Raw genomic sequence first — 72,089 nt, forward strand, 5'->3', positions numbered from 1 at the left:
TGATTAAAAAAACAGGAGGGACTGGGGACTTGCTCAGTGTAAGAGAACTCATCTGGCAAGTGCAAGGATTTAAGTTCAGACCTGAGCTCTGAAAACTACAGAAACAATTAAACAACAATCACAACCAAAACCACAAAAAGTGAGTCTTACCTGATGCTGGTGGCTTATACTGGTAATCTTAGCTACTTAGGAGGTGGAGATCTGAGGATTGTGGTCCAAAGCCAGGCTGGGCAGGAAAATCAGTGAGACTCTTATCTCCAAAAATCCAGAAGTGAAGACAAGGCTCAAGTGGTAGAGCGTGAGCTTTCAGCATAAAAGCTCAGGGTGAACACCCAGGCCCTACGTTCAAGCCCCAGATCCTTCACACATTAAAATGTCTTACTCTAAGACTGATTTATTAACTATCACCACCTAAATTCCTGTCACAAAGAAACCCAAAATGAATGCCACGAGACACGTCTTTCCAACACCACTCCTGGAAGCCCCACAAGTGGCACAGCCACCTCTTCATACATACATATAGATATTATGTGTGTACGCGTATATATGTATATCTAGATACATACATACAATTGAAGTAAGAAAAAGATCATTGAGAACATGGAATTCCAGATTGAGCAACCACTCAAAAAGTTTCTCTTCAGGTCCTATAGAAGAGAATGGTAGTAAAACTAATGTTACATTTGGCATTATTATTTTATACATTTGTCTTTTAGAACAGATACTCAAAGAAGTATAGTTCTGCCTGGCATTGTGGCACATGTCTGTAATACTAGCATTCAGAGGTGGCAGTAGCAAGCTAACAATTTAGAGACCAGCCTGGGACACAGAGAACTCCAGGTCACCCTGGAACTGTCTGTATCCAGAATAATACTAACAACAAATAAAAACAAGATTACATAAAAAGCTTAGACTCTTTAAAAGAAGAAGAACAGAAGTACAGATGCATCAAGTTTCTAATTTATGGAAAGCTTGTCTTGCACAGTTCCTTGCTCTACATCATCCCTTACCCTACAGTATATCCTACCACTTGGTCAGCAGACACCATGAAAGCCAAAACCCCTGTAAAACCAAATACATACCTACTCTAGCAGAACTGGCAAAGATTGAAAGTATCATGAAACCATAAAGAAATGTCTAACAGGAGGAAGATACAGGAGAAACTTCTCTTGGAGCTGCAACCCACATCTACAAATGTCTATAAAGTAAGAAGCAATACCAAGAAGCTAAAAGGACTCTGAAAGGTCTCCAAAAAGTATATAATATGTGGGAATTTAGAAAGCTTATTAAGACATACATAAATATGCCAGGCCATATACTTGTTTGGGCATCAGCAAGTATGTAGACATCTGTCACAAATCATTAGCTAATATAAAATACGAAAAGATCCTTAAAAGCAGTTTCAAATCTAAATGCAACAGAGCAAACTTGTTTTAAAAAGTTATCACCTAGAAGCTGGGCACCGGTGACTCAGGCCTGTAATTTTAGCTTCTCAGGAGGCTGAGATCTGAAGATTATGGTTCAAAGGCAGCCCAGTCAAGGAAGTCTGTAAGACTCTTATCTCTAGTAAACCACTGAAAACTGGAAGTGGCACTGTGGCTAGAGTGGTAGCCTAGAGCTGAAGAGCTGAGGGATAGCACCAAGGTCCAGAGTTCAAGCCCCACAAAAAAATAAAGTTATCACCTTGGTACTTACACCAAAAATGTTATCTCAGTAAATCAAAGCCCCAAATCAGTCTCTGCTTAAGGATACATAATTATAAAGCATAATTCAGTGATCACAATTCTCAATAAAAGCAAATAAACGTACATAGATTTCCACTACATCGTAGGCTCTCAGAGGACACACATTCACCCCTTACCTGGTCTCTTTACCTAATCCCCAGGTACAACCTCCATATCTACCTATGCAGTCTTCAGTTCTAATACCTCTAGAGAAATGAATAGTATTCCTTTAAGCTACTACTGACGCTCTAGTCAATTTCTACATCAGAAAAAGCGATCATAAAAGTTGTCCCAAGATAGCCTTTCAAAAAGTAATAGCATAATAACATACTGATATGAATTTGGCTAAATATTCATACATAATTAACAGATTCATATATTATTGAAATTTATGTAGAAAATAGCACATATAAAATGACTTACGTTTTATCATTCCCACTGTATGTTTCAAAATGTTGTTTCCTTGTGTGGTCATATGAATCAAAAGCTCTATTCCTGGGACCGCCTCTCCCTCTGCTTCTCATGCTCCCTCTTGGGCTTCCACATCCTTTCAGCGGCCTCTCTCAATCAAACTTGTCCACTGGTCTAGTCAAAGATGACAATGCAATATGATAAGAGAACCCAAGCCTCTGCCAGTGTTCTGCCTCATCCAGGCTCCTGTATGGTGTGGTACACTACCAGGATCTGGTGGTGTAATCACCTGCCCAGTTTCCCTTCTGCCCATCCTCCTGCTTTCTGAGGACCTACTTTTTTTCTACTAGACTCCAATCTCCTAAGATGTAGTTCTAAATGAATACATCTTTTTAATCATTTCAACACCTTGTTTATTAACTTTTTTTTAATTTGTAAAGGCTTTCCAAAACATTTTCCCTAACAACAAATTACTTATTTAAAAGAGATCCTGGCTGGGCACTGGTGGCTCACGCCTATAATCCTAGCTGTTCAGGAGGCAGAGATCTGAGGATCAAAGTTCAAAGCCAGCCCAGGCAGGAAAGTCTAAGAGACATTTTATCTCCAATGAACCACAAGAAAACTGAAAGTAGAGCTGTGCTTTAAAATGGTAGAGCACTAGCCTTGAGCAAAGAAGTTCTCAGAAAGTGCCCAAACCCTGAGTTCAAGCCCCATGACTGACCAAAACAAAAACGGATCCTGAAATCAAGTAATCCGGATTATTAATTGCTTCAATACTTGCACCAGTAAATTATCCTACCATTCTCTCATGGCTAAGAAAAGCCATTCTTACCACAATAGAAAAAAAGATCGAATTTACAATTTTCTTTTTTTGAAAACAAATGCAGAAGTATTGATGATGAATCTTACCTTTTTCATATAAAACATTATGCTAAATAAATTCTCTACATTGGCTTTTCTACCTTCTAACAAAACCCAAATCAATTTTAAAACAGAACATATTTTTTCTGATTTAAAATTCTATTCTTTTCCAATATTCTTTATTAGCATTTAATATAATTTTGAGAAAAGAGAAATTATTTTTAACCTATCAAAATTCCTTACGTAAATTAGACTAGACATAGAAATACAGAAAAAAAATCATAGCACATTATGAATTGTTAGAATAGTCCAAAGGCTAATAATTTTTAAAATAATTTTTATTGAGATTCAGTGATTACATAAAATTCACAAATTTCACAGTATTGTGGGATAGTAATACTTAAAGTCATATACACATTTTAACCTTTACAAGGCAAATTGTCATTATCATGGTCTATAAAGTTTGTGAATTCTATAAGTTTTGACAATACAACTATTTCTTCCAAATCGGTTAATATGTACCTTTCTTTCCTTTTGTTTAGTGTAAGCTGCTCCCTCTTTCCCTCTCATTCTCTCCCTTCCATTGCTGCCCTTGAATTCCTTAGTTCATTTTCATTCAATGTCCAATGTAGCTGATGTGCCCCTCTGTTATATAGTCTCCTATTTCCCTCTGATTCTGTGTCCTGCTCCTAGCTCCCCTCAGATGTGCACATATATATGGTACATATATATGGTATCTATCTATCTATCTATCTATCTATCTATTTATCTATCTACCATATATAAGGTGGAGAACATGGAGTCATTTAGGAATGATATGACAAATTAAGTAGAGGTCCTTTGTTTCTTGAATCCTGTTTATTTTGTCATATCTCTTTGCATTTTGGATTTAACATTCACATATCAGGAAGCCATGTGCCATTTGTCTCTCTGGTCTTGGCTTACCTTGCTTGAAATGATTTATTCTAATTCTATCAATTTCCAGTGAATACCATTATTTTATCCTTTCTAATGCCTGCATATTTCACTGTATGTAGGTACTACAATTTTTTGATCCATTCATCTGTAATGAGGCATCTGGGTTGTTTCCATATCTTAGCTATTGTGAACAGTGCTGCAATAAACATGGAGGTGCATGTGTCCTTGTATCCTGGTTCCTGTTGCTCAGGGTAGATGCCTAGGAGTGGTATGGCTGGGTCATATGGGATGTCTATATTTAGCTTTCTGAGGACCCTTCAGACTGCTTTCCAAAGTGGTTGTGTTAGTGTACATTCCCACTAGCAATGCAGGGGTTCCTCTTTCTCCATATACCCTCCAGCATTTGTTGTTGGCTGACATTAGGATGTGGTCCATTCTGACTGGTGTAAGGTGGTATCTCAGTGTTTTCATTTGCATTTCCTTTATGGCCAGGGATGATGAACATTTCATGTGTTTCTTTGCCATTTGTATCTCTTCTTCTGAGAACTTTCTCTTTAGCTGCTTTCCCATTTAATATTTGGTTATATTTGGGAGGATTTAGTTTCTTGAGTTCCCTGTATATAATGGATATTAGGCCTTTCTCTTATCTATTGCTGGTGAACATTTTTTCCCAATTAGTTGGTTATCTTTCTAGTTTGGTTTCTATTTCTTCATTGATGCTGAAATTTTGTTTTAAGATAGTCCCATTCTTCTAGTCTCCAATTTGTTGTGACCCGGGGACTTTGTTCAGGAAGTTCCTGCCTGTGCCTGTAAGTTCAACTGTCTCTCCTACTCTGTCCTGCAGTAGTTTCACAGGTTCAGGTTTGGTGGGAAGGTCTTCAATTCATTTTGAGTTGATGCTAGTGCATGGAGACAGGTTGGGGTCCTCTTTTAATTTTGTGCATGTAGCCACCTTGTTTTCCCAGCACCAATAGTTCTTCCACTGTATGTCTTTGGCTCCTTTGCCAAGTGTCAGATGAACATAGGTGTGTGATTTTACTTCTGGATCTTCTAGTCTGTTCCATTGCTCTTCGGGTCTGTTTTTGTGGCAATACTAAGCTGTCTTTGTTATTATGGCTCTGTAGAAGAGCTTGAAATCTGGTATCGTGATGTGTCCTTCATTTTTTCTTTTGCCTGTAATTGCTTTGGCTATTCTGGGTTGTTTGTAACACAAATCTTTAAAAAAAAAGTCTACCCAATACTTGAACAGCAAACACATACATGGGAAACAACGTCAGTGAAAATCAGTCCTACATTTATAGAAATCTAGATCAGATAACAACAAAACACCAAAGCCTTCTCAAATATATTAATGATAGAAACCAAGCCTAAAATCATCCCTGTGTTGTAATCCTTGAAAACAGTATATATTCCATATACTTTTTTCCCATTTCCTTTATTGTTGTTGTTGTTGTTTTAAGTTTGAATTTTTTTGAAACGTGGTCTTCCTAATCTAACCCAGGATACAAACTTGCAATTATCCTGCTTCAGCCTCATAATTACTAGAACAACAGGTGTGAAGCAGCACACCAGGTCTTCTGTATTTTAAAACTTGATGAAAATTAAATAATCTTGTACTCAAGAAGTTTAATTCTTGACAAACTCCAACACAAAATGCAGAAGAATAACATATGGATCATGAAACCTGAGCTGGGTGTCAGTGGCTCACACGTGTAATCCAGCTACTCAGGAGGCTGAGATCTGAGAATTGTGGTTCAAAGACAGCCTGTGCAGGAAAGTTCGTGAGACCCTTATCTCCAATTAACCACCAGAAAACCAGAGAACACTGCCATTTACATTTGGTAGGAGCATCAGAAGTTGTGTCCTCTCAATGGGTCATGTGAGAAATATGTATGCTACAAAAATAACTGGTCTACACTTTATTCCAGATTAAAGAAGGTAGAACACTTCGTGAAATTTGAATGCAAATTAAATAATTTAAAGAATCAGATAATAGTGCTATATCAATATTAATTACTTTAATAATTCTGTCATTGTTTTTGGCAAATACATAAAGTATTTAGGGATAAAGGAACACTTACACATCTTATTTCTAAATGACAAAGAGAAAACTATGTATGTAGAAAAGCAGAGAATGGTAAAGCAAGTATTTTAAGAAGTTGATATTCACGGAATCCAAATGAAGGGTATAAGAGAATATTTTATGTAATTCTTGCCATGTTTTTATAAATCAAATTATTTTAAAAGAAATAAAGAAAAGTCACTTCATTGTCTCATATCCCTGTGCCCCTACTATTACATATGTTATTTCACTTCACAGACAGATTTTCATGTCACAAAAATCTATCTTTTTAAGGCTACCATACTTATTAAAAAAAGAAAAGGTGACATGTTCAACTATACTTTTTAAAGTTCCATACTTTTTTAAAATGATGGCAACGACGGTTTCTGCATTTGAACAAAAATTTCATTTTTTCTATAGAATAAAAGTCTGAATGGAGAAAAAATACATAAACCTTTCAAAAATTTAGTTCTTATCCAAGAGGCTTTACATATAAAAGTGGCCATTACAGAGAAAATTTGAAATAATCACCAAAAAATAAAAAATAAAGTGAGCTTTTCCAGAACTTTCTCTAACCTTGTGGCAGATCCACCAGGTTGTGCATTACTGTTTTATGTGTCCCTTCTAGTTAGTCACCATATGCACACCACTTCAGATGTGCTGCTTTCTGCTACATGTCCTTTATTTACTTATTTCTAATTGACTCTAGCAGGGATGAGGTACACTTGACCCATGGGCCATATAAGGCCTGAAAAATCATTTGGTACATGACAGGTAATAAATATCCAAATAGCGCTTGATGGAAAACGGTTCCTTACTCCAGCCTTATAAAGCCATGTTCTTTGATTAAGACTTTGTTTAGGACACGGTCCTAAATGAATTTGGATGGCAGGAAGTCAAAACACTTTGAGAAACTTGACTCCCTGAACACAGAACTATCGTGCTAAGCATAAGCAAAATAATAACTACGTTTGTAGAAGGCTTTGCTCTGACTCAGGAGACATGGTAGAATGCACCAGTCCTATGCATTACTTCACACCAGAGAACTTTCCGGAGATTGGTATCATGTATCATATTTGACTTTTCTTCACATGTCTCATGATAGCCTACTTAGCTGATCATAGAATTAAGAATCTGTTTCAATCTATTTAAGAGTCTGAATTCATAATGCTAAATCAAAACCCTAATTATATCCCTACTCTAAAATTAGCTCCTTAATGTAAAACTTCAAAGTAAAATTTTAAAGAATCGAATATACTCATCTGTTTTGGTTTTGTTTTGTTTTGCTGTACTGGGGCTTGAGTTAAGGGCTGTATGCTTGCTACAAAGGCACTCTACTTGAACCATGCCTCCAGGTCCTTTTGATTATTTACTTGTTTATTTTTTTCTGGTGTCAGTATTGGTGCTTACACTCAGGACCTTGAGCTTTTACTTACCTTTTTTTGTTGTTGTTTACAGCTGCTGCTGTATTAGGCCTCAGCTCTAATCTGGCTAATTGGAGAGAAAATATTATGGATTTTACTGCCTGGGCTGACTTCAAACTGTGATCCTCAGATCTTACCCTTCTGAGTAGCTATTACTACAGATGTGAGCCATTAGAGTCCAGCTATTTTGTTGCTTTTGTATACTTGCTTTTGATTAGGCCAGCCTGGACCCCACATTTATGCTTCCCACATAGGTGACAGGCATGTACCACGACACTCAGCTTTTTATAAGTTAAGGTGGTGTCTTGCAAAACAGCTATGTTAACTGGTGTATAACACTGCACTGAGTGCTTCTCATACTTATGGAAAATATTTTTTTTCCTTTGCAGTGGTATTAGACATTGATCCTAGGGCCTTGTATATTCTAAAGAGCTCTCCCAATGCTGTACTGATAAAGTACCTTCCAAGCCCATGGTTAATTTATTATTTATTTATTTTTGTTGTTCATGGGGTTTGAACTCTGGGCCTGGGTGCTATCTCTCAGCTCTTCATCTCAAGGCTAGCACTCTACCATTTAAACCATAGCACCACTTCCTGTTTTCTGGTGGTTAATTAGAGATAAGAGTCTCAAGGATTTTCGTGCTTGGGGTTGCCTTTGAACCATGATCCTCATGTCTCAGCCTCCTGAGTAGCTAGAATTACAGGCATGAGCCAACAGAACCCAGATCCACATTTAGTTTTAATTATACAACTGGCCCTGAATCTTGATATAAGGTCATCTCTGAAATACATGAAGATCTTTCAGGTGTCATCTAAAATAATAATGACTTGTTGCCTAAACTATCGAAATGTTCCTAAGATCTGTAATATGGAAAGGTCACAAAGGGTTATGGCTGTTCTGAAAAGTCCTCTGGTTCCCCAACCATCCCAGTTGAGGACTGTACATACATTTCAGCTGAAAATTTCTCAGCTGTAAAGTCGGCTTGCCTCTTGGTCTCAAAGGGTCCATATTCCCTGTAGGATCTCTGCTCAGCTCTATTAAGTATCACCTCTTTTCTCCAGCTGTCATTCCAGCCTTGTTGCTCCCTTTTTCTAGGAGTCCACTTCTGGCCTGCCAGCAGAAAACCAAAGCAGAGGGCTAAAACACAACATCCATGAAACACTAGGTACAATTCTATAGGTTCCTTAAGATTTCATTTTCCAAAAACCAGTTGGAATACCACTGGATAAATGGGAATTTCAGGGGAAAAAGTTGCTGATGTTATTTTCTAGAATTTATTCATTTTAATAAAACCTTATTACTATTATGACTTCACTTATGTTTTAGAGAGTATACGATAAACCATATAATTATAGGTATCTTTTTCTTTCTTTTTGTTGTTGCTGTGTTTTGAAATAAGGTCATTACATATGTTTGAGATTAGCCTGGAACTCACAATCATTCTGTATCAAGACTCCTGAGTGTTAAAATCATAGGCATGCACCACACCTGGTTAATTATAGATGACCTCTATTAACACAATTTAATAAACTAGCTACATTTCACATTTCAAAAGCAGCTTTATGAAACCATAGTTCTAAACCTCATCCAGGAAAGTAGTACATACCAGTGCCTTTGATTGTAGTTTAAAGTACAATATTACATTGTACTTAACATCGTATTTTAAAAAGATTTTCCTTCCCTTTAATAGGATTTATATATTTGCCATATGTCTCTAGTGTGTGCCTCAACTCAGTTTTCAACTCACTCAAGAAGGTATCATTTTTTGTACATTTGAGAATCGAGCATCCAGGTGAAACAAGGACAAAGTGCTAACCCTCTTTTTTCTTTTCTCTTCTGCTGCTTTAGAATATGCAATCAAATCCTATATTTTAAGCGATCTAATAAGTTAGTAAATAAATTGTGAACTTTGTCATTTCTTAAACTGTCTTCCAAAATGGTCTTTTTCCCCTTAGATTTAAAAGGCTCCTCAAATATTATTTATAGCTTTTGCTATACTTCTTTGATTTTCCTTAGGAGTAATTACACCATGCTGATAGTACATATAGAAAAATATTAAAATTTATTCAAATAATGGGTGTACATCTCATTAAATTTCTCTCATGTACCCACATTGAAAATACAGGCATAGAGCTGGGAATGTGGCTTAGTGGTTGCCTACCATGCAAGATGCCCTGTACCACATAAACAGAACAAGGCAGAAGTGGCACTGTGGCTCAGTGGTAGAACACTATCCTTGAGCAAAAGCAGTTCAGAGACAGTGCCCAGATCCTGAGTTCAAGCCCCAGGACTGGCAAAAATTACAAAATTTAAAAATACAGGGATTTTTTTCAGTTTTCTCATTAATATTTCCTAACTAAACCTTATACTCTAAAACAAATAAGTAAGTACTATCAAGTCTTAAAATAAAAATCCTGTTTGTACATCACGAACATAATATTATGTAATTACCTTGAATATAAAATGTTTTTGAGTGTCAAATATTGCACAAGAGATTTAAGTTCACTCTGATATGGCTCTAATATCCTATAATATCAATAACTATTTAAATCTAACTTACATCACTTTATGATATTTTCATAGAGGATTATACTTCTAGTGTAGAAACAAATCAGATCAACCAAAATAGAAGGAGTAGTTGAAATCAGGGGGAAAATGTCACTAAGTTGTTAATAAGTTGAGCCAGGCACTGGTGGGTCATACCTGAAATCCAAGCTACTCAGAAGGTCAAGAGCTGAGGATCGTGGTTCAAAGCCAGCCTGGCAGAAAATGCATGAGGCTCTTATCTCCAATTGACCACCAGAAAAACTGAAATTAGCACAGTGGTTCAAAGCGGTAGAGTGCTAGGCTTGAACAGAAGATCTGAGGGAAAAAATCCAGACCCAGTGCTCAAGCTCCACAACAACAAAACAAAACAAAACAAAACAACAAAAAAACAAGTTGAAGCTGAGCACTGGTGGCTTATTCCTGTAGTCCTAGCTACTTATAAGAATGGAATTTGAGGATCAGAGTTCGAAGCCAACCCAGGCACAAAAGTTATGTTATCTCTAAGAAAGCCAGAAGTGGAGCTGTGGCTTCAAGTGGTATAGCACTAACCATAAGCAAAAGAAAAAGCTAAGGGACAGAGCCCAGGCCTTAAGTTCAATCCCTAGAATTAGCACCTACATAAATAAAGTTAGCAAACTGAAAAATTAAAAGATTTGTTTTAGATTTTCTATTTGCAACCCATAAGCATTTCTGTTTTACCATTATAGTATCTCCATTCAACTACAGAATTACTTAATTGCTTATTCTACCTTCTTTCTGCTACCTCATTTTTAACTATATCAATTAAACTTGCTTTATAGTAAAGTCATTTCCATCATTTCTGTATGAAAATTGAAGTGTTAAATAGAATTGGCTACTTACTAGGATATTTACCAATATCCTGCAAATACTACATTTTCCCTCTAAATCTCCAAAGACCAAAGCTAATAGTGACAGACATTTTCCCCCCAAATCAGTTGTAAGAGGTCAAAACTGCAATTGAACCCACCTTGCTTTTCCATACTAGAACAGCAGCTTGCATTTCACCAGCCCTTTCCAATAAAAGGCTTGCATTAGCATTTGATCACTGATCTAAACACAAGCTTAGAAAAAGAAAAGAATACAGTAAAATTTCCAGCAAGAGTTCCCATAAAATAGTTGCATTTTGGCTCAAAGTGTTTCCTAGGCTCTGAAGAAAGCTGAGGAAAGCGAGCTGAAACAGTCTCTGATGGTTCGAGAATATACTGAGCAAAGGGCCTCTCATAGGTTTCTGTGCAGCTTTGGATAGTTTAGTACATTAAAACTTCCAATTCCACGGGGCAAGCATCTAATTCCCACATTCTGGAGGATTAATGTTTCTGGAGTATGTCAAAAAGTGTATTCCCAAGTGCTTGACATTTCTCTATGCTAAGCATTCACTCAATCTTCAGACTAAATTTAAAATGTTTCATTTTGCCTAACATCAACTTATCTGACAGTTTCTGTTTGTCTGACATATACTAGTTGTTACAAATAAGGGAAACCATAGGATCTATGTTTCTTTGGACCTGGCTTACTTCACTTAATATGAGTTTTGCCAAGCATTTCTATTTCCTAACAAATAGGGCAATGTCATTGTTTCTGATGGAGGCATAGACTTCCATTGTGTATATATACCACATTTTCTTGATCCATTCATCTATTGAGGAGCATCTGGATTGGAACCCCAAGATAAGGATTCAAATGTTTTTTTGTTTTTTGTTTTTATTATGAGAATACCGTACAGAGGAATTACAATTACATGGGCAAGATAACGAGTACATTTCTTATCAAGCATTGTAGCCTCCTCTTTGTTTCCACTTCCCATCCCTTTCCATACTCCCCCCTCTCCCCACTCAACACTCCCCCCACCCCTCACCACAGTTGTAAAGTTCGTTTTTTGACATAACGACTTGTACATCTCATTATTGCAATGAGTCTACCTGTATCCTTAGTTAAACGATTTGTTTTTTCCCTTCCCCCCCACAAATTATACCAACATCAAATACAGTGAAAGCATGGGTTATACAGACAAGGGACTCATATCTAAAATATACCTAGAACTTAAAAAATTAAATCCCCCAAAACCAAATCTTCAAAGAAATAACTGCCCAATAAATAAGTGGGCTAACGACTTAAAGAGAAACATCTCTGAAGAGGAAAGGATAGTCAATAGATACATGAAGAAATGTTTTTTTTTTCTTTCCTCCGATTGTTTTGAACATATTTATAAGATGATTTCTTTCTTGCTTTTTATGTCCCTCCCCTATGGTATAATCCCTGCTTTCACTGTATTTGATGTTGGTATTGAAAGGTTAAAGTTTTGAGGCAGTGACCACTTGTTGCTTGTTTGTAGCAAAGCAACAAATGGGGCTAAACTGCACGGTTGTGTGCCTTTATAAGACTTGAAAATCCTTAGCTCAGGGCTCTCCTCCTGGGTTCCTCCCTGTCGGAGTGGAAGACGAGTCCCAAGCTGCAGCCCGTTTAAATAAAACAGCTGTAGAATCTGACTCTCGGTGAGAGGTCTATTAGGGATCTAGTAGCCGTGGCAAAGACAGGAAAGGAAGGACAGAAAACATGAAATTGAGCGTGAAAAGAGAGACTGGGCAAAGGAAAAGAGGCTAGACTTGTTGGAATCGCCACTATCACATGCTGAGCATACAGGGTTCACAGACGGCAGCAGTTTCATTCGAGATGTAAAAAGATATGCAGGCGCAGCAATCATCACGGACACTGAGATAGTGTGGGCAGAAGCACTCCCCCAGGGAATGTCTGCACAAAGAGCAGAGCTAGTGGCACTAACAAAAGCCCTACAGATGGGAAAATGGAAGAGACTAAACATTTACACAGACAGTCGGTATGCTTTTGCCACCGTGCATGTCCATGGAGCCATTTCCCAAGAGAGGGGGCTGCTGACAGCTGAGGGAAAATCTATTAAAAACAAACAAGAAATTTTAAGCCTCAGCCAGGCCAGATGGGAACCAACGAATATTGCCATTATGCACTGCCCTGGCCATCAAAAGGGAACTGATTCTATAACCAAAGGAAATAACTTGGTCGATCAGGCAGCTAAGGAGCCCTCCAGCCCAGAGCTGACTCTAGTAGACCCACGGCCACGAGCTTTGCCTCCTGAGCCTCAGTACTCCCAAGAAGACTTGCAGTGGATAAAGAAAATTCCCATGGCCTATAAACCTCCGGACAGAGAAGGAAAACTGGTGAGGGGAAAGTTATCTTGCTAAAAAGATTGGGGAAGGGGATTCTAAAGAGAATCCATCGTGTCCCTCACATGGGAACCCGAAGACTGCAGGACATGCTCCAACACTCCAAAGTAAAAATCAACTCATTGAGGACTTTGTTAAAAATTGTGAAGCCTTTCAGCTCACCAATGCCCCCAATCAACCGGTTGCGAAAGGAGCTTGCCTCCGTGGAGATAGGCCAGGTGTGTATTGGGAAGTAGACTTCACAGAAATTAAAACTGCAAAATTTGGATATAAATATTTGCTAGTTTTTGTAGACAGTTTTTCAGGATGGGTTGAAGCCTACCCAACAAACATGAGACTGCGAAAGTCATGGCTAAGAAGATCCGGGAAGAAATCCTATCTAGGTATGTCTTCCCATCCACCGTTGGGACAGATAATGGATGGGCCTTCGTCTCAAAAGTAAGTCAGGGAATAGCCACAGCACCTGGGATGGATTGGAAATTGCACTGTGCTTATAGACCCCAGAGTTCAGGGCAGGTAGAAAGAATGAATCAAAAAAGAGACCTTAAATAAATTGGCCTTGGAGACTGGCGCAGATTGGGTATCACTCCTTCCTTTTACCCTGTTTAGAATAAGAACTTCACCCTATTGGTTTGGCTTTACTCCTTTTGAAATAATGCATGGACCCCCTCCATCCATTATCCCTAGTCTTCAGACTGAATTGCTTGCTGATTTGGATGATACTGAATTTCTGTGTAAGCTTGACTATTTACAGCTGTTGCATAAGAGTATGTGGCCCCAGCTTAGAACATTATGATTCTGCTTCTATTCCTACCCCCCATTTGTTTAAACCAGGGGACTGGGTGTTTGTTCGAAGGCACAACTTGAGATCTCTGGAACCACGGTGGAAGGGACCTTACATGGTGCTACTGACTACTCCTCCTGCCCTTGCTGCTTGGATCCACTGCTCCCATGCCAGACCAGCTGACCCCTTGGCCCTGGAGGACCGTGGGGAAACATGGGAAGTCTGCAAGAATCCTACCCAACCACACACCTCAAGAAAAGAAAAATAAACTGATTGTTATTGATATTGTTGTTTAATAGTATGGCTAAGTCAGAGAGGGACTATACCCGTTCAAGTTCGAGAGGTATTGAAATTTAGTTTTGGGCCCGAGCTACAAGATTGTGTCTCAGGACCATAAGTCAATGGGGGGGAATGAAGGGTTAAAATTTTGAGGCAGTGACCACTTGTTGCTTGTTTGTAGCAGAGCAATAGGTGGTGATAAACCACCTGGGTGTGTACCTTTATAAGACCTGCACACCCTTAGCTTGGTGCTCTCCTCCTGAGCGCCACTGTGTCAGAGTGTAAGATGAGGCCCGAGCTGCAGCCTGTTTAAATAAAACAGCTGTAGAGTTCTTCTTGGTGGGGGTCCTGTGACCTTGGCATAACAGGTATAATTTTAAAGGGGAAGGAAAAAAACAAATTGTTTAAATAGGGATACAGGTGGACCCATTGCAACAATGAGATGTACAAGACATTATGTTGAAAAATGTACTTTACAACTTTGGCAGGGGTGGGGGTGGGGTGGAAAGGGGAAAGGATGGGAATGGGAAACAATGGAGGAGGCAACAATGCTTCATAAGAAATGTACTCATTATCTTGCCCATGTAATTGTAACCCCTCTGTATGGTTTTTTCACAATAAAATAAATAAATAAAATATTTAAGTAGAGAAAATCACAGACCTTCATAACAGGGCTTACAGAAATTTGTGTAGAACTTTAACACTCATTACAGATAAATTTAGTACAGTAACTACATAAATGGAAATTAATGAGGTGCTTTCTTCTATTATGCACCTTATTCTACCTATAAAATTACCTCAAGATTTGTAAATATAGATCTCAAAAGCCAGATTGCCTAGACTCTAAATGGACAGAAAAGTTGGTAAGTGCACTGTCAGGCAGGAAGTGGACTGCATCCCAGGTTATATCACTTAAGTTTTGAAAAAAGAAAAAGCACTGTGCATTTATGTAATTAAATTTGTGTATATAAATTCACAGTGCTGACATCAGGAAAAATAAAGGGTGTTCATTCAATGTCATACATGTTTAAAATTTTCACCACAGGGTAGGACTGTAGTTCATTGATAATGTTCTTTGGCCTGGCTTGCTTGAGGCCCCAAGTTTGATCCTCAATACTATAAGAAAAAAATGACAAAATTTTATTTTAAAATTGAAAACAGTGAAAAGTCAGCTTATTAGCAATACTAGCTGCAGTGTCACACTCTTCTAAAGGACACAACATTTTCATTTGTTTAAAAAAATGAAGCTAGACATGAAGTCATGATGGCACGCACTTCTAATCTCAGATTTGTAGGAAGCAGAGGGAGACAGCTATATCTAAAAATTAGTGAGGCCATCAGTTCAAACTATTACAGCAAAAACTACGTATATCAGTAAATAAATGGAGAATCCTTGCCTCATTTAATTTTATATTTATCTAATTTGAGAAAAAAGTAAGGTACAAGTGCATTATCTCATTTGATTAAGTAAGGTCATACACTTACTGACATACCGAATAGCATTTGGTTTTCAGCATCTTTATATTACAAACTTTATTTTACAGACTTCTGATTCTCAAGCAACAAATCTTCTCCACACAGATAAAGGTAGAGTCGCGATTTGCACAAGTCAAGGTGCTAGCACTTAAAATTTTCTGACAGGGCATGAACTCACACTTTGTGTGTGTGTATGCACACTTGTATATGTGAGTGTGCATGCATGTCCATGCTCAGGCCTGAGCACTGTCCCTCAAGAATTCTGGCTCAGGGTTGTCACTCCACCAGTGAACTGCAACCCCACCATGGTTAACAGGAGGTAAGAGTCTCCTGAACTTTCCTGCCAGGCTGTCTTTCAACTTTGTTTCCATTTTAGCATCCTGAAGACCTAGGAGAACAGGCATGAGCTTCTGCTGCCTAGAAAGCAGTGGATGAGTCTTGACCAAGCCAGGAATAGGCAAACAAGCTCTGCTAATGACAACAACTACACACCTAAGATCACTACTCAGAACATTGACAACTACACCCCTAGCTGCAGTACTCAGAACAGTGACAACTGCACACCTAATCTCAATACTCAGAACAATGACAACCACACTCAAAACTACAATACTCAGAAAACTGAATACAGAACACCAAACCTCAATACTCATAACAGTGAAAACTACACACATAAGCTCAGCACTCACAACAGTGACAACTGCACACCTAAATTCAACATTCAGAAAAGTGACAACTACAAATCTAACCTCAGTAATCAGAACAGTGACAACTCTACAGCTAACATCAATATTTAGAACAGTCAAAACAGTGACAAATGCACACCTAATCTCACTACTCAGAAAAGTGACAACCACACACCTAACCTCAATACTCAGAAGAGTGATGACAGCACACCTAACCCCAACACTCAGAACAGTGACAACTATACACCTAACCTCAACACTCAGAACAGTGACAATTGTACACCTAATCTCAACTCAGAACAGACACAGCTACACACCTAATCTCAATACTCAGAAAAGTGATAATTTCACAACTAACCCCAGTACTCAGAACAGTGAAAAATACACACCCAACCTCAATACTCAGAACAGTGAAAACTACATACCTAAACTCAATACTCAGAACCGTGACAACCACACTCCTAACTTCAATACTCAGAACACTGACAACAGCACACCAAACCTCAATACTCAGAAGTGACAAATATACACATGAACTCACTACTCAATACAGTGGCAACTACACACCTCATTTCAACATTAAAAACAGTGACAACCAAACATATAACCTCAATATCAGAACAGTGACACCTGCACACCTAACATCAATACTCAGAACAGTCAAAACAGTAACAAATGCACATCTAATCTCAATACTCAGACTAGTGACAACTGCACACCTAACCTGAATACTCAGAACAGTGACAACAGAACACCTAAACTCAACACTCAGAATGGTGACAACTACACATCTAACCTCAACACTCAGAGCAGTGACAACTACACTCCTAACCCCAGTACTCTGAACAGTGACAACCACACACCTAACATCAATACTCAGAACAATGACAATAGCACACCTAACCTCAGTACTCAGATCAGTGACAACTGCATATCTCAAACAGTCAGAACAGTGACATCCAAACACCTAACTTCAAAACTCAGAACAGTGACAACTGCACACCTAACCTGAATACTCAGAACAGTGACAACAGAACACCTAAACTCAACACTCAGAATGGTTACAACTACACATCTAACCTCAACACTCAGAGCAGTGACAACTACACTCCTAACCCCAGTACTCTGAACAGTGACAACCACACACCTAACATCAATACTCAGAACAATGACAATAGCACACCTAACCTCAGTACTCAGATCAGTGACAACTGCATATCTCAAACACTCAGAACAGTGACATCCAAACACCTAACTTCAAAACTCAGAACAGTGACAACTGCACACCTAACATCAATCTCAGAACAGTCAGAACAATGACAACTGCATACCTAACCTCACTACTGAGAACAGTGACAGCTATATACCTAACCTCAGCACTCAGAACTGTGACAACCACACACCTAACCTAAATACACACAAAAGCAACAACTGCACATCTAACTTCAGTCATCAGAATAGTGACAACTACATACCTAAACTCAATACTCAGAACAGTGACAAATACACGCCTAACCTCAGTTTTCTGAACAGTGACAACTACCACATAACCTCAGTACTCAGAACAGTGACAACCGCACACCTAACCTCAATATTCAGAGCAGTGCACACCAAACCTCGACTCAGACCAGAGATAACTACCCACCTAATCTCAGTCAGAACAGTAACAACTACACACTTAACCTCAACACTCAGAATAGTGACAACTACACATTTAACCTCAGTACTCAGAACAGTGACAACTACACACCTAACTTCTTTCCTCAGAAAAGTGACAACCACATACCTAACCTCAATACTCAGAACAGTTACAATTGCACATCTAACCTCAACACCTAGAACAGTGACAACCACACAGCTAACCTCAACAATCAGAAGAGTGACAACCACACACCTCACCTCATGACAACCACTCACCTCACTCAGCACTCAGGGAAGAAATGGGAGGCAGGTGCAGACGCCTCAGGCCAGGGCGGGTCAGGTGGAAGTGTTTTCTGAGGTGCCCTTCCTCTTCCTGCACCAGGCCATGGTCTGATGAGGCGGGAGACATCTAGAAGCTTGGAGGTGCCAGGGTTAGGAACGCCTGTCTTAGAGCAGTCAGGGGTGATTCAGGAATGCAAGTGCAGCCAGGCCAGCGCCAGGTAGAGAAAGGCAACCCCACCCCCCATCCTCTGTGGCCCCCCACCGGCCGCCCCCTTCCCTTCATGCCTGTCCCCTTCCTCACCATGTGTGGGCTGGGCCAGTGGTGGTGGAAGCACCAGCCCGCTCCATACTTGCTTGCTGGCTCGGTGGCACCCCAATTTTGTCACACTCCAGGGCCAACTGGGGCGCCAGCCAGGCTCCCCCTTTCATAGGCTCCCACCTTCGTGGCCAAGAACACTCTTGGCACATGAAATGCCTCCAGGGCTCTCATCCTCGCTGTACACAGCGCCTTGGTCTCATGCCAAGGATCTAGGCAGCTGGCCTGGTTGTCCTGCACCCCGTGCCCTTCCTCTCCTCTCCTACCCATGTACCTCGTGGCTGAGGGCCTGGACTGTCCTGCCAAGGCTCACCGGGCAACGGGAGGCTCTTGAGCTCCTTCTGAGACTCCCTGTGGCCGCCACCAGCGTCCAGCCTGGGAACCTAAGTTCCTGTGTAGCTCCACCGGGGCTGCAGCCACCATGGCGGTCTTGTCTTGCTTGCGGCTATGCAGCTGCTGCTGCTGGCAAGAGCGATTGGCATCGCACAGGATGTGGAACCGGACCTACTCACCTTCCAGCAGCTGGTAGAAGCGGTTGGCCACGACACAGCAAAAGCTCTCCTGCATAGAATCGCTGGTGGTGGCCACAGGGCACCAGAGCACCCTTATCCAGCTTTGGTCACTGCAGGTCTAGGCAGACAGCCCACACAAGCAACGCTCAGCACATCCTGTGGCAAGGACCCATTCCACCTGCCTCCTCCCTCTCTGCTGGGCCCTGTCCAGTCCCTCCAAGCACCTGCCCCTGCCACTGCTGCTACCGCTGCCTACCCAACCGCCGTGAGGCAGCCAATCAGCACCCAGAGACATTCCCCTTTCCCAACCGGCGAGCCAGAGAGCCCAATCACAGGCTGGTGGCTGTTACTTCACTTGACCTCTGCACCCCACCCCCGGCCCATTCCGGAGGGACGGGGCCAGAGGTGAAACCACAACAGATGGACGCAGGTGACTTGCACTGCCAACCAGGGGGTCAGTCTTGGCTATCCTGTATCCCCATGGAACTTGGGGTACTTTCCATGTCTGCCACACGTCTGTGAAGGTTACACATTCCTAGCCATTCAACAGCCATGTACTTAGCATTTAGTGTGTTGTTGAAGAAGCACCAGCTGCTTCTTGTTATAGACCTTAGACCTTAGTCTGCATACTGAGAAAAAAGAAGGAATCCTTTCTAACTTCCGGTCCAAGGTTCTACCTTGAAGACGTGATTCCTAGTGCAAAGAAATAGTCATGAGGACATGACTCCCAGCACAAGCGCAAGGATCTAACCATGAGGTCGTGACTCCCAGTGCAAGGATTTGACCATGAGGATGTGATTCCCAGTGCAAGTGTCTGACCATGAGGATGTGACTTCTAATGAAAGGGTCTGACTATGAGAATGTGACTCCTAGTGCATGAATGTGACCATGAGGATGTGACTCCAAGTGCAAGTGTCTAGCCATGAGGTCGTGACTCCTAGTGCAAGGGTCTGAGCATGAGGACATGACTTCTAGTGCAAGAATCTGACCATGAGGATGTGACTCCTAGTGCAAGGGTCTGACCATGAGGATGCGTGGGAAAGCTTTACTTTGGAAATGAAGGTTAAGGTGAAAGGGAAAGATGATAAGGGGCAGATGAAGACGTCTTGAGGTGGGATGGAGTGCAAACCTTATTAAGCTCACAGGAAAGCAGTGTGACTGGGAGGAGAAGGATTAGACAAAGACCTAATTTTAGTCTTCATTCCAGGAGCAGTGCCTTAAACACTACCAATTTATATTTGAAAGGACCACTCAAACTGTGCTGTGAAGAAACTAGAGTGTATTATCCAGGGAAGAACTGATGAGGTCACTTGGACTTAGGATGGTAGCAGTGGATATAAGTAAGAGTGACTAGATCAGCAGGACTTGGGACTGTGTTTGGTATGGATGATAAAGCTGAGGTGACGATTCTTTTGCTGGCGTGGGCATCTGAAATGGGAATGCTTGTCACAACTAAATACAACACTGGGAAGGGACCATGAGTTTCATCTTGGGCATGTTGAGGTTGGTGATTGGATAGTTTTGTTTGTCATTTCAGACATTCAGTTAAGGCCTGGAGCTCAGAACAGATGGGTTTCTTTCAGGAAATCTTTCCCACATACTAGTGGCTGCCCCATCTTACAGACATCACTTTCTCTTACATTTTGGATTTTGTTCAGGTATCAGGTAACTGTGGACCACAGGGGAAACGGGGCCCCTTCCAGCCTCAACCTTCATTAATCTTACATCATTCATTGTAATTCCATTCTTTTGCCAGCAACTGCTGAGGAATAGGTTGCCTTGAATATCTGGCAGAGCAGATTGGAGGGGGAAATTTCAGGGCAAGCTTTTCTTATACCTAAAAAGAAATTGAAGCTGGGTACAGGTGGTATGCCTAGCATCCTAACTACTGAGAAGACTAATATGTCAGCATCGTGGTTCAAAACCATCCTGGGCAGACAAGTCTGGCAAAAACTCTTCTCTCCAACTAACCCTTCATTGCAACTACACATATGGAGAAAGCCTAGATCCTGAATTTTTTGGTACTTCTAACTTAACCCACTTGGGAACCTCCCTACCTTCCTACTTGTCATTAAATAAGTTCACCAATAAAATAAAGTGGAAAAAAAATAATATGGACAGAAGGTGTGTTTCATTTTTTACTTTTTTGTGGTCATGGGGCTTGAATGCAGGGCCTGAGTGCTGCCCTGAGCTTTTTTCTCTCATGGTTAGTGCTCTACCAGTTTGAACCATACTGGCACTCCTAGCTTTCTGGTGGTTAATCGGAGATAAGAATCTCATAGACTGGGGCTGAGAAGGTTGCTCAGTGGTAGAGCGCTTGCCTTGCATGCATGAGGCCCTGGGTTCAATTCCTTAGCACCACATAAGAAAAAAGACAAAAGCAGGAAGTGGTGCTGTGGCTTAAGTGGTAGAGCACTAGCCTTGAGCTGAAGAGCTGAGGGACAGTGCCCAGGCCCAGAGTTCAGGCCCCATGACCGCACCAAAAAAAAAAAAAAAAAGAATCTCATATCTCAGCCTTATGATTAGTATTACAGAAGTGAGCCACTGCCTTCTGGTTGGACAAAAGATTTTGATAAATGCAGTGACATAGTTAACCTCCCAAACATTATATTAACTAAAAGAAGCCAGAGGTAAAAGGCCATTTATTGTATGATTCCACTGACATAAAATATGTGTAAAACAGGCAAATCCATAGAGACAGAGTAGATTAGTGCTAACAGGAATTAAGGGCAATGTAATGTTGGAGAATTACTCCTCAATAGGTCTTCTGTAAGGTAATAAAAAATATTCCAGAAATAATGCAACTGTAACACAAAATTGTGAATTGCTAAATGTCACTGACTTACACATTTCACATTGTGAAAATAATAATTTTTTAACCACAACTTAAGGAGAAAATGTACTTTGTACCCAGATCAAATTTGAACCCTGTCCTGCCACCCATTAACTCTGTGATTTTGGACACGTATTTTTGGGCCTTGTTTTCTCATCCATAAAATGGAGACATCACAGTCCCTACCTCCAAGGGCTACTTTGAAGTTGGAATGAGATCATTCATATACAGTGATCAGCACAGTGCCATCACATAATAACTTCTCATGAGAAGTCCTGTTATTAAATGTTATTAGTGTCATTCATCATCGATCACATAATTTTCAGTCAGGCTTAATAGCAGATAGAGTCATCTTAAATTTTCTTAAGGTTTGTTTTTGTTTCTGTTTTGGGGCTTGATCATAGAGCCCGAGTGCTGTCGCTGGACCTCTTTGTGCTCAAGATTAGTGTTCTACCACTTGAGACACAACTCTACTTCCAGTTTTTGAGTGTCTAATTGGAGATAAAAATCTCACGGGGACTTTTCTGCCCATCCAGCATCAAATCTCAATCCTCAGATGTCAGCCTCATGAGTAGCTAGGATTAGAGGTGTGAGCCAACAGCACCCAAAATCTGAAGTTTTCTTTTTTGAATTGGTCTGGTACTGGGTCTTGAATTTAGGTCCTCTCATTCTTGCATTGCTTTTTTTGTGAAGTTTGACATTCTACCACTTGAACCACAACTCTACTTTTGGGTTTTTCCTGGTTAATTGGATATAATAGTCTCACGATTTTCTACAGAGGCTGGCTTCTAAACCTTGATCCTCAGATCTCAGCCTCCTAAGTTGCTAGGACCACAGGTGTGAACACAGGTGTGAACTCCCAGAAGATTATTTTTTTTTGGTCTGTTCTTTTTTGGTTGTGGGAATTGAACCCAGGACACTGTGCTTGCTAGACAATCACTTTGCCACTGAGCTACATCCCATCCTGAAGATTCTTTATGCAACAACATTAATACCTGTACAAGAGACCATACTTTGTGAAGAACGGTAGCAAGCCAATGTTATCTCTGGTACCTTTAAGCTGTCACTATACCACCATAAAAACATCCACTTGAGAGAAGGGGTTATTGTTTTATCATTGGACTTCTGGAATCAGACAACTTCCCCCCGTTATTCCTATTTTCCTTCCAGCAAGGTTAGCATACAAGTTCTTAGGGCTTGTCCTATGAGCATTGAATCTTAATGTCCAAATCACAAAGGACCATAATAACTGTAAGTAAATCTATCCTATTTGCTTCAGAACTAAGAACTGCTTTAAGATGGCTGAAATGGAGATAAGTTGTCTCTTGCTGATATTATCTGGTCATTGGTTTCTGAATTTACTGTAGACCTTATAATAATAGGTCTCACCTATTTTACTGATCAATTTTCTGCTGGGAGATTGCAATCTTAAATACATTCATGAAATACAATCAGACTGCATTAGCATGAGTTATTTACAACACTGTGTTTGATGTGATCAATTTTGCAAACATCAAATAACTCAAGATGTGAAAATGATCTGTAGTAATTATAAGTAAATACACACATGCCCATAAAGTAGAAAATATGTATGTAATATTATATATATCCCAGTGGTTATTACCAATAATGGATACACAGTGAAGGTAAACTGTACACAAAATGTAAAATGCTTTGAGTTTCAAAAGTTTCATTAAATATAATATAAAATTGCCAAGTACCAGTGGCTCATGCCTATAGTCGTAGCTAACCAGGAGGCTGAGATCTAAGGACTGTAGTTCAAAGCCAGCCTATGGCAGAAAGTCTATGAGACTCTCATTTCCAATCAACCACAAAAAAGGCCCTAAGGGGAGCCATGGCTCAAGTCTTAAGCTGAAAAGCTTAGAGACAGTGCCCATGCCTTACATTCAAGCCTTGGTGCCAAAATCTTCAGATAGACTTAGAATTTAATTCAATTGAGAGTTCAACTCTCAATAGTTACTCCTTGCAATTACATTTTGGTGAAGCCAAGGAAGAGCAGCTTCAGTGCCTTGAAAGTCACCTTTCTTTCTGTAATTATTTATTCTCTGGATGAATGAATTTCTTGTTTGTGTGTCTTTGCTCAAGGCAAATATTTTTAATGTGTTAAAATTATATAAAGGGCTAGGTGCCTGTGACGTATTCCTGTATCCTAGTTACTCAGGAGGCTGAGATCTGAAGTTTAAGGTTCAAAGCTAGCCCAGGTAGGAATGGCCATGAGATTCTTATCTCTGATTAACCACCAAAAGCCCAAAGTGGAGTTGTGGCTCAAGTGGTAGAGCACTAGTCTTGAGCACAAAATCTCAGGGACAGCACCCAGATCCTGAGTTCAAACCCCAGGACAGGCAAAAAGAAAATAAGCATAAAAATTCAACAAATTAATATATGACAAACAAGATACATCACAGGATCAAGTGGATGTGATACTGTTTATTTTTACTGTTAATTGCAGCTGAATCTTATACAGCGCCTACTAATTGCCAGTCATACTTCTGACCTGCTCGTGGAATCCATGTATCTCCTTAATGACATGGATGCCTTCATTCATTTCCCCATGTTCTGTGGCATGAGTGTTCTAAGAAGAAGAGCTAGGTTTGTCAGTCCAGGGAGAGTGTACTGAGTCTGCTCTCCTGACCTGGTGTTTTAGTGATAAGCACTGAGCTAAAAGTTGAGGTTTTAGTAGGGCAAGCTCTTCTTAAAGACCTATTTACAATAATAATGGGAACCAGTGTTCAAGCCTGTAATCCTAGCTACTTAGGAGACTGAGATCTGAGGATTGTTTGTGCAGACAAGTCCATGAAACTCTTATCTCCAATTAACCATCAAAAAGCCAGAAAAAGAAGTACGGCTCAAGTGGTAGAACACTGCCTTGAACAAAAAAGCTAAAGCACCAAAACCAACCAAAAATAAAAATAGAAATGAAGGAGGAGGAGGAAGAGGAGGGGGAGGAGGAGGGGCAAGAGCAGGAGGAGGAGGAGGAAGGCCTATGTAAGCAAGGAACAAACAATATTGTTAGCTGGAGGTACTGTTTTTCAGAAACACCTTAAAAGCAGACTTCTGTATAGATCCATAATTCTATCATTAATCCAAATTATATAAAAGAGCTAGTGGGTACAGACAAGATACTTAGATCCTCCAAAATACTGTTTTGCTATCTGAAAACTATACCAGGTCACTGCTAATGCTGGATTGTCTAAGATGCTGAAATATAGCTGCCATTCTACATCTATTTCAAATTTGTGTTCAGAAGTAAGCTAATACCTTTCTCCTCCAAGGATGATGTGTTGACCAGCAGAATTTCAGGCCTACCTTAAGAGCTGCCAAATATGAATTTATACTTTATAATATCCCTAGGAAATTCCAGTGCTCTGTAAAACTTGAGAAGCTTTTAGCTAGAGTAAAAAAATACAAAGTCAGCATTTGGATCTCTCAGTACCATCTTTTGGGAGCCCAATCATCATGTACGGCTGAGATATTTGCGTTGGTCATTTTTGTGTAGTTATATCCATGGTATTAGAGATGTTAGTTCATCATGGTTGAGGGTGGGATAGAGTAGAGCAGCCCACATCACGAAGGCCACGATGCAGAGAAAGGAGAGGGAACTGGAGACCATGTATAACCTTAAAGCCTCCGCGCTGCCCAACTTCCCCTGTAACCTACTTCCTCCAGGCAGTCCGCCCTCCCAAAGTTTCCATGGTCTCACAAAACAGCAGCACTAGTTGAGCTGTATGCCTTGAAAATATGAGCTGGTGGGGGTGGGGGACATTTCATATTAAGGTATAACATTCTGCCCCTGGGCCCTGCAGGCTCATGTTCCTCTCACAAGGCAAATTCTCCAAGACTCTCCAAAGTCTTAACAGTTCCAACAATGGTCAAGAGTCTAAATATAAAGTCTTTTATAAGACTCAGGGAACTTTAGACTCCTGTAAAAAAAAAACAGTAAAATCATATATACTTCTTCTGGATTCTGGTGCTCACATCTGGAATCCTAGCTACTCAGGAGGCTGAGATCTGATGCTGCTTGTGGTTCAAAGGTAGCCTGAGCAGGAAAGTCAGTGAGACTCTTCTCTTCAATTAACCACCAAAAAGGCAGAAGCAGAGATGAGTCAAGTGGTAGAATGAAAACCTTGAGTATAAAAGCTCAGGGATAGTACCCAAGCCCTGAGTTCAAACCCCAGGACCATTACGTACATGCATACACACACACACACACACACACACACACACACACACACACACACACACACACACACACGCACACACACACACATAGAAGAATTTTTGTTTTTGGCTGGGCAATGAATGTATCTGATGTGGAGCAACCAGTCTCAGAAAGATAAGGAGCTCATGTCTTCTTTCATATGCAAATCTTTTTAAACTTCTTTTTTGTTGCCAGTACCTTGAATTCAGGGTGCTGTCCCTAATTTTTTTCACTCAAGGCTAGCCCTCTACCACTTGAGGTACAACTCCATTCTTGGGTTTTGGCTGGTTAATTGGAGATAATAATATCACAGACTTTCTTGCCTGACTGGCTTTGAACTACAATCAGACCTCAGCCTCCCAAGTGACTAGAATTATGGCCATAAGCCACTAGTGCCTGGAACTCATGTGGGTCTTACACCTAAAACAAATATATATAAATACATACAGGTCTTACCAAACTTACTATGGTATAAGCTGGCATGACATATATCTAAAACATAAACATATATATGTAGATATATACATATATATGTATATATCTACATATATATTTATATGTATATATATATATATATATATATATATATATGTCATACCAAATTGACTAGAGTATGGTATAAGCTGTAGTGAGATTCCATACCAAAACCCCATCAAAAAGCTAATAGTTTAACAAAAATGACTATCAAGAAACTGAAATGTGTCTTGACTAGAGCAGGTGGATGCTAATGGGAGAGGAAATGAATAGAGAGAAGAATGGTGAGAGAATGTATATATCAGTCTCAATAGATGTATGTGAAAATGGAACTTGGAAACTGAATGAGATAGGTGAGTTTGGGTTTGGGATAGGTGCAGGAACAGAAACAGATGGAGGGAGAATGATTGTTCAAGAAGCACTGTGCACATAAATCAAAACTCTTCTGTAAAACTATTTGAAGGTAGCAATAAGAAACATGGTAAAAATTGGGCAAAATGCATCCAACAGGTCACAAAAGACCCTGTGGATATTATGAGAGGTACAGGGAGAACATGCCCAACACCAGTGATTAGGGAAATGTGGATCCAAATTGACATTAAATTCATTAAAGTGACAAAATCAGAGAGGACTGATTGTGCTAGATTCTAAGAGGTGATGTGCTTAGAGTTTCCTGGAGGTTTACAGAGCAGAGGCTTGTTTTCCAAATGGCGGTACAGGGAGATGTATGCACCTCTAGCTCCCAAGTGCATGCCAACAGCAGAAGGCAGTGACACACACCTATGTGCATACTACATTGCTCACCATAGTCAAAGAAGCCAGAAGCACCCTAAGGACCCCTTGGCAGGTGACTGTACACAGAGAACATCACATGTATGCACAGTGGAGTATTTAAATGCCGTGGGCTGTACACGAGAATATGTGCCCACACTGGATTATTGACACATAGTGGGCTATACAGAGAACATGGCATGCACACACAGTGGATTATTTACACATAATGAGACTCGCAGAACATGGTATATGCACACAGTGGAGTATTGACACACAGTGGGCTGTACACAGAGACATGGCATGTGCACACAATGGAGTATTGACACACAGTGGGCTGCACACAGAGAGCACAGAGTGTGCACAAGTGGAATATTGACACACAGTGGACTGTACATGGAGAACACAGCATGTGCCCACAGCGGAGAACTTATACACGGTGGACTGTACATGGAGACATGACCTGTTCACACAGTGGAATTACAAACTGTGGACTGTACACAGAGAACAGGGTGTGTACACACAGAGGGGTATTGATACACCATGTGGTGTACATGTAGAACACAGCCTGAGCATGCAGTGGAGTATTTACACACAGTGCACTGTACACGGAGAGCGTGGTGTGTGCATGCAGTGGAGTACTGACACACAGTGGGCTGTACATGGAGGACACAGTGTGGTCACACAGGGGAATACTGACACACAGTGAACTGCACACGGAGAACATTACATATACATATAGTGGAGTATTTACGTACAATGAACTATACACAGGGAACACGATTTGTGCATGCAGTGGAGTATTTACAAACAGTGGACTATACCCACAGAACATGACATGTGATTGCAGTGGAGTATTCACACATAGTGGACTACATGGAGAACACAATACATGCATGCAGTGGAGTATTGATCCTGAGAAGAAAGGTAAGAGGCTGATTGTTGGGCCTACAATGGCCGTTCCTGAGAATGGTTGGCCCTGAGGCCCTCCTGGACTTCTCGGAAATCCTGTCTCCTCAATCCGGCTGCCTGAAACCTCATTCTGGCCCTCAGCACCTCATCCCAGCTGCCAGGGGACCCCTGTTGGCCCTGGTCATTCATCTCATGGTGCCTGCAGATCCCACTGGCCAGCCTTGGGCCATTTACCCTGGGTGGCCCAACACCCTATCTGGACCCCAGATCCTCTGCCCAGGTAGTCTTGAGACACTGTCTGGCCCTTAGCCCATGACCTCCCTAACACCAGGGCTGGAAGACCTTTGACCCCTTGCCCTGGAGTTTTTCCAGTCTCAGCCAGCTGACTCTTGGCCTCTTGCCAAGAACATGTCCAGCCCTCAGCCCCTAGACCTGGTCTGCCCAGACACCCTGCCATTTGCATTCCTCCTATTAGAGGCTCAGCATGCTCTGAGCTGTGCACTCCACATTGAGGGGGTTACCTTGGGGCTCAGGGTAGCCCACTGGGAGCTTCTCTCAAGTAGGTAGACTCATGAGGGTACTGGTGTGGCCAGGCTGTGGGTGGCAGGCTTCCTGGCCATGTGTAGATGTCTTCTATGAAAGACATTTTGTTTTATTTTGTGAGAAATGAGACAGTGTCTCAATCAAGCCCAGGCCATCCTTGAACTTACATTCCTCCTGAGGAAACCACCACACTGCTCATTTCTTTGCCACATTATAGGGGCAGTGTGCCTAACTCCCAGTGTGCTGCTGAGGAAATGCCTTGGGCAGTTGGCAGTGGGCAGGATAAGCCACAAGGTCTCTGAATTGATGAAGTGGATGTGCAGCCTAGCCTGGCACCTTGTTGCAAGACTAGAGGGATCAGATTCCTGGAAGTTGAACATGCACAGTGTTTTGTTCTGGTAAGTTAGCCCAGGCAGGTGTCAGTGTTGTGTAGGATAGGAGGACTTTAAATGTGGTTTTTATCCAGTCTTGACAACTGAACGGATTTAGGCTTAGAAGGGGGGAGGGGTGACAGAGTTCAGTTGCCTCTGACCACATACATGTGCTCATGTGTATATCCTCTCTGCCCACCCCATTTTTTCTTCGTGTTGTGTATGGGGAATTGATGCTAAAGCTCTTGTAAATGTGGAATTCAGAGGTAAATAATCATTCTTCTCTTAACTATCTTGAGAACAGAGCTTACTGTGTGCCTTAGGCTGGACTTTGGTGTAGCTCTCCTCATGCCTCTTCTACCCAAGTGCTTGGATTATGGGGTGCCTGGCTCATTTATTTTAATTTTTTGGCAGTACTGGGGTTTGAACCCAGGGCATTGCCTTTGGTATACAGGCATTTCAACCTTAGAGCCACACTTCCCACCTTGGCCCTTTTTCCATTATTTTTCTTATAGCTTCTCACTTCCCCCTTCTTTCTACCTATGTCTCCCAGGGAGCTGAGATTACAGAAATGAACTGTTATACTCAAAGGAGTCTAATTTTTAAAATCTTTTGAAGTATCCTGGTGAGAGAAGATTTTAGGATACGATTCTTTGTATTTTACTCTAAGCTTGCTGATTAGCCTAGCTTCTTTTGCCTTCTGATTGTTTTCATTAATTTATCAGAGATAGCAGGAACGAATAACCAGATCCTACAATGGCTACAAGATCTTATACATCTGACCTTACCTCTGCTCTTTCTTCTCTACTTCTACCTGTAGTTAGCCTGCTTTGAGCTTGAATTATGTTCCAGATTGGCTTTTTCCACTTCTGTTAACACAGAGCTATAAATTAGGCATACAAGTTTTCCTTTGACTTCAGTAGCAATAACAAAAATCACTTTTCTTGCAAAGATTACTTGTGTCAATTTTTCCTTGTTGTGGCAATTTTTAGGATGTAATACCACTTAAGTGTTAATACCTCTCAGTGTGTCAGCAGCAGGGATTCCTTTGCTTTGATTGTTGTTCTAATTGTCTATCTTGGATTTGGAACATTTCGGTGTTCATATTGTTGAGTCTTGAAGTCTTCCCTGTGTTCTAGAATTTCCTTAATCTACACCTGAGGTTTAGTTTTTCTGAGGCTTGTTGATCATGGATGTGTAGCTGTAAGTCAGAAGGAGTGGTGGACTGGCTGTTGTTCACATTTAACCACTGCCCTTGTCCTGCCTTTGCAGGCATTGATTCTGACTCCCAGAGGCCATACATTTAGTGGGTATTCCTATGGGCGTTGTGCCACCGGGTTGCTGACCACCTCTTCTGTGGCCAATTCTGTGCTTGGACTTGGTGGCATGCTTGTTTTCCTAATTTCCCTTTGGAAACAGACAGTTTTGGCTCAAATAACTGTGAAGATTGTACCTGTGGGCTCAAAGGGGGTTTAGGGGAAGAGGTTATCCAAAACTCTGATGTCTGCAACAGTTGATGGGGTGTGGGAGGTTGTCTCTGACCTTTCTTTGCCTTCCAGAATGATGTTAGCCATGGAAGACTTGGGGGGGAAACACTACCATCTTTTCCAGCACGAGGACTTGGAACTTCATTTCTTAGACAGTGGAAGAACTTTTCCACTTCTGTTCCAGGTTCTCTACAGATGCAGTAGCAGCAGAGCAGGCAGGTGAACTGTGTATGCCCTGTGAGATATCTGGGTAGATACATGGGCATAGAGAGGCCTGGAAAGTCCTGAATAGCTCAGGTAAGCAGCCCAGAGGGATAGGCTGGTAAGGGTAATGTCTAGGGAGAAACTTGGGCCTAAGTAGGGCTTGTTCCCATACTATGTCATTGAGGCAGCTATCTGTCCTCCAGATCTCATCCTGGTATACTGACATATTTTGGGTGATTGTAGGAGGCCAAGGAATGCTGTAAACCATTGTTATAAAGGCTTCCTCACCCTGATGAGTGCTCTTTTCCTCATGAGTGCTCTTTTCCTGGTGAGTATGTGCTCTCCTCCTGGTGTATATGTTCTCCTAGTGAGTGCTCTCCTCCTGGTTGAGTGTTCACCATTTTACTCCCACTCGTGGACTAGTGGATGCTAATGACATTCTTGGAGAGCCTGGGAGGAGGAGCATCAGTGTGTCTTCCTCTTTTTTTTTTTTTTAGAAACAAAGGACTTTATTGGTCACAGCAATAGCAGTGGCCCAAGAACCCCCATCTTCTTGTCCTGGTTCTCTGAGACCCAATTCACGCAGCAGGGTAACATGAAGACAGCTGAATGATCACTGCTCATGCAGTAAGTTGTATGGTGAGAACGGAACCTCAACTTTAGGAAACCTGAACACTTTATAATACAAAATAGTATGGGTGTTCTTTATCCAAAGAGAGACAGTATCTTCTATAGTGGTTCACAATACAAAAATATTTTAGAAGTTAGTTCAGGACTAAAGCAGTCATTGCCTTTTGTGGCAAAACATGGACATTGAGAGCTATGTGAAGAACTGCCTCCTCAACAGATGTTTCAAATAATTTATTGAAAAAAACTAATAAATTCTGTGTATCATATATGATACTTTCCCATAAGAAAAATTTTAACTTGATTTTTGAAAATTTCACAGAACTGTAAACATTTTTATTTTTACTTTTTTTTTCTTTTGCCAGTTTTGGGGCTTGAACATTGGGCCTGGGCACTGTCCCTGAGCTCCTTTTGCTCACAGCTAGCACTTGAGCCACAGCACTACCTTCTGGCTTTTTCTATAATTAATTGGAGGTAAGAGTCTCACAAACTCCTCTGCCCTGATTGGGCTGACTTTGAACCCTGATCCTCTGATCTCAGCTTCCTGAGTAGCTAGTTTTACAGGTGTGAGACACCGGTGCCCGGCAAAAGTTTGTATTTTTAAAAAGATGACAAAGCAGTGAAACTACCACAGTGTTATATGTGTTTTCTTCATTTTTCTACTTAGGAAAAAGGCTAAAAACATTTAATATATTTTCTCATGATTTTTCTGCTAAAAGGATATACAAAAGTGGATGAATCTATCTTTTCTTTGTTCAAAATATTTTAACATTAAAGTCTAATGACATGTTACAATACATATATTTGTATGATGTTCCTATTTCTATAACAGTTTCTCTACACTCTATGAACAGTGCATACATGATTCTGTGTAAATCCTTACAGTGTTTCATTGTTACAGAACTTGAGTTCAAGTCAAATAAGGGAAAGACTAGGTCTAAGTCAGTCCTCACCTGTTTTCACAGCCATACTGGAGCCTGACCAGGTGATGGTGGTGTCAGCCCAGCTTAGGAGGCCTAGAGGTAAGTCAAGCCACCCTTTGAATTGCAGATTCACCTTGTTGTTAGACAAAGATAGGATATGCAGATATACTGTGATTAAGCCCCTGGGAAATCCTGCCTCTCTTGGTGCCTTTTGTTTTATGTTGGGGCTTTGTCATGACTCAAGCATGAGGTTTTGGTCTTTAAAATTTGGTGTAAGCTCTAGTCTAGGCTGCTGGTCTATGAGACAGGAGTCCACCATGTAGATACCGGCCTTTAAATAAAGATTCCTGATTTAAGCTTTCAAAATGTGGCTTCTCTGGATTTGCATCTGAGATACCTTATAACACAAGTACATGTTAATGAACATGACCAAAGTCTTTGTTTAAAATATTATTATAGCACCAGTAGAATTTTACTAAATGTGAACCAAATTCATAATACATTCTCTAAAATCCTATTCAACAACTTGAAGTTTATTATGTTTGTATATCTCCTGCGTATGAGAGAAAATAGGTTAATTCTGTAGCAGGACACCACAAAAAAAAGAAAGAAAGAAAGCATCATTTTTTTCCATATGTAACTAAACTATTGTGCTAATATATGTGCTATTGTGCTGTATATGTGCAGATAATTCAAAAGTATTGAAGAGAGAATAGCACCTTAGAAACAACCCTAACATAAATAGTATAACAAAAAAAATTAAGTCTAATAATCTCTTTACATCTCTTTTCTTATTTGTTTCCTGGACCTAGCTCATTCACTTACATAAAATTATTTATGGAGCCCTATATTATAAATCAAATGCTTGTATAAACAAAAACCACATTAGATGTTTGGCAAGCAAAAATAAATTAATTTGATTAAATTACCATAGCTAAGATATGGAACCAACCCAGATGCCCCTCAGTAGATGAATGGATCAAGAAAATGTGGTTTATATATACACAATGGAATTCTATGCCTCCATCAGAAAGAATGATATTTCCCCATTTGTTAGGAAATGGAAAGGCTTGGAAAAAATTATATTAAGTGAAGTAAGCCAAGCCCAAAGTAACAAAGGTCCCATGGTTTCCCTTATTTGCAGTATCTAGTATATGTATGAATCAAGCAGGACATGTCAGATAATGTGATGTTAGGAAAATGAACCCTTAGACAAGTATTTATATGTTTTTTTTCTTTCATGCATTTGTTTCTAACTCATTTATAAGATTATTTCTTTGTAGCTTTGTATGTCCCTCCCCCACAGTACAACCCCTGCTTTCACTATATTTGATGTCGGTATAATTTGTGGAGGAGATGGGGAAAAACAAGTCGGTTAAGGATACAGGTAGACCCGATGCAACTATGAGAAGTACAAGTTGTCATGTCAAAAAGGAACTTTATAGCTTTGGTGCGAGGGGGGGGGGGAAGGGGGGGAGGGTTAGGATTGGGGGGGGCGGGGGGAGGCTGGGAAGGGATGTGAAGGGTAAACAAAGGAGGAGGATGCAATGCTTGATAAGAAATGTACTCATTATTTTGCCCATGTAATTGTAACCCCTCTGTACAATTAAAATTAAAATTAATAAAAAAAGAAAAATGAACAAAGATTATATTCAGAGAACAACATTTCTTTATTTAAGTTGAGTGGAGGTTAAGTGTTTTGTATACATATGTTAACTGTATTACTCTGTATTTGCTGATGCCCAAAAACTTTAATATAAAAACAAAACAAAACAAAAAAGCAGTCTGGAGATTCACATTGTGGATATTCACCAACATTAGACTTTCAACCAAGCAAGGAGAGACATAAGAATCATGAAGCTCTTCTCAACATGACTTCCTCCTTCAAAACTAACTCCATTATCCTGGGTATCTAAGCACATTCACTTTATTCTGAACAATAAATGGGGTTTGTCTTTTCTGTGGAGTGAATGTGTGGAACAGCCTTTGCTGAAATATTGAGAATTATTTCTACTATAACCCGATTTTGTCTTCAGAAATAGAGCAATATCCGGTGATTGCATTGTTCGGGGTTATTTTTAAATTGATTAAAGCTTCCACTAATTATGTCACACACACACACACACACACACACACACACACACACAAAAACATTTAATGCCAGGTGCCAATGGCTAATGCTTATAACCCTACTCTGGAGGCTGAGATCTAAGGATCATGGTTCAAAGCCAGCCTGAGCAGGAACATCTTTGAGACATGTACCTCTAAATAACCAGCAAAAAGCTGGAAGTAAAGCTGTGGCTCAAGTGGTAGAGCCTTGAGTGAAAAACTAATAGATTGCACCAAAGCCCTGAATTCAAACTCAAGTACAGAATGAAAGAAAGAAAGAAAGAAAGAAAGAAAGAAAGAAAGAAAGAAAGAAAGAAAGAAAGAAAGAAAGGAAGAAAGGAAGGAAGGAAGGAAGGAAGGAAGGAAGGAAGGAAGGAAGGAAGGAAGGAAGGAAGGAAGGAAGGAAGGAAGAAGGAAGGAAGGAAGGAAGGAAGGAAGGAAGGAAGGAAGGAAGGAAGGAAGGAAGGAAGGAAGGAAGGAGGGAAGGAAGGAGGGAAGGAAGGAAGGAAGGAAGGAAAGAAGATTTACTGAACAGCTGTTATGTGTATAGATGGATGTTGACAGAATGGACCGCATGTTCACGAACTTGTGGTAAAGGGATGCAGAACAGGCAAGTGGCCTGTACACAACAACTAAGCAATGGAACTCTCATTAGAGCCCAGGAGAGGGACTGTGTGGGACCAAAGCTAGTCTCCACCCAACGCTGTGAGGGCCAGGACTGCATGACTGTGTGGGAGGCAGGAGTCTGGTCTGAGTGCTCAGTCAAGTGTGGCAAAGGTGTTCGTCATCGGACAGTGAGATGTACAAACCCAAGAAAGAAATGTGTCCTCTCCACCAGACCGAGGGAGGCTGAAGATTGTGAGGATTATTCAAAATGCTATGTGTGGCAGATGGGTGACTGGTCTAAGTGCTCAATTACCTGTGGCAAAGGAATGCAGTCTCGTGTTATCCAGTGCATGCATAACATCACAGGAAGACATGGAAATGAATGTTTCTCTTCAGAAAAACCTGCAGCATATAGGCCATGCCACCTTCAGCCCTGCAACGAGAAGATCAATGTAAATACCATAACTTCACCTAGACTTGCTGCTCTGACTTTCAAGTGCCCAGGAGATCAATGGCCTGTTTACTGCCGAGTGATCTGAGAAAAGAACCTGTGTCAAGACATGAGGTGGTATCAGTGATGCTGTGACCTGTGCAGGGATTTCTATGCCCAAAAGCTTCAGCAGAAGAATTGACCTCTAGGAAGCTGGCCAATCACTCCCTCTCTTTGCAATTACATTATTTATAAACACCCCACTAGCATATTCTTCCTCTTTCACGAGGAAGCTATGTTGTAAGCACAGTGAGAAAACTGGGCCAAGAAGCGGGACTGGGCATTTCACCACATGAGCCTGCGGGGGCCATTTGTGTACTGTGCAGTGATTCCAACTACAGGTTGGCCCTGATTTGAGTTCTGTTTAACTTCAAGTTCTTGGGAATGCTTACAAAGTGGGCAGGTCTCCTGGAGGAGTCCAGATTCTAGGGATGGGGGTGGGGTGGGTGGGCTCAATCCCAGTTGAGGCTAGGTCATTGGGACTGAAGGAGGGGTGGGGTACTGTGCTGTCCTGGGTACCACTGCACTGACTGCTGTACCAGACCTCTCCCTGGCTTTGCCTTCAGCTCCTCTTCTTATCACCTTCCCTTTCATATCTGGAGCCATTCTGCAGTGGTGTCCTAAAGCAGATGAGGAACAGAGGAGGTTTCTTTGCACTGCCTGCTTAGTGATGGAGTTAATGTTCCTTAGAGCTCTGTATTTTATACTACCCTTCTCAACAAGCACTGTCTTCTGGTGAGAGATCCTCTATATTTTTTTGGTGTTAAAACATTTCTATGAGTGATAGTTGATAGTTGTGTGATGACTTGTCACTGAACAAATTGGTAGCCTTTATCTTAAAAACGTCTTTAGTTGATGCAAATATCTGGGGATTAGTGGCCTAGCTGGTAGAGCCAGAGGATTCTGGAACCTGAATTGGGCTGTGGTGTTCCTCGCTGCTCATTGCCAAGCATTCTGCAGGTTGGCACCAGAGACCTAGTGCAGTACCAGAGAGGGGCTGTCATGTCCACAGGTCGGTGCCTGGCTTTGGCTGTGTCGTGTTGGATGCCTGGCTTTGGCTGCGCCATTCCTGGATGTTATTCTTTCTTTTCCCATGGAGCTCCCTGAGTGGCAGCAAGAACCAGAGGACAGAGCTGGTCTGGGGATGCTGAGCTCCAAGTGTGAATGGGTGTCTTGCCTTCTTCCTTTTGCCTTGTACTTCCTTCTTCCTTGTCCTTCTTTCTCATTTTAGACCCTTTGAGTTGGAAATGGACGCATATACTCTATCATTCTTTGGTGTGTGTAAAGAGAAAGAAAGTGCAATTTCTTTGGGATATAGTTGGTGCTCTAGAAAGACGGAGCAGGTGTTCCTGGGCTCCTGACACATCTGTCATCACTGTGGGGTAGGGTGTACCTTACTCTGTCAGAGGCTTGAACTTGCCATGGAGTGGCAGCTGAAGGTTGATGAAGGTTAAGGGTAAACTAAAGATCCCCTGGATAACAGTGAGGGAGGCTGAGATGTGTTGGATGTAGGAGGACTAAAGAAACAAAGATCATGCATAGGTGGTGGTATAGAGGAGATGTTGGCTGCTGGCCTTTAGAGGCCTCAACTCCCACCATTATATTGGTCTGGGACTTCTGTGAATTGGCTTGTGAACTCTGGGGTGTTCAGCAACACCCCTAGCTTCTACCCACCATGTGTCAGCGACAGGCAAAGGCTACTGCTCCTCTGTGGCAAACAGAAGTGCCTCTAAAGAGTGCCCAGTGTCCTTTCTTATGGGGAATTGCTACTGTAGCCCAGTGGCTCTCCTAAGTCTTCTGGTAATGTCTCTAGGTGGTCCTGAATTAAGTGAGCAAGTGTGATAGAGTCCAAATTCTGTGAGTTTACCTTTCCAGGAGTGTATGTACCTGGGTGGCACTGAACGAACCCCAGAGTCCTTTCAAAAATTGTGGCCCTGGGTTAGGTGTATTGTTCAATTGATGCAGTGCAAGCCTAGCAAGCTTAATAGGCTGAGTTTTTAAAAATCTTAGTATTACCAAAAAACTGTGGTCCAGCTAAGTATGGTGATGCATACCTGTAATCTTCACATTTGGGACCGAGCAGGGTCTGTAAGATGCAGTCTGGACTTTGTAATAAGCGCTTGTCTTTTTTTCTTTTGTCAGTCATGGGCCTGAACTCTGGGCCTGGGCACTGTAGCTCAGCTCTTCAACTCAAGGCTAGCACTCTACCACTTGAGTCATAGCACCACTTCTGGCTTTTTTCTGCTTATGTGTTGCTGAAGAATCAAACCCAGGGCCTCATGCATGCAAGGCAAGCACTTTACCACTGAGCCAACTTCCAAGCCCAGAGCTTATCTTTTTTTTTTAAAAAAAAAAAAAAAGCAAGAGGTGGTTTGGTGGGAGGGGAATGGAGAATGACTGGATGTAACTTCTTTTGCAGCTATGTTACCTTGACTCTCTTCAAGTCTGATTCATCCTCCATGGGGCTGCAGTCCTATGGGTGCTCTTATTAACCTTCATTGGTCTGGGTCTGGAGCATCTTGGATATGACATAAGGTCTTACTCTGAGTCAGATTTGAACATGTTTCCTAGTGTGAGAAAAGCTTCTTTTCTATGAAATGTACATTTATTACTTTCTGTCTATCTTGTGAGAATAGTTTTCTGGAAAATTTCCTTGTTGTCCTGGTGGCTTGGCCTTTATTGATTACATTTTGGTTATATTTTTGCCTGCTGCACTTGAAGAATCCTATTCAAAGCTCCTTGAATGTTTGTGAAACCCTGTTAATTCACATCCATTTGCATATTCTGTATCTGAACTCAGCCAGTGTGAGCACATGGGCAAGGCCTCTTGGCTTAGGGAATAAGAGTGAGCAGCGCCTGCTATGTGTGCTCACTGGCCAAATTTTTGGTTGATGGCACACCTTTCTTCAGGAGTAAATTTTGTCTTGCTGAGTTCCTTTGGAGTTGATGTTCTTATTCCTAGAGGACAGCCCAATATCCAGAGCCATTTCTAACACTACTGACTCTAGGATAGCTTCAATGGGCAATTTTCATGAAGACTTTCAGGGAGAGAGCAGCAATACTGGGTTTGGCTGACCAGCAACCACTCTTGTTCTCCTGGAATCCAGGACCTGTCCTTTGCTCCCTTCCTTCTCTGTGGCTGACAGAGCCTCTGTCCGGTCCCTGTGGATCATGGAGTGAGAGCAGAGATTACAGTTCTGTCCCCTCCTCCCCAGCTTCTCCAAGCTCAATGGTGGATTGTGGCTCTTAGGTCTGTATGATGTGGCCATTGCAGGCCCAATATAAAGTGATTGTGTCTGCAAGTCAGTGAGTGTGTGTGTGTGTGTGTGTGTGTGTGTGTGTGTTTGTGTGTGTGTGTGTTTGTGTGTGTGTGTTGTGTGTGCATGTGCACAGACTAATACTGGTTCTTCAACTAAAGGCCTCTTGCTCTTGCTTAGCTTTGTTGCTCAAGGCTAGTGCTCTATTACTTGAGCCATACCTTCCCTTGACTTTATGCAAGTTGCAATGCTCAGATCTCAGCCTGCTGACTTCTCCATTTGTAGAGATGGTTTTCCTGTCTCGTAGAGCTCACTGTCCCTGTCCTTTTTTCCATGCCTTGCACGGGACCTGAAGCAGAAGCCATGCCTGTTAGAAGGAACAGGATGCAGTTGTCATGAGAAACATGAAGCCTGAGATACTGTGGCAGCACAGGGTGTATTGGAAGCTGAACCCACTCCAGTAGGAGAATGTTTGCCTGTATCAAGGAGCTTGGTGTGGCTGTGCTGCTTTGGCAGGGGCAGAACCACTTCAAAAGTCAAGATATTTGGCTTGGTCATTGTCACCATCAGTTTTACATGGTATTTGTTTGGTCTGTGGTGAGGGGTCTATAGTTGTTGTCTTTTCAGAAGCTGCTGGTGAAGCTGTGGATAGGGGAGAGACTGGAATAGACCCTGAGGTTGGGCCTCAGGTGGGTGGGCCTCAGCCCTTGTCTCCCCTCCCCTCAGGTGGGTGGGCTGCTGCCCTCACCTCTGCCTTTTGGCAACCAGCATCCACCGTGGTTCTGCCCTGGCAGAGAGCCTCAGCACCTCATCTAGAGGTTTTTTCTCTCTCTGAATGAGGCAGGGGTTTTTGTTCCACAGTGCCCAGGTTTCTTCTGACAGCGAGAGGGAAGTAGAGCTGAGGTATGCAATTTGTTCAAGTCTTATTACCACCTTTGTTGAAAACTCCCAGAGTGGTGAGCAGTGTCTGGCCTGTGCTGCTCAAGACTGTGTTTGCTGAGGAAGCTACCACTCTGGGAGACAGTCGTTCCTTTTAGCAATGAAAATCACTGTGGATAGAACTATGATTTAGGATGAAAGAATCTTATCACAGTGGAGATTCTTGACCTACGTTGGCCCCTGTAGCAGAATGTTGCTGATTGACAGCAGGTAGGTAGAGGGATGTACAGTGGGATGTAGGCTGGAACTGTTGGGTGGCTTGCCCCTAAGTGCTGGTGTTGTGATACAGCACAGGGCTGTTCTCATTACCCATCCTTTCTGCCTGCATTCACATCCTTTTGAGGGACACAGTTTATGTTCTCCAGCTTAAGTTCTGCTTTCCCTTCTGCTGTGCTCTGCAGACAGGTCACCTCCAATCTTGACTACCCTGGTCTCAGCGAGGTGGAGGACTCACCATTCCAGATGAGCCCTTGAGCAGGGCCCAGGCCCAATGAGTTTGTCTGTGTTCAGGGTTATAGAACCCCGAGATTCCTGGTTCTCTTTCCTGCTGTTCTGGGAAATTGAGATTCTTATAGATATGTGCAGTCTTTATTTATGGTGTTCACCACTGGCTCAGATATCTGCCTCTGCCCCATGGCAGAGCTTCCTTCAGTTATCTGTCTCATAGCTATACCTCTTGATTTTCTTTTTGCCTTGAGAGCTCAGAGGATACAGTCTGGGCCAGCATTCCCTTTGAACTCCACCTGCAGAACAGGCTCGTGGAGGCTGTCCCAGCAGGCTGTTGCTGGAGGCTTCCTCTTCTTCTCTGTGAAAGTTAACTACTCACAGGTGTTCCTTCTGCTCCTGGGGCCACTCTGGTCTGGTGAGAAACCTCTGAGTCTTGTTTCCTGTTAGGAAGAGCACAGACCCTTTGTGCCCATCTGGACCAGCCATGTTGAATAAATGGCATGCTAGTGTGCCCAGTGTCTGCCACATGGCAATGTGCAGCAGGCAGTTCGAGCTGCCGCTCTGGCCAAAGTAACAGAGGCTTCCAAAACTAGCTGGAATTTCCACTTTCTTCTTGAGTCCTTTGCAACTATTTCTATGCCCAAGGGCCCTGTTATAAGCATAGCTGGTCCTTAGGTGGCCATGTGTAGCATCAAGTCTTACGTTCTCCCCTCAGTCCTGTTCTAGGCTCTGAGTGGAATTGCCTGTGTGTCCTCCAGGACTGAGCAGGAGAGAGGAGCTGGATTTTGTACTGCACTCTTGTCTTCATTAAGAAAAGGGTGTCTTTTATGTTCTGGTAACACCTCCCTGTAATCCCAGGAGACTGAGATATGTTTTTATGTTTTTATGATTGTGTTTTCAAGCCAATCAGGACAGAAAAGTCTTGGAAGCCCTGTCTCCAATGAACTATCAAATCTTTTGGTACTGGCATCAAAAACAAGACCAAGGTATCATCCTCAAATGGAGACTCCCAGGTGTCAAGACCCTCCCCAGGCGATGAGACCTCTCCCACTTGATCAGGTTCCCTCAGATGAGATGAGACACCCCTCCTTGGATGGCTTCCCTGCTTCAGTGGCAGGGTGAACACAAGAGCACAGTATTGATTCTGCTGTGATGACCTGGCAGGATTACACCCTGTACTAAGGAAGTTTCTCCTGGTTAACTGGTCTTTCAGGGAGGCAGAAGGAGTAAACCTGAGGTGGTCCTTGTGTCCGGAAGCTCCTTGGGGAGAGGATTCTAGGTAGGGAAGATTCTCCTGTGCTTCACCTGTTGTACTGAAGCATTCCGGCTCACTGTGGGGAGCTAGTATCTTGGAAGCTTCTGTGCTGTGTGCTCATCTCCTTGTGTAACCCCACAATGTCATGCTTGTTATAGGTCAGCCTTGAACTCAGTAGAATTGGGCTCCACTCCCATGTTATACTCTTCTCATGGTGGGGGCAGATCTACTAATTTTAGTCTCACCAGAATCACTTTGAACTTGAGGGAAGCCAGGACATGTGCATAGCATGTGTGAGGCCCTGAGTTCAAATCATGTGCTTCTTTCACAGCACCAAGAAGGGAAATGAAAAAGATTTCCACTTTTAGGTAGTGTACCTGAATTTACCAGCTACTTGGGACGCTGAGTCAGGATGACTGCTTGAGCCCATCTCTTCCCTGCCAGATGGGGTGATACAGTATTGAGTCCTAAGTACTCCCCAAACAAACAAATCCCGTGGAGTTTGGAGAAAGAGCAGATTTTTCTTCTTCCTTTCCTTGGAGGTGGAAGGTTGGCAGTTTGGGGACACCTAATAGAATCTTCTTGCAAGGAGAAGCCTGTGCTAATGAGATTGAGCATGGTTCTGGGACTGGGTGGAAGGAGTAGAAGCAGGGAAAAGTTGGTCCCTCTGCTCTGGCTTGTGTCCCTGCAAGAAAACTTACACATTAGCAGGTTTGCAAGTCACGCACAGGTATGAGTGACTGCTAGTTCAGGTACCCACTCCTAAAGCCACCTCAGAGAAGCTTCATGAGGGGCCTGGGAATGTGGCCTTGTGATGTGTTTGTGTGTCTTTGTGTGTGTGTGTGTGTGTGTGTGTGTGTGTGTGTGTGTGTGTGTTTGTGTGCGTGCATACTTATGTGTGCCAGTACTATGTCTTGAACTCTGGGCCTGGGCAATCTCCCTTAGATTTGTTGCTCAAGGTTAGCACTCTATCACTTGAGCCACAGCTCCCCTTTTAGCTTTTGTGGTGGGAAATTGTGTATAGGAGTCTCACAGACTTTCTTTCCTGGGCTGGCTTTGAGCCATGATTCTTACATCTAGTCTCCTGAGTAGTTAGGATTACAGGTGTGGGCTTGCTGGCACCTGGCTCTCTTTCATTCTACTTATGTTTTTTTTTTTTTTATTTTTAGTTGTCAAGGGTCACCATTCGTTTTGAGTACAGCACCTCTTATTAGGTCTTTCCCTCATTTGGAGTAGTCTGCCCAGCATTGTGGGTTCTGAGGTATCACTACCAATAGGTGGCCCTGCTGCCTTTGTGATCTGGCTTTGTTACTGTTGGTTGTGGGGCCTGAACTCTGTCCCTGAGCTCTTTTGCTCAAGAGCTACCATTTGAACTAAAACACCACTTCAGGTTTTGAGTGGTTATTTGGAGACACGAGTCTCACAGACTACTGGCCCAGGCTGGCATTGAATCCTGATCCTCAGATCTCAGTCTCCTGAGTAGCTAGTTAGGATTACAGGTTTCAGCCACCAGTTCCTGGCCAATGCAGCTTTCTTAGGAAGACTGTGATTGCCTCATACAAGCCTTCCTCAGCCTCATCTCTTTCCCACAAGGAATTTCTAGCTAAGTTCAGAGTCGGGCGGAACCCCGGATTTTTGGTTTTCATGGTGGCTTCATCATGTAGGCATGAGCAGTGATGTGAGCCACTGATGATCAACTCTGCCTTGGCCTCTGTTTCTCCTGGTGAAAAGCCCCAGCCTTTTGATGCAGCCTTTTGCTGTCTGGGGTCCAGCCCCAATCTCAGGCTTCCATGAACTACCAACCGTCAGCCAGCTTAGCAAAACACAGCAAGTGTCATCACTAAGATCTCAAGGGTTGTAGCAGCTGATCACAGAACGGCTCTGCCTTATCATATCATAAGAGTCTATGTTTATGTAGTGGATGTTCAGAGCTGCCAGCGTGGCAGTTTATTAAACTATGTCCTAGCTGGCTTTTTTGAATAGAAATGAACAAACCAATTTCTAAAGTTTCTATAGATGTGCATAGGATCTGGAATGGGCAGGATAATTTTGAAAAGGATCAAGTTAAAAAAATGTTACAAAGTGCTTAGGACAATGAAAATTTGGGACATTGACAGACAGGTAAATGAATAGAACAGAATGGAAAATTGAGAAGTAATTGAAGAATATAATGTTCATTGATTTTTTAAAAAATCAAAATGTCTTGATGAGAAAGATGGTTAATCCAAATCACAACTGGTGTGGAAGGAGATGAGCCTGAACTGTGGCCTCTACACCAAATATAACTCCACGTGACAAGTGGGACTATGGATGGAAGCCAGAACTCTGGAAACTAATGTTTGACAAGAAGAACATACAGAACATGAATTAATTATACTTCGGAAAAAATAAGATGCATTGGACTTTAGTTTGCTTTCAGAGAGCTAGCAAAAGGACAGACTATAGAGAACCTGTTGTCAATGTGTCTATATCTACATATTTATCTGCCTGAAGAAGTATACAAAAACCATATAATAATTTCTTTTTCCTAGTATTGAGGATTGAACTCAAGTCCTCAGCACTTTCTGAGGTCAGATTAGAAAAGGCAGAAGATGGGGCTCAGTGGTGGAGCACCTGCCTAGAGTGTACATGGTCTGGATTTTGAGCCCTAGCACTGCCAATAAAGGACAAAAGCTTTTTTTTAAACAGTTTCTATTTGAGATGTGGTATATGAATGTTAAACGAGGACACAAAAAGCTATAACAACAGTATTCATTAGAGAAGGCACATGTTAAGATCACAGGGTGCTCAACTGGGATGAGTGTCCCTCAAAGACTCATGGTGGTAGTGGGAGGGGTGAGATCATTGAGATGTAGGGCTTGGTGAAAGGATGTTACATTATTGGGGTGTGCCCATGTAGGGGATACTGAGGGTCACCTCTGTGTCTTTACCATGCACCTTCTGGGAATTGAATCATCTCACTTCTGCCAGGTTGTAATGTGTAGTCACAGGCCCCAGAGGAGAGGTGCCAACTGACACAGACTGACACCATGAGTGAGTGATCATCTCTCTGTTGGCAGAGAATAATACAGAACATGCAGATTGCTGTTGAGCAATAGAAAATGGTACAGACAGTCACTCTGGAAATAGACAGCTTTTTGTGCACGTAGAATGTAACATGGCTATTTTGCTCCTAACTATTGTCCACACTACAGTGTGGCCTCATGAGGACTTGTTTGAAGATGTTTATAGGAGCTTTATTTGTAGTATCAGCCAAAGCGTGGAATACTCAGATGTGTGCCTGCAGGTGACAGGAAATGAGTGCATGGTACATCTACACTATGGAGTAACATACAGAGCAGTGAAAAGCAACTTGTGCTGAGTGGTCTAGCTTGAATTCAAAAGGGTTGTGATTCCATAAACCTGAAGTGTTATAAAAGGTCACACCAACCTAGAGTGACAGGAAATCAAAGTTCCTTGAGTCCATGCTGGGAATCTTCTGGGTTGTTGGTACTGTTGTCAGTAGAGGCATGAGGTACAGCTTTAAAACGGGCTTCATTGAAAAGTGTTTTATCAAGGGTGAAGTATACCTCCAAAAGAGATGTTACCCAGAAAGAACAGAAAGACCACTGCAGTGACTTGGTTTGATTTAGGGAGAGATAGGGTTAAGCCAGAATACTTGGGGGAGGAGCCCATCCCTTGAGTTGTCAAAGGCCTTGAGGAGCCTGAACCTCTTAGGCGTTTGAGATGTGCCCAACACTGTCAGCTGACCTGCATCTGGGTTTGCTCCTTGGCACCAGAGGCATCAAGGTAGAGCAAGAGGCAGTCATCGCTTGGAGAGGAAGCATTTAACTTCTGAGGTGGCAACACAATACTGTCTCACTGTAGAGATGGCTGAGGAAGATTAGCAATAAATTTTTGACATGTGCAAACTCCTTTTCAGTTCTGGGTACCAAATAACCCTCCCAGAGTGAGGGAGGAGGATCAGGCTACCACCTTGGTTGTCAGTGCACTGCTGTTCATCTGCTTTTTAACTGACAGGAATTGTTTAAGAGTCTTTGTGGAAGACATTCAGATGTAAAGTTCTCTGTATTCCCATTTGCTCCCTCTGGCTTTTAGGTTTTTTTTTTCCCATCTTGCTAGCTGTTCAATTTTGGAGTATCACACCCCAGTCATCTTTTATACTAGACAAGTTTTGTAATGTTAATTTTAGTAGTAGTTTCATTTAAATCAGATTTTATGTATTTTTTGACTTATTAAAAATTGAAGTTAAGAGAGTCACTCACTGTGCTGTGGTATTTTCTGCAGTCTAGCTGCATTTCTGTAGATATTCCAGTAGGAGTTGCTACTAAGTCATCTACAAGTAATGGAAGCTTGGTGTTTTGGATGCTGAGACTTGAAATATACTTTGTCTTGCTTGTTTCATCCATTTAGTCAGTTCAGTTTCTTTTTGAATTTTTGTAAGCAAGCATTGGAATATCAATGTTGTCATGAGTGCATTTAGGGTTGTGGCTGGCCAGGAAGTAACATTTCAAGTCTGTGTGGGCTTTCAAGTTTCTGTCACAGTAGTGCAGAGTGGAGATGAGGAGACTGTCTACCCTAAAACCAGGGCAGCTGGGTGCAAAACAGGACCATGGTTATGCCAGTGGGATAACCGTGTGGGAGTGAGCGGAAAGGGTTGTGTCTGTGGGTTGGGGATGCATACTATCTGGAATGTGGGAGGATCTGGATTTCATCCCCACTATTGGAAATAAACCACCTTGGGTTTTTCCAAAACAGATGAATCTGTTTGGCTCGAGGGCCAGAACATATCAGTACAGTACAGGGCTGCCCATGTGGTTTAAGCCAGAGCAAAGCCTTGTTTTCTTTTTTTGAGGTGTGATCCCCCTTTATCCTAGTGGGATGTACTTCTGACTGAGAAGAAAGCCAGCAGTGTGTCTGCTGCAGTTTGTGAGGAACCCCTGCTCTGGCTGGGGTCTCGATGCTAGGTGTTGAGATCTTCTCCCGGGAGAAACATTCCAAGGGCTCTGATCTAGTGCCTTCCATGCAGGCCAGCATCCAGCCATGGTGGACCATGGGGTGCAGAAGTGTGTGCCTCCACAGGGTTTCACACTGGGTTTTCTAATGCTTATTTAACAGTAATATTTCACCGATCAGATGTTCCCTTAACTATGCACATTTGGAAATCTGTAAAAGCTACTTTATGATGCTTGCCAGATTCTCTTTTATTAAGACAGTAACACACAGCATTCTTCAAGGTCCTTTTGTGCTTCCCATCCATGGGAAGCATTTCTTGTGACCATGATGCAAGCGTCATCCAGGTTCCAGCAGCTCCTGCTGTGCAACAGAGGTGCCCAGTGTGGTGAGGTGAGTGGAGTTGGGTAGACGGTCCACCATGCAGGGTGTGAAAGTGCAGCGGACTCTGTCATCAATAGCATATACTCCTCTCCACTTTTATTATGGTCTACACAAGGGCCAAGAACCTTTTTCTCAGCCAAGGGCCATCTGGATTTTTATGACATTGTTCTGGGGCTGAACAGACAGCTGTGAGCATCCAGTGAAAAACATGTGTGCTGACCTGTCACATGTCAAGTGATTTTTGTGGCCCTTACATGACTGACTGAGTGTCCTTCAATTCTGGTCTCAAAGGAGGATTCTGGAGCAATAGTGGAAGGATGAACACTGCTTGCCAGTGGGACTTGGGGTGTTTGCAGAATTGTAGATTGCTCCCCCCAGTGCTCTCTCTCCCACTTCCTGTATTAAGCTATTTGTTATTTCTAGTCTTCTTTCTCTCTGTTTTCCCTTCTTGTCTCTGGATTGCTTTCCTCTGTCCTCTCTCCACTATCCCTTAACCTCAAGTTCTTTTCCTTTCCCTTCTCAGGTAGGCAGAATTCTCCTGAGAGTTTGTGTGCAGGGGGAAGAAGAGCATCCTCATGGCTGGGTAGGTATAGGCTGCAGCTGATTGGAATTCCTGCTGTCTCCCAGTGTCATCTTTTCTCCCTGTTTAACTTTCTCTATCAGCTCTAATGTGGGAAAGCAGAGCAAGGGGAGTAAAAACTAGAGACATGCCTGGGAGAAATTCCGCTGGTCTGTTCCTGGTGAGGTTTGAGCCATCATGCACAGATTTTATTTAGTCCATTTAATATAGTGGCTGTGGAAGTTGGTAGCAGATGTCTTGAATCCTATTGAAGGAACTATAAATATGAGCTTGTGGCACCTTGATCTTATACATGGGCCCAATTTGATTTCAGTTTATTTAATTAAAACTTGACAATGCTGCTAGCTACACTGCAGTAGGTATAGGAAACTTCTGACTTCAGCTTACAAAACTGCGATGGACCAGCTCTGCCTGAGCACTGGGACCAATGGGACAGGGATCTGGGGATAGGAGGGCAAGGAGTAGGCGAAGTGACAGACACAGACTCAAAAGAGTTGCATCTGAGTGTATCTTTATTGAGGAGAATTAACATTTTCATACAGTGTGTGATTGTGACATAGATTCTTTTTTTATTTAAGCAAGTAATCAATTTTTAGGAAAAGAAAAACATTGATGGATTACATAAAAATTGATTACTATCCCACCAACTGTTTAAGCTAAATGGTGCGAAACAATGCGTCATCTAGTCAGCCTTTTTATGTTTAATAATGAACAAACCTAAGACAGGGCTGTACATATATTGCACTCTTTTTATTTTTTTCATATATTTTCAAGCCCCTTTGAAACCATCCTAAAAACCACTTTCAGGTTGAATCAGGCATTCTCCGTTTTCTATAATTTTAATCCCAATATTTGTTCACATAAATTTCTAATTATTATTTTAAACTGTCTTGTTGTTTTGATAATAAACACCATAATGTTCCAGATCTACTTAATCTTTGCATAAAATCTAATGAGTTCCAAAACACCCTTTTTCCTTTTACATTAATCCATCTATTTTCATCTTTGTAAACTCCTGTATAAGGCAATGGTTCATGGGTCAGCTCAGGAAATGTGATGTCACTAACTTTATATTTTGTGGGAAATCACTATCTATTCCCTATAATGTAAGCTGGACTAAAAGTAGTCATAACTGTTGGGGAATTTTTCTTTTCCTTTAATTATCAGGGGTCCCTTTTTCTAGAACTCTCTGTGCTTTTGGGATAACTCCTTCTGGCTTAGTTTAATTCATTAATTCTGCCTGTTGTAACATATCTAGAGATTTTAAATTTCTATATTTACTATGAATGAGCCACAAAACTGCTTGTGAAATTGTAGGAGTTCCTGGAGGCAGTGCCACATCAAATGATAGATTGATTGTGGCATTGCCCACATTTAATCTTTTGTCTTTATTATTCAGAGAAGCTGTCTCCATTGGATTGGAAAGAAACAACATGCTCTATTCGTGGATCAATAGAAAAATAGCCAAAATGAGAATAAAGGCAATGAATGTATAGCCAAGAATAATATAGTAAGAATAAAGGTAGAGGTTATAAAGGTGCAGCCAAGTGTATGGGAAACCTTGAACCAACACCCCCTTCCTGCAGGCATGCTTCCTTGAAGCTTATGCTTTATCTGGCATGATATCTCATGCAGACTCTGAAGGAGGTGGCATGGCACAAAACCGATACCTTTCTACCTACACCTTCCTATTTCATGCAGCTCAGATAGCACTGTCTCTTCCTAGTGGAGTTTTTGCTCATGAATATGGGTGCTTACTGATGTGTCCTGTGTAAAGAACTTGAGAAGATTGCAGTTAATAAAGCAGGGTACAGTACCTTGGAAGACCCAGAAACATTGAAGTGGGTTCAGAGTTAATTGGAAGAGAAGAGAACTGGAATGAACGCTGGAGTCAAGGTGGCTTCTACATGTGAGCTTTTAGTTGGACTGCAGCCCCAGTGTGAAATGGAAGACTTCTTTGCCTCCATTGGACCAAGAGACCCTTGTGGTCAGGTCAGCAGGAGGATCCTGGAGTGATTTGTTAATCCTGCCCTACAGGGGGAAGGGGGATTCTGCATATCCCCCGTGGGAATGGGCAATTGGCACCACAGTCATGGGAGATCGATGGTAAAATGAGCCCATTTTATTTTATTCACATAAAATATTATAGGCTTGTTTAAAACTTAATTCTCATCTTGAGTATGCAAAATACAAATTCCAAAAAAATGTTCAATTTTTTTACTTTGTACTTTGCAAATATACAAAATAGAAGTTTGGTTAAATTTATATTACATATTTATTAAGGTGAAGAACTATGTAACAAGTTAGCTCTGCTTAAGGCATACTTAGGAATAAACGATTGTACAAATTATTGTGCCTTTGAAGCCACATTGCATAACAGACTATCTCCGTAAAAATTGTTAAAGAAGTAAACCAAGTATAACTTAGTCATACATATAGATCAGAAGACAAATATATAGTCCTTGTCAGGGCTGGGAAGGTGGCTCAGTGGTAGAGCGCTTGCCTTGCATTCCTGAGGCCCTGGGTTAGATTCCTCAGCACCACATAAGCAAAAAGAAAAAAGCTGGAAGTGGCACTGTGGCTCAAGTGGTAGAATGCAAGCCTTGAGCTGAAGAGCTGCGGGTCAGTGCCCCGAACCAGAGTTCAGGCCCCATGACCAGACCCCTCCCCAAACATATATATATATATATATATACATATATATATATAGTCCTTGTCAAAGCATACAGCAGTTTGAGAACTTTGGCTTCCTCTTTTGTACCTTTAGAACCAAGACTCATCAAGCACCATCATTTAGGCTATTAGAACACATATTCTGTACTGAAATCTCTTCCTCTTCTTCTAACTAAATAATGGCTTTTAGAAGGCAAAGGGAATACAAGGTGTTCTTTATATTTATATTGCATCTGAGACAATCTGTGAGAAGCAGAGTGGGGGAGGGGTGTAGAGTGAGACTAACACCACCACAAGGCCACAAGAGGCAGGCCTCCTGGAGCAGAGCAGAGGCCAGGCCTGTGGAGAGGAAAGCCCTGTGGTATAGAGAGGCCTGCTGGAAAGAGAGAGAAACCTGCCACCTGGAGGCTGCAGCTGCTCTTATTTCTGAGGTAGCCCAGGACAAGGCAGTTATAGACCAGCTAGTAAAACTCCTTTGTCACCTTTGGCCATGGATTTTCCCTCCTCTGAGATCATTACAAATTCAAGGGAATTCTGGTCTTCCCTCTCCCTCACCCCACCCCAACTGATGGATCTAATTTGCACCCCATTATCCACAGCTTCCAGTAATCCCCATGGTGGTGTCTTGTAAATCCAGGAATACTCAAGTTGATTTAGAATTGCAATGATAGCCGATACAATCTCAGACCCATCTGTTCAATTTTGTTTTTTTAATTTTGCCTTTGGATTCTTCCTTTCTCTTGATTATCCATTCACAAGAGATATTGGAAACTTTCCCATGGTTGTAGTGCTTTGCCAACATGAGCTCTCTCACATGGGAAGACAGTATGAAGGATTTTCTACTGGCAGTATGTGACTGTGTATCCACAGTCAGGGATTTAACAGTGTCTCTATGCATCAGGCCAGGCGACCCACCTGGACAAGGCTGTTTCTATGCATCAGGACAGGAGACTCATCTAGACAAGGCAATCTGTATGCATCAGGCGAGGGGACCCACCTGGAAAAGGCCGTCTCTGTGTGTCAGGCCAGGAGATGCACCTGGACAAGGCAGTCTCTATGTGTCTGTCCAGGTGAGCCCACCTGGACAAGGCCGTCTCTGTTAGTCAAGCCAGGAGACCAACCTGGACAAGGCTGTTGAACTTGTGGCACAGGAATGGCAGCACGACTAGTGTTGCCTGGTCAGTTCATCAGAATGGGCAAACTTCTACCCAAAGCCATCCCAGTCACAGTGGTAAGGTAAGGTGTCTTACCTGTATGGGTTCAGAAATGCACCTTGAGATGAGAGCTCCTTGGATAGGTTTGGCTGCAGCCCATGTGCTCACACACATGGGTGGCCTTTGTGTGGCCATGACCTTCTTACTTCCTTCAGCTTTGGCTCCTCTGGCAGGTAGGAACCAGGTCACCTGCTCAGGCAGGCAGGGTGGGTAGTTGGGCCCTCGATGGGCATGGGATATAGGGGCTAGCAGTAGAGTTGGGTGACAGTCCCTATTGACCAGCAATTCCTCAGGTAAGGTAGTCCTAATGGGGAGCTGTTGCCCCAAGGAGAATTCTTTTTTTTTTTCACTTTTCCGCAAACTTTGTTACAAACATACAATTCTTTAAATATAGACTGTAAAACTCCATTTGCAAAAGTCTGTTATTGTAAGGAGTGCACACTAGCAGGAAGGATTCTTAACTTTTTCTATGAGTTTTCTGTCAGTTTTGCTAGTTAGTGGTAAATACGGGACCCGCTGTTTTACAGGCCTGTCCGAAGCTTGTGGCTGTATTCACATTGCTCTTTTGAAGCAGCCCTGCATGTATCAAAATTGTTCAGAATCTGAGCTTCAACCTACAGGCAGTGAGATCAACAGCCCGTCTGGACTCTGCTTTTTGAACGGTTTTCAGGAAGTGTGATTTCTGGACGGGTACTGCACTTCACAGATTTGTTTGAATTGCCCATGCAGCTCTATGTTAAAGTGCATTCTTCTTTTCAAAAATAAGCAAGAGAAATAATCTTTTTACTTTTTAATTAACCAAGGTACTTAAAAAAATGAACTTTTTGGTCTCTCAGCAGATATTCTCAGATTGATCCTACTACTACAATTTCCATGTTCTATTTACAACATTTTTAGGATTCTGGGTAGAGGGAACTTTATAAAATGAAAGGTGCAGCTTCACTTGAAGCAGAAATCAGCTCTACAAATTCATACATAGGCATATGCACTTGGCTTACAATGTATAAGCTTGTTGGTATTTACAGAGATCAAAGACAACCCTCTCCAAAAAAAAAAAAGAACAAAAAACAACCTTTTAAAGTAATTGCCAACCTAAACTCTAATTGTACATTTAGATCAGGAAGCTGTCTCCTGCTATCAAGTTTTGGTTTTAATTGAAATAACTTTGTAGATTCTCTACTGGAAGGACATGAGTCCCCCGCTTTGGAGTGAAGAGCCAAGTCTAACAAAGCTACCAATAGATAGAACTGTCTCTGAAGATTCCCACAGAACAAAAACATGCTATGTAGCACTGTATCGGAAAAGGTGATCTTAACAAATGATTTTAGAAAGACATCTGTATGAAAGTCCAAAAGGAAAGCAAAATGCTTAATAATATAGATGTTCTAGGACTTCAGAAAAAAGTTCAGATACACTGATATAGTCTTGATACTGATGCCACTGAAAAATAATTCAAATACTACTTGCCTCCTATTGGAATGTGCGAAACGATAGACTGTAAAAAATGTGTCTACACTAACTGAAAGTCAGTTTCTAGACTTTTTGTCCAATCTATAGGGTTTTAAGAATCCAAGTTTTTTTCCCCCTAGGTAGAACTTTGGGTTTTGAACTGAAGGCCTTGTGTTTGCTTGGCAAATGCTCTACCACTTAAGCCACACGCCCAGTCCTATTATTGGTATTATTTTTTGCTTTATTTTTCAGATAGGGTCTTTTGTTTATAGCCCAGGGCTGGCCTTGGGCCACGATCTCCTATCTCTGTCTCCAAAATACCTGGGATTACAGGCATGTTCCAAAATGCCCAGCTCCAGAGAGCTTTTTTACACAGAAGAGTGACATGGTAGAAGAAAAGGATTTATGCTTATTATCAATTTAAAACAAACCTCCAAATGTGTTTAGTGATAAAATCCTGTTCTTTCATTTTCTTTGAGTCTCTTGTACTTTTTTCTCCCAAGAAGAAATGTTAAAAGGGAAGAAACAATCCACTTGCCCTTCTATTTCCAAGCACATATTTTTCTGACCAGCCTGATCCAGCAACACAAGACAAAACATTTTGCCTTTAAGAGATGGTCTCAGTGAGTCTTGAAAAAGTTAGCCATTGAAGAGATACTGGAGGTAGGAAAAAAGAACAAACTCATGCCTTCTGCAAAATGCTAGTGGCCACTTAATGTATCTATCACTTTCTCTTCACAACTCTGGACCTTCATTTCCCTGTGTGCCCTCTCTTTTTTTTTTTGGGTCCGGTCGTGGGGCCTGAACTCTGGGCCTGGGCGCTGTCCCTCTGCTCTTCAGCTCAAGGCTAGAGCTCTACCACTTGAGCTACATGCCACTTCCGGCTTTTTTCTTTTTGCTTATGTGGTGCTGAGGAATCGAACCCAGGGCCTCGAGCATGCAAGGCAAGCGCTCTACCGCTGAGCCACTTTCCCAGCCCGACTGTGTGCCCTCTCTTACCTGTCAGTGGATAGCAGAAATAGCATGGGGAAAATAAAAATTGCTCCCGGATTCAAAAATCTATTAGAAAAGTTGAGTTAAAACTTTCACTATCATGCTAGCTTAGCTTCTAATAAAGTTGTGCTCTCCCTTTTACTAGTTTACTGTGGTAAAGCTAACAATATGGCATCTTCTCGTTTTAACATGGTTCTATCTGTCCCAATTGGAATGTCTAATTCCAAGAAGGCATGAGTTAGATTCTCAAACGAGAGTAAGACTGTGAACAAAAGTGGACAGCATATTCCATACTGCATTAGGAAATACAAAAGGCATTCACAAAGGCCTTGCTTGATTCAGGGGGACACATCGCAATTGGAAATCCCCAAGACAAGAAATCTTTACAATGCTGATGCAATTTTATTTTTCCATTTTCTGAATTTAACTTTCAGTACTGAAAAGTGGATTGCACATGTTCCAGTAATGAAACTAGGTTTTAAGAATAAGGTCTGAGGATGACTTACACAGTCAAGTCAGATATGGCAATGGAAATTGCTACTCAAGAATCCAGTTATCTCAAGAAACTTCTGAAGCTAATATTAAAAATGAATACTTTTTTTCTAAATTGAAGCAGAAGAAATGAGGCTGTAATTTGTCATTTCCACCTTGCATATGGAATTTCAAATGGGACATATGGACTTTTTTCTTATCTGTATTTTAATGTAAACATGGTTCTTATTTTCTTTTTTCTTTTCTACAAACTATCTCCCCCCACCCTGCCCTACCCCCACCCTTACACCCATTATCCAGTATACTGAATGGGAATTGTAACTCTTTCAGAAGACAGCTAATTGATTTACAGTACTCTAAAAACAACCCTGAAAACTGATAATCTCATTCATTTACTGTAACTTCAGTGCTGTTATCGACAGAAAAGAAAAAGTTACCTTAAGGCTTAAGGGAAAGTAACTTATTAAATTGTGAATGCAGCATTTTTTACTCTCCCATCCATTGGAAACTAGCAAAATGTATTCTGAATCAACAATACAAACTTTCTAACGTTAGCAAAGATTTCTAATCTCCTGACATAAAGTTAGAATAATATTCATAAACAGAATATCTAGGGGAGCCTGAGAAACCATGATCCACATCACACAAAGATCCTATGCATTTCATGGTCAAAAAGTGCTTTATCTTTGAGAAATATGTCAGGGATAAAATGGAAATATACAATGCAAAAAACACTTGACACTTTTTCACAATTGTGGAAAAGGAGCAAAAAGGTCTGCTCTCTGAACAGGCCTTACTTATGCACAAGACTTTTAAGGTGTCCTAAATTAATATTGATTTAAAGAATTCATAATAGTGGGGATTTCACTCCACTATATTTAAAAAATAAACAGAGATTGGACATCAAAGCTGTCAACTTTGTTATTCATCAGAGCAATTCTGATACTTAGAAAACTCAATTGAATTAGCTCCAGGATCAAAACATTAACTTTCCCCAATCAAAAAGGATACAATCAAAAACATACCTAGAGTGTTATAGAACAACTCTCAGCAAACAAGTCATTTTCATATAAGCAAAAAGTCACTTCTTTCCTCTCCCTTCTCACTGATCAAGGACACACGATTTTCAAATGAATATCTACTGAGAGATCAGTTGTGCATTGGACAAAGTACATAATTGGGTTAAAAATGAAAACAAAATTTTCAGTGAAGAATACTTATGTGCATGGCTTACACACTCCAGCTTCTTAATTTTATCCACCTCAAGAGCAAGGTAGATGCACAGTCACCTTGTGTAGATTACATTCTACTCCCCTGTAAAGCCAGTCAAGGTCATATTTAAGCATCTTCAGCAACAACAGTGCCTGAAGTGTGCAGCCATTTACAGACCACTCAATATGAGGGCATTATTATAACCAGCCTCTTTTGCCCACAACCCGGCATTTTCAGATAAGACAAGATAATTATTTTGTTTTGAGAAAACCGAAGCTTGAATCTCTTAAAAGACCTGCAATTTACTGCAAAGTGACCCAGAGGTAACAAAGGAAGCAGGAGGTTAATGGCTGCCTGCACCAAAAGTCTCTCAATCATTCTGCAGTAAATAATTATGGAAAGTGACATGACAAGTAGCCATGTGTGTACCACAGCTACAGCCAGTTGTACCACCTATATGCCTCCAACAGTTCCATAGGGTATTTGGGGGTTTTTGGTTTACTTTTCAGTTTGATTTTTGGTGCTATACAGACTGACATTTTGTTTGGTGCAGCATATGCACTGAAAGATCTGCTCACCAGATTTACCATTTCACTTGCTGAAATGATGAGAAGGGACAATAGAAACCTAAAGAGTTACATCTCTTCACAGAGACCGACTCTTTTGACTGTTTGAAAAAAAAAGGCTTATCTCTGTAGTTAATTTGAAATAAAACTCAATTTTTTGAAAAGGAGTCTTAGTTCCCTATTTCTAAGGAATGTAACTATTTTCATTAGCTGGGATGTTTGCCAAATTTTAAAAACAACTTCTAAAGCGTTTGTAGTAAGCAGCTAAAAACAAAACAAAAAAGTTAGTTGCTTCCCAGAGTTTGTATAATGCCATTATCTAACTGGAACAAAGACTATTTCCTTTAATAAGCTAGTATTAATGAATGAATCTCCATGCTCTGCAGATTTCTATTGTGCCTAGTCACAGGAATGAGGATCAGTGAAATGCTACAATTAATCTACATCCTTCTGCAATCTTCCTACAGTGGAAGAGAGGCGATTAAACACCCCTGCAGGAAAAATAAGCCTCAGAGATTGGTTTAAGACTTAAAAACCCACCACTAGGACATTCACACTTAATCTTACACAGGCAGGTCAAAATTTTAATATAAATTACTTTTGCCAACACCTAGCTTACGCATTCTTTGCTCCTTTTTTTGGAGGATTCTCAAATTGATATCTAAAGACTTACATATGATATATAACTGTTATATGGTCTAATGACTAAGAAAATTTCTCAGGTAACCAAAGCTGATGCCATATATGGTAGTGTTCTTGGCATATACTCTATATGCCTCAGACCACTTCCACATTCTTTCTATTCAGCTAATTATAGCTGAGTAGCCACTGGTAAAGGATTGTGAAGACCCTGTCATATCTACAGAATAGAAAGGCAAGGCTAGTTACTGCAATTCAGCCAAATAAAAAGAAAAGAAAAAAGATTAATAAACCACTCCCTTGAAAAGGAGAGGTACTGCACCTTTGCAAAATTGAACTGGCTCACTGCAGCAGAGCAACAGAATCACCACTGAAGCAAGAAAATAAGTTGGTCTATACAGGAATTGTACATGATTTGAAAATGCAAAAGTTACAGCGATCAACTAATAGCTGCAACCTTAATTTCCATTGCTGCCTCAGAGTTGAAACTTAAACAGTTTTTGCAAGCCTAATGCTAGCTTCTCATCTCCTTTACTAAAACTAGGAATTTGTTCTCCGCAGCAAAGAAACAAAACACTCAAAACACATAGGTAAATACAGCAGGACATTATTGAAAACAGCTGCCTTGTGGTACAAAATACAGTACAAGTATACGGATGTCATTAAAACATCAAAAATACTATTGCTCCCATACAATTTAGGAAACATTCTTGGCAACGGAGAAAAATTGAAAAGAAAAGCTTTAAAAAACGTATAAAAATTCTACTATGAATGATGTGAGTAGAGAAATAGTCTGAAAAGGGCACCAATGTTTGTGGCTCTTCTATTTCTTTGAACCTAAGATCAACATTATTTTGAGTCATAGTCCAGTTTTTTTTTAAAAAGCCTAATTTTATATACACAAGTATCTCCCTCTCAGCCACAAATACATGAAAATGACCTTTTTGTATATTACTTATTTCCCAATAAATACAAAAAGATTGTATAGATTGAATACCAAAATAAGATAATAAAAAGGATATGCAATAAATTAAAAAGGCAGCTCAAATAAAGGACAGGCATGCAGTTAAAAAAAATACTAAGAATGTGGAGATGGGGTTACTTGCCTCCTGGTTGAGAAGATGTCACACAAAGAATACCTGAAAACTTTGGAAAGAACATTAGCTCCCATTCAATTCAAAGTTTCCTAGGCCTGTGACATTTCTAGAAATACCTTTTGATGGGGTGGGATTAACTTGATTAACAAAAATCATTTCTACTGAAAATCCATTTAAAATATAGAAGAGGCGATCCATGAAAACCCCAACTTTTATTCTTGAAAGACAGCTGGATAAACTGGCCAATGCCAGTATGTTGCAATTTCAAGATGGTATAAAAATGCTTCCAGGATATAGTCAGCATATTCACGTTCACATCAGTTCCATTCACAGATGGATTTCAGCTTCCACCGGGTGCACTGCTTGAATCATTTATCCATCATTTGCCAACTTTGATTGTGAGGTACTAATAAGATGGATCAAGTTCTTAAAAATTTGTTTTAAAGAAGAAATGATGCTGGAATTCTGAACCTGAGGATCTTTAGTATTTGAACAAATCCACAGATTAAACTGAAGGTGAATTAAGACTTCAGTTTTAGTTATTTCCAACTTCTCTGTGAGGATGCATATTCCATTAAAGCTCAGGCTTGTAGCCATACTGTTCCTTTTGCAGAAAATCATCAAGTTTTACAGTTAAAAATGCAGCCAACCAGTGGCTGTAACAGCCAAATTAGCCACAATTCACTGGCTCATATAGTAGAGCCATGGGATCTGGCTCTCATTCACACCAATGCCACTTCTTGGTAATGACCTCCACCTTTAGAGATCAAGGGAAGAACTTTAGTGAGCAGCAACCCATCCACTCAACGAGTTTGCCTTGTGCTTTATGCCTGACTTATTGTGCCTACCTCAGCAACCCCCAATGTAAAACTGCTTTTATTTTTTGAAAAAAAAAATTCCTTTTGCCCAACTTTTAAACTATTTTAGTAATGAATTCTCTAGTTCAAGCATTGGCTTTTGAATTTTCGCATCCTGGAAAACAATTCTGCAAAGAAAAGACATGGGGCCAGATTCCATGCAAAACCATTAAAAAACAATCCAATTTGTTTTGATTTGCTGATGGCTTCTTGAATTCTTTTTTGCCTTGTCCATGATTGTGTAAAGTTGCATTCCTTTTCATAAACCTGGACTCTCAGGACTGGGTAACTGCAAAGGTCTCTCTGTCTCAAGAATTTCTGTGCAGATCTCGATCCAAAAGGCTGATTACAATGAAGGTGAAGGATAGACACTGCAACGGCGGCTAGGCCTGGAGAGATACTTTAGATTTACCCAGGTACAACACAAATTCAACTGTTATACACAGATGGATCTGGGTAAGTCAGATGTGTTTAGGGGCCCAGACTCGAAATCTATCCCCTTCAGGATTATCTAGATGAGCTTAGGAACCTCGGGTGGGAAATAGAAGCTGAGACTCTTGCAGGTGAGGAGATGCTGTTGTCCTCTCTTTGCAGGTTGCTGTCAATTTCTGGAACTTTACTGCTTTACTCACTGTTCAAGACTGTTGTCTTATGGTTATTTCTCTTAACTATATTATTTTTTTTTAATTTTGTTGGGTTTTTTTTCTCCCTTGGTGGCCTCCCGGGCTCCCTCTCCACTAGCTCACAGGGGAATGAGCAAGAATGGGAACTAGCCAGTGGGATGGGGGATGGGGGGCGCGGGTAACAGGGTGGGGGAGGCCAGGGGGGAAAGCTGCCATTTCAATCCTCATCCACCTCCACGCCTTAGGACTCCTCACCCTCCCCCGCAGCACGACACTCATAAAGCTTATCCCTCTGCTGCTCCTGGATTTCTTTCATCTTATCCGCATACCGGCAGAAGACGCCACCAAACTTGCTCCAGGCCTTGAAGGGCACGGTGATGGCATTGCGGTAGGACGGCTTCACCTCACTCACACGTAGAAAAACTCCGTACTTGTTGCAGCCCACATCGAAGAAGAAACGTTTGGAGTCCACAGTAATAGAGGTGCCCTCCGGGAGTTCCTCGCACAGCCCCCCAACCCCCCGGGGCTGGCGGCACTGCCTCTTGGGCCTCCGGCCAGCTCGTCTTCCTCGCCTCCCTAGTCGTCGATGAGCTTGGTGAGCATGTTGGAATTCGATGAGACCTTGCGCTGGCAGCACGATGGTCTGGCCGCTCTGGAGGCCACCAGGCCCAGGGCCTGGGCCAAAGCCGCCGCCGCAGCGGTTGAGGGACTGGCGGATGCGCAGGAAGCGGCCGAGCTGGTTCTCCTTGAGATCCAGGTAGTATTTGCAGTTCTCGCGCACCAGGAACTCGCTCTTTTTTTTTTTAATTTAATTTTATTTTATTTGAGAACATACTGTACAGAGGGGTTACAATTACATGGGCAGGATAATGCATACATTTCTTACCAAGCATTGCAGCCTCCTCCTTTGTTTACCCTTCACCTCCCTTCCCAACCTCCCCCCTCCCCCCCACCCAATCCTTCCCCCCCCCACACCGACATTGTAAAGCTCGTTTTTGACATGACATTTTGTACTTCTCATGGTTGCAACAGGTCCACCTGAATCCTTAAACGACTTGTTTGTCCCCATCTCCTCCACAACTTATACTGACATCAAATATAGTGAAAGCGGGCGTTACACTGTGGGGGAGGGACATACAAAGCAACAAAGAAATAATCTTATAAATGCGTTAGAAACACATGCATGAAAGAAAAAAAACATTAAAATACATATCTAAGGGTTCGTTTTCCTAACATCACATTATCTGTCCTTTTCCGCTTGACTCATAGATGTACTAGATATTGCAAATAAGGGAAACCATGGGACCTATGTTTCTTTGGGCCTGGCTTACTTCACTTAATATAATTTTTTCCAAGCCTTTCCATTTCCTAACAAATGGGGCAATGTCATTCTTTCTGATGGAGGCATAGAATTCCATTGTGTATATATACCACATTTTCTTGATCCATTCATCTACTGAGGGGCATCTGGGTTGGTTCCATATTTTAGCTATGGTAAATAATGCTGCAATAAACATAGTTGTGCTGGTAGCTTTAGTGTGGTCTTGTTTATAAACATTTGGGTAAATGCCCAAAAGTGGGATTGCTGGGTCATAGGGGAGTTCTATGTGAAGTCTTTTGAGGAACCTCCATACTGCTTTCCAAAGTGGTTGAACTGAGGAGTGCCGGGCCCGCCGCCCTCCTCTGTGCCCACTGCCAGCTGCTCGGGACTGCTGGGGCCCAGCTGCCCATAGTGCTCGATGAAGTCGCGCAGCCAGTCACGGAACTTGGCCGCCACCAAAATGGACAGCGTGAGGCGGCTCTTGGAGCCGCCTGCGCCCACCTAGGCGATCTTCAGGAAGCGGCCCTTGGCGTTCTGCTTCACGTCCAGGTAGAAGCGCTTGTTCTGGATGTCCAGCCGCTTCGAGGCCAGCTCCTGCGTCTCCTGCTCGCCGCCACCACTGGGGTGCGGGCTGGAAGCCTCCCTGCCAGCTGCCGCCGCCGCCACTGCCGCCGCGCTCGCTGCCGCTGTCGCTGTCCACCATCTTCTCTGCTGCCGCCTCGCCGCCGCCCGCTGTGCTCACGCCCCCACCCTCTGCCCTGCGGCTGGCGCTCCTGGGCCCCCCAGCCTTGTCCGCCTGCTCCTCACGCGCTCCCGCCGCTCATCGCCAGCCGCCGCTGACATCCCCATCCCCCAAGGAGAATTCTTGTGTGCTGGGCCAGTGGCTGTTGCTGAGCTGGGGTACTGTACCCAAGTGGGCTTCCAGGTGCTGGCCAATGGTGGCAAGGAGACTGTGGCCTGTCATCATAGGGCACCACCACCATTGGGTGGCCACATTCCAGGCTGCCTTTGCTTACCGTGATGACCGAAAGGCCGCCATACTTGCTGCCAGTGGTGAATAAGAACATTTTATAGAGAGGAATTACTATTCTTAAGTGCGAAGACTGGCATTGGTTGAAGGTCACTCGGCTGGAATGTATGGATTTGTACTCTGCTCATGCGACTTTAAATTGAGTCTCAGACTTGAGCACCATCCACTGCAGGGCTGGTTGGAGCAACAGCTGGACGGGTTCCTCCCTCAGGATCTCTTACTCAGTGTGTGTCTGTAAAACCCACTTTTACCTTTCACCTTCTACCTTGGGTAGCCTACATCAGGGTCTTTGGTTGAGTGCCAGGCTGTGCCTGCTGCCTGATGCCTGCTTGCAGGTTGGCCTGCTCTGCAGCCAGCAAAAGCTGAAAGTGTTTCATGTACCATGCACACCAGAGACTCTAATGCATCTATGCCAACATCCTGAGGGCCACTGCCCAGCAGAGAGCACAGCTGAGCCTCAGAGACCTAGAAAACCTCTCTTGGAATGCTGGCTCTGTTCCCTCTTCCTTTTTTGTCACACTGTCAAAAAACCTATGTGTGCTAGACCAAGAAGTGGGTGGCTAGGCCAGTCCCTAATGGGACTTTGTTGCTGTACCCTCATGCACTTCTACCTGCCACATCCTGGGCTCGCAACCCACTGGTATAAGTGCTAGATAATCAGGCCACCACTTCACACTTCAGGACAAAAGAAGCTCACCTGAGGTCTTGGTGCAAAGTCTACATGTCCAGGGCTTGTGTTACTAACCACATCCTCACTAGGGGATCAATAGTGTACTCTCTGGGGCTTCTTCCTCTCTGGGAATGACCAGGCCTTGCTTTATTCACAGGAGTGGCATCTTAGGCAGATCCAGGAGATGCGCAGCATGGATGTGTGCCTGACTTTCATGTAGAGACTTAGATGACTGAGCCAGCCATGGATGGACAGGGAAATGCTTCTGCATCCAAGTTGCCTTGATGAATTTTTACTTAGAAGATGACCTGGCTCTAAGTAGATCTCAAGGGGAAAACAAGAGTAGATGGGCTGGGCCACATCTGTAATTCTAGCACTTAGGTGGAAGAGATAGGTAGAGAGCAGCTGGAGGCCAGACTTTAACTTCATAGTGAGATTGTCTCAAAAGAAAGCCAACGACTGAGGAGGTAGATCAGTGGTTAAAGCAGTTTTCTACTGTGTGAAAGTGTCTGAGTTCAATTCCCAGCATTCTGAGGACAGCATAGACACAAGCTCTGTTCCTGACCTCCTTTCAGAGGGAAAGGACCTAGCCACTTGATCAAGGTGCTTTACAATGAGAAAAACGCCAATAGTACCTCAGTCCTGCACTGCCATTGAACCTTCCCAATCTGTCTGTCCACTGATATGGACCAAGTCATCACTTCTGCTTCCCCACCACTAGGCCAGGGGACCCTTCCCTGTCTGTTCCTTCTCAGAAGGAACACAAGCCATGCTTCTCAGGTAGAACCAGAGTATTTTTGGCAGTTCCTTGGACCTGTTAGTCAGGCCGTGGACCTCAAGGAATCTGCTGTTCAGATGTGGATGTGTAGGGACTGACAAAGCCACAGCTGAGGACAGAGATGGGGCCAGGGTCGCAAGGCTCCTTCCCCATTTGCACTTATCTCTGGATTACACCCAGCCATGTCCTCTGCTGCTCTGATACTGGAGATTGCTAGCACTAGGGGATCACACTGTGCATCTGTGGATTCTGATCTATGCCAAAGCATAGCCATTGGGAGTTGGTAAGGATTGCTGAAGAATGTCCTCTGGAGTTGGGGGGGGGCTTTCATGATGTGGTGTGTGTTGGCACAGGCAAGGGCAGTTCATAGGGAGTGCTGCCAAATCCCTCTTGAGGACCTCCTGCTTACCTGTGATCCTGCCCATGGTTACAGCTGGATATGAGGTGGTTAGGTTGTGAGCTGACAGATCAGAGACCTTCTCTAAACAGAGCCCTGACTTATCTGGAGGGACGACTTGGCCCTGTCTGATGGCCTGGTAGCTGCTACCCAGCTCTGGCTCTTTTGGCTTAGTGGGTATGGAGGCCATGGTGCAGGTGAGGAAGGTCCTTTCCTTCTGGCAGCCCAAGGAGGAGATTTGGTTTGTCCCTACCTCTGGGCTTTGCATTTTTGTCTTATAAGCTTAAATGTCTCTGGTCCTGGAGGAGCTCGGAGTCTAGAAGCAGAGAAATGACACAGTAAGTCCTGACAAACTTGCTTGTCACTAGTGGCAAAAGGTAGCCCAAGGTGTAGGCTGTCAGGCATTCTGGACCTCAGACATGCAATTATTCTAGTCCAATGCCATCAAGATCTGCCCTGCAGGCAGAACACTTATGTCATGGGATGATATGGTGTAGTAAACGCCAGGTGGGTTTGCCATGGAGATGCTCTCCAGGGTCAGACTCTTGAGTGGGGGTGGGCAACTTCACCTACCCCTACCAAGGGCTGAAGGGCATTCTTTCCACTAGGAAATAGCATTTTGTCATTAGTGGGGAGGGAGTTTGGGGGACAGATTGCGTAAGCAGCGTACAAGCAAGATAGCTGGTAGCGAGTGGTGAAAGCTGCACTGCAGAATGAGGAACAGGAGGCTGTAAACAGTTTACAAGGAGCCTTGAGTAGGTTGAGGTTTAAGTGAGCTCAGTGGGTGAGACCAAAGGCAGAGAGATTAGTGTTCAAGGCTAGGACTGAAAGGGTTTTGGAGAATCGTGAGGGAACTGAGTTTGAGGTAGCAGAGGTAGGATTGGGCTTGGCTGTATGGGGTTGTGGATGCAGGAGCATGAGGGTTGGGACGTGAGGGAGTGGTGGCATTCTGGCCTGTGCACATGGCATAAGTGAAGAGGGAAGGTACAGGGAAAGAACGTCTGAGGGCTCACTGGAGTCTGGGGCTAGGCCATTGTATTGGGCCACTGAACCAGATGTGCTCGTAGTCTCTGAGTGATGCCTCCACCCTTGGGAAGCAGACATACAGATGAGCCTTTTCCAGGTTGCACCTACATACAATCAAGCATTTGATCTGTGTAGAGATCTGTGGTCCCATTGTGTGTGGTCAGGTTGAATTGGCCCAGGTCACTGGACAGGAATATAGACATCCTTTGCCCATAGGTCAGCTCTGAGGACCAGCAGAGTGGCAGAAGCACAACTGGAAGCTCGGTCCATGGAAAATCTGCACTATCCTTATCCTCCTTTTCCAAAGCCTGAGGTATCAGACCCAGCAGGACAAGGCACTGCTGTCAAGGTACATGGGATATGATCCCTCAGTGGTTACTTTTGAGGGTGTGAAATTGAGGTAAGCTGGGCAGTAATCCTTATCGACCAGACTCAAGTTTTCATTTTAGACACAGTACAGGAGGCATTAGCTGGTGAGTTACTGCTCCCATCGCTCAGCTCCATGGAAGTTTGTACTGACAAGCCCAGTACTGTGAGTCCCATACAGGCCCATCATCCTTCCCCCTCTGGGACAGGTGGGAGGCCTCACAGGGACAGACAGCAAAGGACAGGGTCCTTGCTGTCCCAGAACCTTCACTTGGATTAGCTTGTCACTTGACACTGGGAGGCAATTCTGGCCTCACTGTCATCTCTCATCCCACATGCCCACAAGCATGCCATGCCAACCTACCATCAACAATACAAGTCTTTGGGCTCTGTTCCTGTCAGGGAAGGTGCCAGGCCCATTTGCATCCACGGGGCCACAAACAGCCCCAACAGCAGCCACCCCATTCCCCTCCCTCCCACCCTCATTCTTCTTACTGTCCACATGCCGCCCCGGTCTTTTCAGACTTGTGCACAGGAGATGACCCCAGCTGGCAAACATCAGCTGACCCTCCACCTGCCTCAGTGTGACCACTAGGCACCTGCGTTGGTCACTCACTTGGGTGAGTGTCTGTGCACACTTGTTCCCACACAACACACTAACACTGGGTCAGGCTTAGACACAGTCACACAGAGCTTTCTCTGCAATTACCACAATGCCCTAAGCTCCTTTCTTCCCCAGACATCCTTGAAAATGAGATCACTGAAAAGGGCCCTGTGCCAATGAAATCCTGGCCCTGTCTTCATGCCCACTATCCAACACTCCCCCAGTTTAAACACTCATCACAGGTGAAAGAAGCTCGCTACAGACATGGGAAATGAGGTATCACAAGAGCTGCATCTACCCAACTGCATTTCACTTGGCATGCTTTGGCTGAATTCTGACATGTCCCTTCCTAGCCAGTCCCGGGCCCAATACTGCCTCTCAGCTCTGCTGCCAGGGGCCTAACACCTTTCTCACCTTTTGTAGGCTTTCACACGTGTGTATGTGTGTGTGTGTGTGTGTGTGTGTGTGTGTGTGTGTGTGTGTGTGTGTTAATCCCATGATCCTCCTCAGTTCCCCTTTCTAAAAGTGGTAGAGTTTTTTCTGAGCTCCTGCCAGCAAGCCTCCAGGGGAATAGGTCTTACTTTGCCAAGAGATTCTGCCCATACCTGGAGAGAAAATGGGATGATGGTTCTCATGATTGTGGAGGACATGTACACCATATGGACAGTAACAAAGGGTACTTGTTGCAGATGCCCAGGGGGTATCCACAACCCTTTTGGCCCCATGGAGGCACTGTGCTCCAGCAAACAGGCCCTGTGAGTGACTAGGTGATCCTTGTCCTGCAAGGCTCTCACTGATGTGGCCAGCTGGAGCACACCCAGGTCTCACCCAAGTGGACATGTAGGTCTTTGCAGAACCAGCTTTCACTCCTCTTCATCCCTTCACTGGCCTCTCTGTCATCTCTCCTCTTACAAGCCCCCAGGTGCACCCACTCACTCAACTTCCAGCCATCAACCCTGCAAGTCTGTGGGACTTGAAGCTGCCTGGGAAGGTGCCAGGCCCACAAACTACCATATAACCACAAATAGCCTCAACAGTTACCACACAGCATTCTCCATCCCCTCCCAACCAATGCTTCTTTCTGGCCTTATGTCACTCCCTGTCTTTTCAGACCTAGCAGTTATATAAACACATGCTAGAAAGGTCTGGCTGCATCTGCCTGTATGAGGCTCTCCCATGGAGTTCCTAGTCTCTGTCCTCCCATTTCAGTGGAAACATCTGGAGGTGAGGCTGCAGGTGAAGGCGACTGGCTTGGTACTGTTCCTTCCAAAGAAGGGATAGCCAGCCTTAGGTACAAACACACAAACACACACACACACACACACAGGTGAAAGCCATTCAGGGGCAGAATACTGTGTGTTGTGTATGGCGGAGACACCAGAAGGAGAAAGTGTGTGTGTGTGGAGGGAGGCAGCATCGTGGAAGGCCTGATGTGGATCCTTTGGGGACTGATCTCCTGAGCTCTGCCGGCACTGCTGTTAGCACTGGCTTGCGCCATCTTCCAGCTCCACTGACACCAGAGCAAGAGCCATCACCACAAATGCACTGACCACAAGCTTCTGCATGCAGGGAATCTTGCCTAAGGGCTCTTCAGACAGCTCCAGAACTAAGCCCCACGTTGCACCAGCCCCCGCCACACACCTGCCTGCCCTCTTACTCATTAATCCTCTGCCTTCTTTCCCTACTGTTTCCTTTGTTTCCACTGTTCTTATTGTTAATTTCAAAAAAAAAAAACTGGCACACAATGACATCTCTCTGGTGGAAAAAAGTTCCAATCCGTGGCCCCAAATCATTTTCGAGTTGGTGCAGCCCCTGGCACTGTCTACTAGGGAACACAATCCTTGAACAGTTACCCTTCAGAGGACCTCCCCACTCTTTGCCTCCTTGTTTTTGGCAGTCAAGAAGCTATCCAACCTTCCCTATTCTGGATTCCTTACCTTTTTGCTGGTAGCCTGTTATCTGCCCATATTAGTAGGAGTAGTACCTCTGATTTAGGTCACAGGCCTCTGTGTCCCAACAGTAAATGGAACTCAGAACCGATCTCACAGGGCATCTTCCTAAGGTGGCAGGGAATTTTGGAGGACAGGAGTGCAAAGGAAAACACGGAGGGAAGGGCATATTCCAGTTGTTGCCCAGTCCAATGCAAGGAGAACTACTCTGGAGGGTACATGTTGGGGAGACATTCCTGGGTCCCAAAGTTCACATAAAGTCCTATCAGCAGTTCTGTCACACAGGGATTCATGAGGGGGAAAGAGGAAGGGAGAGCCTGTTTGTCTAAAGACGTGGCCAACCCATGTCTTATCTTCTGCTGATGACCTCACATGAACAGTTGGAACTAACACACACAAGCCCTTACAAAACAACTAGCATGTGTGCAAACCAATGCACACAGTCTTCAGATAGCATTTCTGGCCAGCATCCTGGCAGGTAGGTTGGAAGGAGCTGCTGGCTAGCACTGAAGAGAATGTAGAATGGCGTAGGGGGACGACTGGGAGAACTCTCCCTAGATGAATCTGTGCTAGCTTGGAGAACCCATCCAAGCTCTGAAGAAATAGGTCACTTGAATTAATAACAGCGCCAATGCTGGGGTTTCCTGCCACAGGGACTTTTGCACAATTCATCAGGATATCTTGGCAAGACTACTTACTCCTAACAGCACTGGGAAGACCAAGGGGTTAGAAGGCTCTAGAATGTCCTTGCAGACAGCACCAATGGATATTTCTAGTCCATGGCTAGAAGGAAATAGTGTGTGAGGGAGGGGGACAGTAGATTTAGGAAGGGAGGTGAGGGGGAAGTGGTTGGACAATCCCAATCTCTGTCAGAGAGACTGCAAGGACCCTAGCAAAACCTTTCCTTTTCCTCAACAAAACAGGTATGCATATCTCATTGTGGAAAGCACTGCATCTGGCTTAGACATTCACCTGTGAGCAGAAACAGAGAAAGGAACCTCTGGCACCACCAGACATAGACCTCCTGACCTCCCTGACTGAACCTGACTAACCTGACTGGTTCTCCTGTGGCATGAATTCTGCCAGCCATTGTTTAGCTCACCAATGGATGCCATCCTGCAATGTGCTCCTCATGGGCCTGCTTTCCTAGAGGAAGGTTCATCACATGCCATGTTTACCCTCTGCATTCTCAGTGAAAGATAGGTGGCTTCCTTCAGGGCACTGAAGCAAAGACAAGGTCTTTAATTAGAAAAAAGAAAGAATTTCACAGGAATAAGAGCAGGGGGATATTCAGAGCGACTTTAGTAAGGAGCCATAAATGTCTGTTCCACACCTATATATGCTCCACTCCCATACTGAGTTTTATCACAACACCTAATTCTATCACATGCAATGTGACAGAGGCGTCCCAGGAAGGAAAGTCCTTCAGAGTGTTACCACCAATTAAACATAAAAAACCCAGAAGAAATGACATGGCTCAAGAGCTAGTCAGTGTCACCCTTCAGGACAAAACCTCCGTGACAGTTTCCTGGCCTTGAGTTTAAGCTCTACAACTGGCACTGAAATAATAATAGTAATAATTCTACAGAGATACGACAGATTTGTGGCATTGGATAAGATGTCCACTCAAATCAGGTGATTGGGATAGTTAATATCTCTGAAAATATTTTTTTGTGGAGTCCTACTTTTCTTATCTTTGTGGCCAGGTGATCCTTGCTCTAAGTTTAGCAGTTGCATTACTACGTTGGTTTCCATTCTGTGGTTGCTGGTGGCAACTTCAGTCTGAAAGAATTACAGCCCTGCATGCCCCTGTGGAAAGCATTGGAGACCACACGAAGCCTTTACCAGCTTGTTACCATCAGACAAAGTGTTGGCACAATCATCATCTCATGCTGAACCAGACAATCATGACGCAGAGAAGCCATGCTGCTGAAAGGAAAACCTCCCACTCCTACTGCTTTAACTCATGCCAACGTGCACTTACTTTTCATAATGTCACCCATTCAGTACTGCCATACACATGCAATCACACTGTGCATGACTGTGAGGGACAGCACTGCAGGAACTGCTGATTTCACTGTATCTTGTTCCTTCGTTTTTCCTAGTACTACCCCAGCAAGGGGTAGTTAAACAACCACTGGGCCAAAGAGAAGCTGCACTTATAGGCTATTTTTCTAAGGTGGGTGTACCATTTGCACTCTGCTGCCATTGGATGAATGTCTGAATCTCTCTGATCTTAACTAATATCACTATAACAAACATTGTTAGTGCAAATTTTTGTGAGGTCTGAGGTTACACATCCAGTGTGCTTCAAATAGGTAATGGCATCCAAAACCCTGCCATGTGTTTGTCATCTATATTTGATGGTGGTCAAAGCTGACCGTACAAGTCTTTTGCTCACATTGCAGTTAGGTTGTATTTCTGTGTTCTGACCATGGAGTTGTGAGCCATGTTCCAGAACATTTTATTGGACTGTGTGAGGTGACAAAATCAGAAAAAGCTGAAGGTTGCTCAGAGTCTAAATTTTTCAAGGACAAAGCTGAGATTCAAACATGGGCAGTGCATGCTTAGACACCATCGTGAGCAGTTGCTCACCACAATCATCACTGTGGGCACAGATGGACAGCCATTCAGAGGCACAGGTACCTCCTAGCATTATTAATTATGCGTACCTGTGACTAGTCTAGCTGATCTGAGGACAGCTAAGGAATGCTTTAACTCACACACTAATGGGCTAATAAAAGTGACAAGGTTTCATTATACTACAAGGTATTTTATACTCTGGATTCAATACTTTGGACAAGGAGCACTAAATTGTGACTGTATCACTTTTTGGGAGGCAGCAGGGGAAGCAAGTGAACAGTCTCTGAAATGTGAAAGGTCATGAGCTACCACCTCCTATCCACATCCTAAGGCCCCTTTGCTAGACAAGAATGCATCTCCTCCCTAAAAGCATCCCCAGAAGAATGGCCCAGTATGGACCTAAGGAGGTTCTGTAAGCATCCAAAGAAAACCAGGTTTCAAGTGACTCAGTGACAACAATAGATTTGCCAACCAACTGCCACCATTAGGAGGTCAGAGTGAGTTTACTTTGTGGCTTGGGTAGTAGCAATTGGAGGCTGACTTGATGGGTCTTCTGAAGAACCCAGCAGGGTTAAATAAAGTGGCCAAGCAGATTGACATGCCACAGTACCTGTGCCCACATCACTCAGTACCTTATCATTAGGTGGTTCTACAGACTACCTGACAGTGCACAGAGGAAGGCTGCATAGCCAAGTGCTCAGGATACACTGACCAAAGGTCATTGCTGAGGAACAGAAATGAGCAGAAAAGGCTCAGCTCCTCAGTAACATGGACTCTCCCATTGGGTGAAGCACAAAAACTCTGAAGACATACAGGCCTGTGTTCAAGTCCTATTTCTAACACATTGGAGCAGATTAAGCCAGAGCTCAAGTTCTGGTACAAAGCTGAGATAATATCCATGTCTGTTAGGGAGAAGTCACATGTTGCTTGTTATACTCCAAGCTCAGTGCTAAAGGAAGCACATGTCCACAGACACAGATAGCTCTCATTCACTCATTGCCAATCTGGACACAGGTGACAATGCTGAACCCCAGAACCCAGACTGTTCATAAGAGGCCCTAATCCCTTCACCAACTTGGCAAAGTGAGACCTGTATTTCCAGCAAAGCAGAGGAACCGCAAATTGCAGAGTCTCTGGAATTCCAGCACAAGCTTCTTAATCCTGATTCTTCACAGTCTCTATAAGCTTAGTGCCCATCCCTCATGGTCACTATGTTGACTGACTGTGGCTGAAGGCTCAGCCAATGCCAGAGGTAAAGGCAGCTTTCGGGGGTATGCACAGGGTGCCTAGTGCCTGGGCCTCCAAACATTAGTGAGAACTAAGAGAAGAAAGCCTGTGGTCAGGCCTTCTGAGCCCCATGCAGGACAGCAGCCGAACAACTGCCTTATCTTCAGCCACAGAACCAGGGGGACTGTTATCAGACTCAGCCAAAACACACAGGCTCAGAGTTGCAAAAGAACCAAGTTTCTGAACACTATAATCAAATTCCACTCAGAAGTGAACCGGATGGAGACATATTCATCTACAAATACTGATAGATGGTAACCTGCCTCTATAAAACCTTAAACGAATCAAAAGATGGGGAAGATAAGGCGTAACAGCCTTCCCTGATAATCCTATAATGGAAATGCAAGCAAATACATGCTCCTTCTGAATAACTTCCTACTGACACTCTGCAAGCTCTTTGCTTGTCATGGAAAAAGTTACCCTGCTGCCTAGCCAGCCAAAAGACCTTCTTATCCATCCACTAAGGCTCAGTGGTAGAGTGCTCAGAGTGCAGAAGGCACTGGGTCCAAGCCCCAGCATTTTTCACTCACAGGAACACCACCACTATATTGTGACACATGATCCTGATCAAGGGCTGTCAAAAACCAGATCCACAATCCTACAAGCAGCCCTAAAGAAAACATTCTGTTTGTTCTGAGATAAGGACATTTAGTTGAATATTAATATGGCCCATCCCCTCTCCTGCCATTGAGAATGACTCAGGAAGTTTGCTGTCTCTAGGACACCAGCCCAAGCGG

At 42.7% G+C, this 72,089-nt stretch overlaps 1 protein-coding gene and 1 long non-coding RNA gene across 2 annotated transcripts; one reads left to right on the forward strand and one right to left on the reverse strand.

Annotated features, from left to right (window-relative positions):
• The first annotated feature begins 47,436 nt into the window (after positions 1 to 47,436).
• LOC122121188 lies at positions 47,437 to 51,898 on the forward strand. Its single transcript, XR_006149909.1, has 3 exons — positions 47,437 to 47,446; positions 51,022 to 51,024; positions 51,745 to 51,898. It is a non-coding gene; the product is annotated as an uncharacterized LOC122121188 (long non-coding RNA).
• Positions 51,899 to 59,582: 7,684 nt separating this feature from the next.
• LOC122121189 (transcriptional activator protein Pur-beta-like) lies at positions 59,583 to 61,365 on the reverse strand. Its single transcript, XM_042695329.1, has 2 exons — positions 61,108 to 61,365; positions 59,583 to 60,134 (listed from the first exon to the last, which is right to left on the reverse strand). Exons 1-2 carry the CDS (start codon positions 61,363 to 61,365, stop codon positions 59,583 to 59,585), a joined length of 810 nt encoding a protein of 269 aa, XP_042551263.1.
• Positions 61,366 to 72,089: the final 10,724 nt, after the last annotated feature.

This window comes from Dipodomys spectabilis, unplaced genomic scaffold (assembly GCF_019054845.1).
Source record: "Dipodomys spectabilis isolate Male_0828 unplaced genomic scaffold, ASM1905484v1 ptg000186l, whole genome shotgun sequence".
Classification (NCBI taxonomy): Eukaryota; Metazoa; Chordata; class Mammalia; order Rodentia; family Heteromyidae; genus Dipodomys; species Dipodomys spectabilis.

Bases quoted from the DNA above. Each gene is read 5' to 3' on its own strand.
- LOC122121189 (XM_042695329.1), bottom strand. From the start codon at position 61,365: ATGGTGGACAGCGACAGCGGCAGCGAGCGCGGCGGCAGTGGCGGCGGC. The intron at 60,135-61,107 runs GTTCCGTGACTG...AAAAAAAAAAAG, and splicing joins TCCATTTTGGTGGCGGCCAA to AGCGAGTTCCTGGTGCGCGA.